The following is a 54,404-nucleotide window of genomic DNA, read 5'->3' on the forward strand; positions in this document are numbered from 1 at the left end:
TGTACGCAAATGTGTCTCCTGAAGAAACATAATATCAGAGGACAGTGATTTTAGATGAGAAAAAACCCTGGAGCGTTTAATTTGGCCACCCAACCCACGTACGCTCCTTGTAACGATTCTAATATTGTGTCCAACCCCTCCCCCCTTAGAATTAACAGGGGGCGTATTCATAGAACTGCAAAGTAGAACATAATAATCTAAATTGGGTAAAAAAGAAAACAAACAATGCTTTTTTATGCTCAATCTTTTTTAGCATGTGTAAGAGACAACATTAAAAGCCAAGTAAGACAAAATAATCCTCCATCAAACATAACCCCCGAACATACCCAGAACATAGAGAACAAAAAGACAAATATGTTCAAAAATAGCAAAAGAAAATCTCTTCTGATACTCATCCACTTAGACATGACGAGTTGCCAGAAAAACGCTATCACAACCGATTGTGTAGTGGAGTTGACTTTATAGCATTATAATGCATTATAATGCTCCGTATTTTTGAATGACACACAAAGTCTGGCCGGGTAGATCATGCCAAAACGAACACCGCATTTATACAACAGGCCCTTGATGTTGTTGAACGAAGCTCTCCTATTTGCCACCGAAACGCAGAAGTCCTCATAGAATTTGATTCTGTGTCCCTTGAAAGTAATTTCTTTTGACGATTTCGCGAATTTGAGCACAGCCTCCTTCTCTATGTAGCGATGAAATCTCACTATAATCGGACGGGGATTTTGACCTTGGCGGGGTTTGGGCCTTAAGCTCCGATGGGCGCGATCAAGCTCCTGTGGGGAGACAAGAGCGTCGCCGGCGACCTCTGTGAATAAATCTGTCATAAACTGCCTGGTGTCCTTTCCCTCAATGTCCTCCCGAAGACCGACCACACGAATATTCTGCCATTTGGACCGCGAAACGAGATCTTCCACGTTAGCTCTTAAAGCGACATTCTCCTCCGTCGCCAACACCAACTTCGACTGAAGAGTAGAGACCTCCTGTTCGAGATGTGTGATCCTGTCACTGTGGTCGGATAAGCTAGTTTCCATATCAGTGATGGTAGTCGCTTGAGTCGCCAAGGTAAACCCAATAGAAGCAATGGATGAGTGAACGGACTCCGACGACGAATTCAGCAGCGCAGTGAGTTCACCAGTTAGGTTTCTCCTTAGTTTATTAAGTTCGCTCACCAGTGTGTCAGTCGTTAGCGGGTTTGAGGCGTCGTCCGACATCTTGCCGCTTTCATGCCCAGACTTAGGCGCCTTGTTTTGAGGGTTGATTTTACCACCAGCTCGCGTACCCTTGCTCATCAGGAACATATAACGTTAACAAAGACCAACAGTAGCACAAAAATAGCTGAAAAGCCCCAAATGTAGTGTTATGAGGAAAAAAATATGAAATTTAAGTCGGAGCACTAACACCACGCGTCTCTCCACTACATGGCAAAACCGGAAGTCCCCACCCAAGGTTTATTATTTGGGAAAATAACCACACGCCTCCTCCTCGGTTCTTGCCGGTGATCTCCGATGACCGGTACATACGAATTGGGCTTCCAAACCCAGTTAAGTTCAGGTCCGAGTCCGGGTTTGCATCACCGAGCCATGTTTCAGTAAAGGCAAGGAGACAAGTGTCTTTTACTTCCCGTTTAAACTTGGCATATGTTTCCAGCTCATCTATCTTGTTTCTGATAGACTGTACATTTGACAACAGGACCGAAAGAAGTGGTGGTAATTTGCGGCGGTTGTCAAGCCGTAGAGTCTTAAGTCTCCGACGCAAACCACCTCTTCTTCCTCGTTTCCGATGACCTGATGACTTAGATGGCCTGCAAAGTTTCATCGGTATGCCCGATGATACAGTTCCCACTGCAGAAATAGGACAGGAGAAGCTTGCGGCTTACTTTCCTGTATACACCATGTCCTACGGCGTGACTGGCAAAGCCCAGAAGAAGCGTTGACACGCAAAAAAGTGCAAAAAGCTCCACGAGTAATCCCATAATCCACATTACTGAAACACTGACAAGTTATTTCTTTCATACACACGCGCCACAATTTAAGACACGGTTAAAAGAGTTTGAAACACGATTAAAAACAACAAAAACGACTGGGAGACTACTGGGTCGCACACTATGAAGCGCCCCGGAAGGATTTATATATACTGTATAACATTTAATCTTGTTGACAGTGAATTTCCATCATCACCAGATTGATTTCCTTCTCGACCTTCACAAGGACAGTCCTGAGGCGCTTTATTCAAAGACTAGAAGCAAATCCTCACGGGAGAGTTAGGGAAATGAGTTAACTAGCAAACCAAATCATTTCTGATGACATCCATTACCTGTCCTGATGTTCGCCTGCTGTAATTCTATACACATTTTGCATATGAGGACACTGATATCAATATCTGAAGCTCTATAGCATATAGCTATTGATAGTTGCACTTAATGTTGTCTATTTACGGATTACATTACAAAAAAGGGGTAATTCCTGGTATTCTGTGTCTTTAGTCCATCATAAAATGTAAAAAATCGAATTAAGTAAAAATAAATAAATAATTGTGATCATGATAAATCGCATTTGAAAAAAATATTCTGGTCAAGCTCAGGTAAATACATTTAACCATTTTATTTACTACATTATTGATACTTCAGTAAATTTGTCACTGAATTATTGGACAAACTGATAATAACAGAGGTATAAAGATGGATGGATAATTTCCTATTGCTCACATACAGCCAGCTATAATTACTTTAGTTTGAACTGGATTTAGATGGGAAATGTATGGAAGCTCGTTTCCACAACAGAATAAAAAATGAAAAAGGTAACAGGCTTTTTATCTTACAATTCTGACTTTTTTCTCGCAATTGCGAGTTATAAAGTCAGAATTGCGTGATTTAAAGTCGCAACTTCAGAAGTTTGAGTTATAAAGTCAAAATTGTGTGATATAAATTCAGAACTGCGCGATATAAAGTTGCAATTGTGAGTTATAAAGTCAGAAATGTGCGATAAAAAGTCGCAATTGCAAGTTAAGTCAAAATTACGAGTTATAAAGTCAGAATTGCGTGATATAAAGTCGCAATTGAGTGTTGGACAATAGGCTATATTTTGTGTGAACTAATGTTCAGTTTTTCTTTATAATAGTCAACTTATTTCCATCCGTCATCAAGCTCAGTAAACACAGACACAAAGATGTACCTTTAATTTCCCCCAAATACCAGTGTCATCATGTTTTCAAGTCATTTCAAGTTTGATGTTGACATGACAAATCTTTTTATCGCAATTTTGATTCAAACACCCTCACGATTCTCCTGCGTCTATTAAACGAAGGGACGAGGCGCAGCCAGAAGTGTAGTCCCGAGGCGAGGGCAGGCTGACGAACGACCAAGGCGAAGGGACGAGGGAGCCCGGCAGAGCTGGTGGACTGATGGGCCACGGTGGAGATGAGGGAGGTAGGAGCCGAGGTTGAGGTGATGGATCGACGGGCAGAGGTAGAGTCCTGGTCATGGAGGTTGGAGGCGGAGACCAGGGATCCACCGACCAGGCTGGAGCTGCAGGCTGGCAGACCCACAGCGACCCCACCTCTCCGAAGGTGGTATGAGGAGCTGAGGGGCTGACAGGCAGTGGCAGAAAAAGGGTTGAGAGGTGGTAGATGGGAGGCTGGGTGGGAATTCAGGAACTGGCTCAGGCTCAGGTTCTGGAACGAATTCCGGCTTAGGAACAGACTCAGGAACAGATTTGGGCTCAGGAACAGATTCAGATACAGGCTCGGGAACAGAAGACTCTGGACGGGTGGTCTTGGCGGGATGAGACTCTGGACGGGCGGTCTCAGTGGGATGAGACTCTGGAACAGGTCTGGGAACATGGACAGTCCTTGGGGCAGGAACATAACGGGGATCAGGAACAGGTATCGGCGTGGCGGCGGCCATCCTGGCTGAGGGCTCAGGCGGTGAGGTGGCGGCTATCTTGGCTGAGGGCTCAGGCGGCGAGGCGGTGGCCATCTTGGCTGAGGACTCAGGCGGCGGCCATCTTGGCTGAGGGCTCAGGTGGCGAGGCAGCGGCCATCTTGGCTGAGGGCTCAGGCGGCGAGGCGGTGGCCATCTTGGCTGATGACTCAGGCGGCGGCCATCTTGGCTGAGGGCTCAGGTGGCGAGGCAGCGGCCATCCTGGCTGAGGACTCAGGCGGCGGCCATCTTGGCTGAGGACTCAGGTGGCGGCCATCTTGGCTGAGGGCTCAGGTGGCGAGGCAGCGGCCATCTTGGCTGAGGGCTCAGGCGGCGAGGCGGTGGCCATCTTGGCTGAGGACTCAGGCGGCGGCCATCTTGGCTGAGGGCTCAGGCGGCGAGGCGGTGGCCATCTTGGCTGAGGACTCAGGCGGCGGCCATCTTGGCTGAGGGCTCAGGTGGCGAGGCAGCGGCCATCCTGGCTGAGGGCTCAGGCGGTGAGGCGGTGGCCATCTTGGCTGAGGGCTCAGGTGGTGAGGCGGTGGCCATCTTGGCTGAGGGCTCAGGTGGCGAGGTGGCGGCCATCTTGGCTGAGGGCTCAGGCGGCGGTCATCTTGGCTGAGGGCTCAGGCTGGGCAGGCATGACGTGTAGAACCCTTGAGTCTGGCTGTGTTCTGGGTCGAGACACAACGCTCTACAGACACCGGATGACGGTCTCCCTCCAATCCAGTCCGGTGGTGTCTGTGAGGTCGATGGGACAGTTGAATGTGCCCCCGATCTGGAACAAGGTACTCAGGCTCTCGTCATCGAGGGCGCTGGTGACGGCAAGGCAGCAAAAGTCCTTTGGAAAGGAAAAAAAGTTTTGGCTCTCCTGAGCCATGACGATAATTCTGACCCTATCGTCCATTTTGGGCGGTCAGATCTTCTGTCACGGTGTGGTGCAGGCAGAAGAAGACAAAGGAGAATCAAAAGTTCCAATGCAAACTTTTACTAACAATATAATTCATACAGGTCCATCAAAGACAGGCAGATGGTTCACACACACTTAATACAACAGAGATCAGACAAAGACTGACTATGACAATGATGATTAAACAGGTGATAAAACTGAACTGATAATGACAGTAACCATGGATACAAATGAGTGGAGGGAAAACAGAACAAAGGAAGACATGTGACTAATGAAAACAAGACTCAGAACACAACTGTGACAGATATATTGGCCGATAAATCTAAATCCAAATTTTTTAAATAATTTTTGAGAGCCTGATTACAAAAACAAAAGTCTTACAAAAAACTAAAAAAAAAATCTCCCAATCACACAATTATAATGTTCTCATGATAATTTTATGTAGCCGATATGACAGACTTGCACTACTTTACTGCATTTTCATTTTTGAAGTGATTTCAATCATATTTCACGCAAAACCATCATGTTGAACAGTGCGCATCTGAAGAGTCTCAGCTGAAGGAAATAATTGTATTAAATTTATTTTATTCGCCAAATTTCCTTATCGGGCCAATAACGATAACATTAAAAATGAACATATACCGGCTGATACCGATATGGTGGCTGATATATACTGCATCCCTATAATATCTTTTTTTTTTTTTTGGAAAGGCAGTAAGGCCTAGTCCACACGGACACGGGTATTTTTATAACCAGAGTTTTTCCTCCTGCGTTTAAAAAAAAAATCCCGTCCACACATGCTCGGTTTACGTCTACATGAAAACGCAAAAACACGCTATCAAGCGCTGTCAAGAGCATGCTACACCAGCAGGCGGTGATATAACCCTAATCGTAAAGCCACATTGACCAATCAGAAGCCGCGGATAATGGTGCACACTCTGACGTCGCAAGGCAAAACCCCCGGTTTTACTGTCTACACGACAACACTGCAACCGGCGTTCCTGAAAAACCTTACCCTGGGCACAGATCCCCAGAGTGAGTTCTTTTGTTCATTTCATTTGTTCATTATCATTTGTTAAACTATAACAAATACTTGTCTTTATCTTTAGGTCATGTTCCAAGAACATTTAAACTGGCAGCTATAAAACCTCTCATTAAGAAACCACAATTAGATCATAATAACCTAGCAAATTATAGACCCATTTCAAATCTTCCATTTATGTCTAAAATATTAGAAAAATTGTGTCCGCTCAACTGGGCTCTTTCTTGCAAGAAAATGACATCTATGAAAAGTTTCAGTCTGGTTTCAGGCCGCACCATAGCACTGAAACTGCGCTCGTTAAAATCACAAATGATTTACTTTTAGCTTCTGACCAAGGCTGTATCTCAATACTAGTTTTACTTGATCTTAGTGCTGCGTTCGATACTATAGATCACACAATACTCTTAGATCGACTACAAAATTATACTGGTGTTCAAGGACAAGCATTAAGCTGGTTCAGATCATACTTATCTGACCGCTACCATTTTGTCTATTTAAATGGAGAAAAATCGATCATAACTCCAGTAAACTATGGAGTGCCGCAGGGATCTGTGTTAGGCCCTCTATTATTCTCAGTATATATGATGCCACTTGGAAATATTATAAGGAAACATGGAATTAGTTTCCATTGTTATGCTGATGACACTCAAATATATATTTCATCACGGCCAGATGAAAACGCTAAATTATCCAAATTGACAGAGTGTGTTAAAGATATAAAAGATTGGATGATGCGTAATTTTCTTTTATTAAATCCAGACAAAACAGAGGTACTAATCATCGGTTCAAAAAACCACCCACAAAACCTCTCGCAATACAACTTTAATTTAGAAGGGTGTCCTGTTACTTTATCCTCTACAGTAAAAGACCTGGGTGTTATACTCGATTGCAACCTGTCTTTCGAAAATCATATTTCATATGTTACAAAAACTGCCTTTTTCCACCTTAGAAACATTGCTAAGCTACGTAATATGCTATCAGTTTCTGATGCAGAAAAGTTAGTTCCCTTTCGTAAAGGGAACTCCCGCTGCATCGATACTCGATACTTTGGGGAATGCCTTCGGCATGAAGCGTCTGAAGTCAACTATGGAACTATCCCAATCTTGATTGGTGCAACGTCACCCGTGACGTCGCATGTGACGGTGATCCGGAAGCTACAAAAGGGTCACAGGAACCAGGAAATGTTAGCTTCTGGTCTTCAGCAAGCGCTCTATGTCATCTTGTCTGTTCTATTTGGTGTTGTCTGTCCCGTGAAAAGAGTATTATTTATGGTGAATGAAAGAGAAGCTATTCAGGCAGTGTGCGTCCCCTTGCCCACGTTATTTAAGCGAGGGTGACACACACTCGCTTTGTGTAGTTTGTCTGGGAGTGGAGCATGCACGAGCGGTGCTCGAGGGCGCTGTCTGTGCAAACTGTTTTCAATGAAAAAGCTCCGCTCCCGTTTGAGCTTGTTCGATCAATTAGATCAGGCTCGCGTTTCCAGTGCATCAGGTCCCGCGTCTGTTGAGGCAGCGCGCCGCTTGTATGCATAGGATTCGCACGTGGGGCTGGCATATGATACTGAGACGGTTGCGACCCTTTCTCAGTGTTTATTAACCAGCTCCACTGGTCTCGCGCACGGTTCGGAAGCCCGCGCTGCGGCTTCTTCCGACCGTGTTAAAGACAGAGCGTTTGATTCGATCAAATAGATCAGGCTCGCGTTTCCAGTGCATCAGGTCCCGCGTCTGTTGAGGCAGCGCGCTACTTGTATGCATGGGATTCGCACGTGGGGCTGGCAAATAATACTGAGACGGTTGCGACCCTTTCTCAGTGTTTATTAACCAGCTCCACTGGTCTCGCGCACGGTTCGGAAGCCCGCGCTGCGGCTTCTTCCGACCGTGTTAAAGACACAGCGTTTGATTTATCTGGCTCCGAGGAGTTAGATATTATTTATCAACACTGAATCACGTGGATATGGGGATTCGCCACCCCATATTCCCGTTAGTGAGGAGTTGCTGGAGATTGTAATCTGGGCAGTGGTTCAATTAAATGTTAAATGGCCATATAATAAGCAGGAAGCGACTAAGAAAAATAAAGTGAATGAGCGCTTCCTGCAGACCCAGTCACAATCTTCGTGTCAGAGCCTTCCCTTTTTTCACTGATCTCCATACTGAGGTATCGAGATCGTGGAAAAATCCATTTTCATCTCAATTATTTCCCCCCCATGTATATATTTACTCATCCATTAGGGAATCTAATGAAAATGGTTATGAGGTGATGGCTCGGGTTGAGGAATATTTTGCGAAATATTTTCTCCCCGACATTGCGTCACCCCTGATAGCTCAGACACTTCCCTCCAAATCTCGTACATCGAATTTGTTAGGGAAAGCATATATGGCGGTGGGTCGAGCCGGTGCATGCCCACACACAATGGGGTTATTACAGGCATATCTGGCTGACCTCCTCAAGCAGGTGGATGATAACTGGGAGGTCTCACTCAATGGTATTACTGAATTTCATAGAGTAGCTGACTTATCTCTTCGTATTATTAAAGAGACGGTCCGTGCTATTGGCCGTTCTATGGCAGCACTAGTCGTCTCAGAGAGACATTTATGGCTTAATCGCTTGTGGATCGGGGAGAAAGACAGGGCTTTCCTTCTCGATGCTCCCCTTTCACCTTCCGGCCTCTTTGGCGACGCGGCAAGATCCGTTGTCGAGAGGCTTCAGGAGGCAGAGCGACAATCAGCTATCCCCAGTTGTCAGTCCAGGTCTCATGGGGTTGCTGCCAGGGGGCAGCCTCATGGGACAGCCGCCAGCTCCTCATATTTTGAGAAGGTTTCCTCTCGTGCCCCCCCGTATAAGGCTTGGGGCCAGAAGAAACTTTCTCGCACGAAGCACTCCATACCGAAGACAGGTCTGAGGACTGTCTCTCGGGCTAAGATGGCTTCAACTAAGAGGTCTTGTCGTAGCACGCAGACCCTTATGGGCATTCCCCCAGGAGAGCGAGTACAGGAGTCTCGCCCCCTTATGCAGCCCTTAGGAAATCGATGTTTGCTTCCCGCCGCCGATGGCGCTTCGGGACACATCGGCTTCCAGCGAACACAAATCGCAGTATCTGCCCAATAACGTTGCGGCCCTGTCGAGTTCGCCGCCTCTCAGGAGGTCTGTAGAGAGCATATTTCGGTTAGTTCCTGCCAGTTAGCTGCTTCAGGTCACCGAAGCCATTTGGAAATTTATAGCCGAGGCCAGTCTCGAGGGACTGGTCCCCATAATGGCATATTTAGACACCCCGAGGGGTCTTCAAAATATATCCTAGGGGGTCCTGCTTACAGTGGAGCTAATATACAAATATTATCTACTAAGGGTGGTTCACATGTCGGCCAGCCCCGAGCAGGGTCGGTTCTTGGAACAGGAAGTCTAGTCCCTCTTAACACAGGAAACCTCAAAGTGGGCTCTTCCTTGGTTACGGGAGCCTGGGTTCTACAGCTGGCACTTCATAGTTCCTATGAGGGGGGGAGTTAGGCCTTATTTTGGATCTCATGGTACTGGATCAACCTCCGAGGGGGTTCAGATTCAAGTTACCGACTGTTAGTCAGACCAGCTCCGAGGACTGGTCTGTCTTGATAGATCCACAAGCTCCTTAACTCCTCTTTCCCTTCTAACCCTATCACAGGAAGTTTCCGAGATCCGCTTTTGGGGGGAAAAGCGCATCAGTTCTGGACTCTTCCAGTCGGCCTAGCCTTATCCCCTCGCACCTTCACTAAATGTATGGACACGGCCCTTGCTCCATTGAGACTTCAGGGGGTCCGTATCTTATAGATGACTGGCTCATTTTGGCTCAGTCGAAAAGAACTAGCAATTCAACATCGAGATGTTGTTTTGCGTCATCTGAGGTGTGTGGGGTTGAGACTCAATGTGAAGGAAAGTTCCTTAACTCCTCTTCAGAGGACTACGTCCCTGGGAGTAGAGTGGGACTTAGTCACGATGCGGGCACAATTGTCTCCTGCTCGTATAAATACTATCTTAAACACATTGAAGAGTATTAGGTTAGGCCAGGCTATCACTGTCAAACACTTTCAAGGAGTTTTGGGTCTTATGGCTGCAGCTTCCACGGTAGTACCCTTTGGTCTGCTCCATATGAGGGCCTTGCAGTGGTGGCTCAGGAACAAGGGTTTTTGTCCTCTGGGAAACCCTTTTCGTACGATCAGAGTTACGCGCAGATGCCTTCGTTCTCTTGTCATATGGAAGAAACCATGGTTCCTGTCTCAGGGCCCGGTTTTGTGAGCACCATGTGAGAGAAAAACTCTGACCACGGATGCGTCCCTAACGGGCTGGGGTACGGTTATGGAGGGCCGTTACACCCGAGGTACTTGGAAAGACCATCATCTCACATTGCATATTAATCGCTTGGAGATGTTGGCCGTATTTTTGCCCTGAGGCACTTCCTTGTAGACCTCAGAGGCCATCATGTTCTTGTTAGGACAGACAATATGTCGGTGGTCTCTTATATCAACTGCCAAGGGAGGATTGAGACCTCGCCCTCTTTGTAGACTGGCGCATCAAATTCTTCTTTGGTCCCAGGACAAATTTCTCTCCATCAGATCTATTTATATTCCTGGGGTTGATAATATGGGAGCAGACATCCTGTCGAGGCAGGGGCTGAGGCCCGGGGAATGGCGGCTCCACCCTGAAGTGGTTGAGCTTATATGGAGAGAGTTTGGCCGGGCGGAGGTTGACCTGTTTCGCTTATCATGAGAACTCTCATTGCCCGCTCTGGTACTCTCTCTCACATCCAGCTCCTTTGGGCTTGGATGCCATGGTACAGATGTGGCCGAGGTCACATCTGTACACTTTTCCCCCGATCGCTCTGCTCCCTGGGGTTCTAGAAAGGGTCAGGAGGTACGGAGTGAGACTACTCCTTGTAGCTCCGTACTGGCAGGCCCGAATTTGGTTTTCGGACCTTATTAGTCTCTTGGAGAGTTCTCCATGGAAAATTCCTATTAGGAGAGATCTTCTGTCTCAGGCTGATGGTACATTATTTCATCCCCGACCAGAGTAATGGAGACTATGGGTCTGGCCCCTGAGGGGGTCACACCCATAATTAGGTTGCCCTTTCCACCGAGGTGGTCAGGACATCCATACTAGAACCCCACTCTACTAGGAACTAAACAATTAAGTTAGGGAGGGCATTGAACCCAGTTTATTACTGCCCACTGGCTTCAGTACTGGTGTTCCATCCCGCTCTCTAACGGGATCTCCTGTTCATGCTTAGGGCCTCTGTGGCGGCCTCAGTGCCCTCCGCAAGCCTCTAAGGGTGTTCTCGAAAGGACGTTCCCACTGAAACTCCATGTTCCTGTAGATTGGAGGATGAATCCTTTTCATCCAGCCTATTGGCATCAGGCTGATGGGTTATCCCTGGCACCCATCATGTCCTGTGGGTGAGGTATACCAATATATATTTGAGATATATAAGTATATATAGGAGAATCTATTGAGTCTGCTTCCTGCTCGTCTTACTCCCTGGAAGAGTGGTGGTGCTGCCCCCTCTTACTTGCTAGCGTGGGAGCCACTCAACGTTATTTTTGCCCGGTACTGAGGTACCTGTAGGCAATGTTAAGATTCTTCGGGTATTCCATCCTCCATCGCATGTGTCGGATGGTCAAGGTCGTAGCCTTTGAGGTTCCTACATTAGGCCTTAGGCTGAGAGGAGTCAGTCCATCTAGTTATGCATCAAGGGTTAGGAGCTATTCCCTTTATTAAGAGTACAGTTGGTTATCTAAAACCACTTATATTTGAAGTACAAGGTGCGCTTTTGCTTTCACCTCTCATCTAATATTTTCTACGGTCTGGGGCTCCCATCCATGAGGTCAGTCGAGCCTCCGGCTCCAGACCTCCCCTTCTTGCACCAAATCTTATGACAAGCTAGTTTGGATCTGCCCTCCACTCATTCTATCGTCCGTGAGTGTGCCAGATGCTTTACACCAGGGCGTTTTCTCTCAGTGTGGCGGCGTGGGTATTTGTTCCCCAAAGTATCGAGTATCGATGCAGCGGGAGTTCCCTTTACGAAAGGGAACGTCTCGGGTTACGTATGTAACCCTCGTTCCCTGAGTAGGGAACGAGACGCTGCATCCCTCGGCCACACTTTTCGCGCCCCTGAGAACGACTTGCTTTGACCAATTAGAAGCTAACATTTCCTGGTTCCTGTGACCCTTTTGTAGCTTCCGGATCACCGTCACATGCGACGTCACGGGTGACGTTGCACCAATCAAGATTGGGATAGTTCCATAGTTGACTTCAGACGCTTCATGCCGAAGGCATTCCCCAAAGTATCGAGTATCGATGCAGCGTCTCGTTCCCTACTCAGGGAACGAGGGTTACATACGTAACCCGAGACGTTCATGCATTCATGACCTCGAGACTAGATTACTGTAATGCTTTATTAGCTGGTTGTCCTGCATCCTCAATTAACAAGCTACAGTTAGTCCAAAATGCCGCCGCTAGAGTTCTTACTAGATCAAGAAAATATGATCATATAACACCGATTTTATCATCACTGCATTGGTTACCTATAAAGTTCCGTATTAATTACAAGGTATTGCTACTGACTTATAAAGCCCTAAACGGCTTAGCTCCAGTATATTTAACGGATCTTCTATCGCCCTATAATCCATCGCGCTCTTTAAGATCACTAAATTCAAGGCTTTTGGTCATACCTAGGATATCCAGAACCACCAAAGGAGGGAGAGCATTTTCACATTTAGCTCCAAAACTCTGGAATAGCCTTCCTGATAGTGTTCGTTGCTCAGACTCGCTCTCCCAGTTTAAAACTAGATTAAAGTCGCATCTCTTCAGCCAGGCATTCACATAATATTTTTAATCTTACAGTTCAAACTACAATCCGGCCTCTAGTTAATAAACGCCAGAGGAGAACTGGCCCCCGACTGAGCCTGGGTTCTCCCAAGGTTTTTTTTTTTCTCCATTGGGTCACCTGATGGAGTTTTAGGACACCATTAGGTCACTTGATGGAGTTTTTCGGTTCCTTGCCACTGTTGCCTTTGGCTTGCTCAGTTGGGGATATTTTGGGGATATTTAATTTGATTTTATCAATCAATAAATTCCACTAGAAACAAACCTTGTTGTATTATTTTAATTTAATACTGTGAAGCTGCTTTGATACAATCTGTATTGTGAAAAGCGCTATACAAATATACTTGACTTGACTTGACTTGTGTCTGACTTGTCTCAGTCGTTACAATAGAGTCGTCCGGGATTTCCTGTTCTTCTAGTAATTTGTCATCACTTAGTAGGGCTGTTATTGGGATTCCGTTTGACATCGTACTTTCTATTTCTTTCCATGCTGCAGTGTATGTTGGCGAACACAGGCAGACTAAAGGTCTCAGTTGGGCTGCATGGTAGTAATCCTGTAGGCAAGGAAGGCCCATTCCACCCTTCTCTTTTCTTAATTGCAGTGTCTTAAATTTAATTCTGGCCCTTTTCCCTTGCCACAAATACCTTGCTATCAATCTGTCCCATTCTAAGAATTGCTTAGATGGTATTTTGACTGGCAGACACTGAAAAAGGTATAGTAACCGTGGAAGAATATTCATCCTGATTGATTCTATCCGGGAGCTTAAACTTAAAAAGGGAATAACATTCCATGGATGTATATCAGATTTTATCTTTGAATTGAATGGGCCGTAATTGATGTCGTACTAGTCCCTAGGTAATAAAACACCCAAATATTTAATGGATTCAGCATCCCATTTCCAATTGTACATGGTCTTAATTGAGGGTGGTGGGTCATAGTTAAATTTTAATATTTGAGTTTTGTTGATATTCATTTTATAACCCGAAATGAAACCAAATTCCTCTAGTAATTTCATCAATTTTGGGAGTGTCTGAGTAGGTTGTGTTATACCTATCAATAAATCGTCAGCAAATAGGGCCAGTTTTTGCTCCCCAGATTTCATTGTTACCCCCTTTATGTCCGACCTCTGCCTAATCAGTTGACTCATGGGTTCTATAAACAAGGCAAAGAGGAGCGGCGACGCACAACACCCTTGTCTCGTTCCTCTTTCCAGAACGAATGAACTGGTTAGATCTCCAATGATTTTGATTCTAGCCGTTGGTTTGTTGTATAGAGCTGCAAATGTGTCAATTATAATCATATGGAAACCAAATTTTGAAAGTACTTTATATAAAAATGACCACCTCACTGAGTCGAATGCTTTCTCTGCATCCAAACTTATTATCAGTGTCTCCAGTTTTTGTTGTGTGATTTGTCTCATAACGTGCAGTGTTTTCCTGATGTTATCTTGGGTCTGTCTTTGTCTGACAACGCCAGTCTGGTCCTTGTGTATTAATATTGGTAATATCAGTTCTATTCTTTTAGATAATATGGAGGTGAATAGTTTGAAGTCATTATTTAAAAGACTTACAGGACGATAATTCCCACAATCCGATTGGTCTTTCCCCTCTTTAGGTATGACCGAGATCATTGCCTCCCTCCATGAGGGGGGGATATTTTTGTTTTCTAAAAACCCAATTAAACGTTTTTAATAATGTTGGAATTAGTTGATCTTGCATGGTTTTGTACCATTCTGTGGGAAAACCATCAGTCCCTGGAGACTTCCCCCCTTTCATTCTCCTGATTGCTGATTGAATTTCTTCTTTTGTTATTTTAGATATTAATTTTTCATTTTGTTCATCAGTGATCTGTGGGAGATTAATGTGGGCCAGAAAGGCATCGGTCTGGTTGTCATTGCTTGTCTGTGGCTGGGAATATAATGTTTTATAGTATTTTAGGAAGCACTGCTGGATTTTTTCCAGACTAGTTTCTATTTCGTTTGTTGTGGAGTTTCTTATTTTGTGTATATCTATCCGCTTGTTGTTTTCTTAACCTATATGATAAAAGTTTCAGCGATTTCCCACCTACCTCATAGTATTGTTACTTTGTGAAAAGGAGCTTTTTTTTAATTTCCTGAGTATTTATTTCATCTATTTTAATATCTTTTTTCTATTATTTTGTTGTGTCTGTATTACAAATGTCAAGGAGAAGTGCCCAGCATGCACCTACGTGTATACTTGTATTTGCATAGGTAAATAACTGCAGAAGAGTCAAAAAAGACGTTCAATTTTGCATGATCTGAAAATATACGCTGCTAAACACAAACACATAATGCATTTACACAAATACAGGTGACCTCAAAACTAACAAAGAGCAAATCTTTGATGCTTTGCATCTCCGAACTCAATGTCATACTAGTGAAAAACAACAATGCAATAACTGCAAGTTAGTTTGAGAAGTAGAACTTTAAAGGAGAATAGATTTCAGAAACATCTGTAAATGATGAATAAAGCACTTTCTATCTTTCTGAGGCGACACTGTTTGTTTTGCATAGACTTGTGAATCACTTTGTCCTTCATTTACATGCTCCTCAATGACATTTAAACTGAAAAATAAAGATAGATTAAGATTACACGCACCACAAGCCACCCAAAACAATTAAAGTTCATCCGTTTATCTCTTCATATTAATTATTTATGTCAAAATTATAGAAAATACATGCTCTGGTTGTTATACTAGTTATGGAATCATGGCTACTATCACCTGTTCAATGTTTTGATGCAAATTTATGTCTGATCTGCCACTGAAGATCAATCTGAGATCAATCTGAGATCAATCAATCTGAGATCGATACTCTGCAGGGACTAAATCATGGAACATTTAAATATACAGAAGGCATGATGATATTCTTGTATATTAAACTAGTTTAAATGTGTAACATTTGCTTCAAAGGATAACAATGACTCAATGATAATTAGTGTTTCTTAGCCGGTCCACCAAAAGACACCTGTAGGAGGAGCCTCAAAAAATGATTCAATGCGCACTTTGCATATCTGAGAGTTAAATTCCCTTCTCGACGTAGATAACCCATTTAAAGAGGACAAGATTGAGAAACATCCTGATAACTCGCTATCACTACAGGACCGGTGGGCCTAAACTTCATCCGTCGAGACTTAATTCAGAAGAGAACTGGTAATTACGCTCTACTTTTACAGATGCAACTTCACACTTTCTCCACTGATTAATAATGATTAAAAAACAACAGATTTTATTGATGTTTTGTTATTAATCAACTCTTTTTTCTGAGCATCACCTGTTCTTGTTGTAGATACACGGCAAAGAACACATCCATCAAACATGAAATTATGCACTTTTCTTCATACAAATACATTTAACCTAAGAAAACCTAAATTTAACCTAAACTTTTTTTTGTATTTCTAAGTTTTTTTCAGTGGCAAAACTTCTGGCAAGATGATGGACCAAATTTGTCTTCATCTGCTTTCTCTTTCAGGTAAAAACATTATGCAAAACATTAAAATAAACAGAGAAATTACACCAAAATGATTTGCATATTTATGCCGTTTTACATTCAGTGATATTACGACAAACTGTTCTGTGTAATATCCTACAAATCTTTGTAGAGGAATCTTTGTGAGATTTGTCCACATGTCAATGTAATCAAGCCAATAATAATTCAGGTTGTCTACTATCAACGGACAGTTAAAGAAAGCATCTACGAAAGAGAGCCAAGGAAAAATTACTTCTCAAAAATCAAAAAGCTGTCCAGACAAGAGCCGTCACTAGCGGCCGATTATTCTGAAGGTTAATCAAGTAATAAACAAACTTAAATCAACAACAACAACAAATAAGCCTTAATTTATATATATATATATATATATATATATATATATATATATATATGGCTTCCTCTGGTTATATTTGTATAACAATTTGGGAACAATGATTGTATCCAAAAAAGGAAAAAAAAATATATATATAATATTATTGAACAACACTGTTAAAATACAGTGTATAATGCAAGTTTTATAGTTTATGTTATTTTAAATCATTATTTGTTATGATTGTTTATAATAATAATAATATTGTGGATGAACTTCTTAACCAGAGAACATTAACACACTGCAATTGTTGTTTTACACTTTAAATATATATATTTTTTAATTAAATCCTTATTTAATCTTGGACAAACTATATTCTAAAGTGCGCCTATTATGCTATTTTAATTTCCTCATAACACACGCAGCTCTTTTCTCTCAGTGTCTGAAACACTTCGATCAAGGATTCAGTCTCTCTAAGCCCCGCCTCTCTGAGAGCTGCTCTGCTCTGATTGGTCAGAAACCAAACCAAAGTCATTATCATATCTGAATCTCAGCTCTTGATCACAGTGATACGAACAGTAACGATGGCGTGGGTTTTACCGTATCAATCTCATCAAAGTGGATTTGCTTTGTCAGCAGAAAACAGCGTCTTCTCGACATGAACAACACGAACCAAACTCTTCCAGTCTCAGATAAACTACAGTGTTAAGGCTAAGAGACGCTGTTCAGTCAATCAAGACCACAGGCTGGCATTATGCAAATTGGCTTTCCTTATAAATTTTGATACAGAATTTTATTTTATTTTGTCACTTCAGGGTAGGTAAGCGAACGAATTTTCCCGACAACGCTTTATCTGTAGAGTAGTAAAGGGATCCTCCATAGGGAGAGACTAGATGGCACTTCAGCACTGCGTTGTCATCGGGTCCAGGCGAAGGTCCTTCATCAGATCTGGATACGGCCTGGATCTGGCAGGCTGCGGGAAAACCTTGGGATAAACAAAGACACTAAAATTAGCGTCGATGCCATTCTTCTTATGATGTAACGAGTACATCAGGATTTATGGGAAGTGTTCCCGGTTCCGGCTGACCTAATCTATGCAGCCTAACATTGAATTGTAGAAGTCTATAATGTATTATGTGAATGCTAGGTCAAAGAGATGTGTCTTTAATCTAGCTTTGAACTGACAGAGTGTGTCTGCTTCCCGGACAATGGTAGGAAGACTGTTCCAAAGGTTAGGTGCTAAACAGGAAAAGGATCTACCGGCAGCAGTCGATTTTGATATGCCGGAATTTTGAGATCGCAATAGACGTGAAGGACTATAATGCGTTAAGAGCTCGCTCAAGTACTGCGGAGCTAAACCATTTAGTGCTTTGTAAGTAATCAGCAATATTTTAAAATGTATGCAGTGTTTAATAGGGAGCCAGTGCAGTGTTGACAGAACCGGGCTAATATGGTCATACTTCCTGGTTCTGGTAAGAACTCGAGCTGCTGCGTTTTGGACCAGCTGTAGTTTGTTTATTAAGCGTGCAGGGCAACCACCCAGTAGATCATTACAATAATCTAGCCTTGAGGTCATTCACGCATGAACTAATTGTTCCGCATTTGTCAATGAGAGCAAATGGCGTAAATTAGATATATTTTTAAGATGGAAAAATGCGGTTTTACACATACTAGACACGTGACTTTCAAATGAAAGATTGGTATCAAAGAGCACACCCAGGTTCCTAACCGACGACGAAGACTTGACAGAGCAGCCATCAAGTGTTAGACAGTATTCTAGGTTATTACGTGAGGACGTTTTTTGTCCAATAATTAGAATCTCTGTTTTTTCAGTTAAGTAATAGGACATTTCTAGTCATCCAATTTTTTATATCAGCTATGCATTCCGTTAATTTTGTGAATTGGTAAGTTTCGTCAGGGCTTGAATAAATATAGAGCTGAGTATCGTCAGCATAACAGTGAAAACTAATGTCATGCTTCCTAATGATATCTCCTAAGGGTAGCATGTACAGAGTGAACAGCAGCGGTCCTAGTACTGAGCCTTGTGGTACGCCATACTGAAATTGTGATCGATAAGACATCTCTTCATTTACTGCTACAAACTGATAACGGTCAGATGGTTTTGGTCATGTTTTTATGGCGTTGGACTATTTTCTTTAATCTTCTTTAAGCGCAAAGGAGCAACTGTGTCTAAAGTGCTGGAAAAGAGAGAGTTAAAAGTTTCTGTTGCAATAATAATAATAATAATAATAATAATACATTTTATTTAAAAGGCGCCTTTCTGACACTCAAGGTCACCGTACAGGCATACATACAAGTTAATACAATAAAAAATGTATAAAATTATGCAAAAAAATAGATTAAAATCAATTTAAAATCAAGTAGAATTACAGATGAATGGATGCTACGATGAATAGGCTTGTTTAAACAGATAGGTTTTAAGTCCAGTTTTGAAATGAGGGAAAGAGTCCATGTTTCTGAGATGAAGTGGAAGGGAATTCCAAAGGCGGGTTGCAGAGCGGCTGAATGCTCTGCTCCCCATTGTGGCGAGATGGGCAGGTGGGATAGACCGGTGTAATGAGGAGGAGGAGGATCTGAGAGAGCGAAATGGAGTGGAAACATGTAGGAGATCAAATAGATAAGGGGGAGAGAGGTTGTGGATGGCTTTGAATGTCAGCAAGAGGACCTTGAATATCGAGTTCTTCTAAGCTATGCGGGATGCTGAGATGATGAAACTGATCAGGAAGATCATTAATAAAGCAATCTTTAGTGGCAGAAGTGATAGGTCTAACATATTTGTAACACGGAGTCGACTTTGCAGCCTTGGCTAAATTAAGTTTACACGAGACTAAATAATGATCTGAGATGTCATCGCTTTGCTGCAGAATTTAAACGGCATCAACATTGAGTCCATGTGATAATATTAGATCTAGAGTATGATTACGAGAATGAGTAGGTCCTGACACGTGTTGTCTAACTCCAATAGAGTTCAGAATGTCTTTAAATGCCAATCCCAATGCATCTTTTTCGTAATCTACATGTATATTCAAATCACCAACAATTAGTACTTTATCTGCAGCCAATACTAACTCTGATAGAAAATCATCAAATTCTTTGATAAAGTCTTTATGGTGCCCTGGTCGCCTGTATACAGTAGCCAGCACAAATGTTAAACGTGATTTATCATTTACACTAGATAGTGTTACATTTAGCAACAACACTTCAAAAGAATTATATTCAAAACAAGACTTCTCTGTAATTCTGAAGATATTACTATAAATTACAGCAACACCTCCCCCTTTGCCTTTCAGACGAGGTTCATGTTTATAACAGTAATCTTGCGGGGTGGACTCATTTAAAGTAATGTAATCGTTTGGTTTTAGCCAGGTTTCTGTCAAACACAGCACATCTAGGTTATAGTCTGTAATCATATAATTAACAATGAGTGCTTTTGAAGTAAAGGATCGAATATTCAACAACCCGAGCTTTATCATTTGTTCATCCGTATTATATCTGTTTTTTATTTGTTGAACATCAATTAAATTTTTACCCTTGAATGGTTTTAGGAGTTTTTTGTATGTCCTAATTCGGGGAACAGACACAGTCTCTATATGATGATATCTAGGTGAAAGAGGCTCTATGTGATGGGATTTATCTGACCTTGGTGACGTGAGACAGCTAGCAGACGGTCGGTTTAGCCAGTCTGTCTGCTTCCTGACCTGAGCCCCAGATTGTCATGTTTGATCTCTAAGACTATGTGCCATATTACTAGAGAGAAGAGCAGCACCATCCCAGGAGGGATGAATACCATCTCTTTTCAACAGGTCAGGTCTGCCCCAAAAACTTTTCCAATTGTCTATGACTTCTATATTATTTTGCGGACACCAACTTGACAGCCAGCCACTGAGTGACGACAATCTACTAACTATCTCATCACTCCGGCGAACAGGAAAGGGGCCAGAGCAAATTACAGACATCGTACTTGCAAGCTCACACACCTCTTTAATGTTAATTTGAGTGATCTCCGACTGGCGGAGTCTAACATCATTAGTGCCGACGTGAATAATAATCTTAGAGAATTTACGATTAGCATTAGCCAGCACTTTTAAATTTGCTTTGATGTCAGGCGCTCTGGCTCCCGGCAAACATGTGACTATGGTGGCTGGTGTCTCTATTTTCACGTTCCGTGTTATAGAATCGTCAATAACTAGGGCATAATCAACAGGATTCTCAGTGTGTGTTTCACTGAGTGGGGAGAATCTGTTTGATGTTGTAATCGGAACGGAAGAGCGGTGTTTTGTCCCACGACTATAGTGTCTCACCGTCACCCAATTGCCCTGCTGCACGGGCTCTGTAGCTGGAACCGAAGAGTATACAGAGTTCACTAAGCTAGTCGCATCCAAAGCAGTATCTAAAGCCCTTGCACTCTTACAATTAACCTCGATTAAAGTTTGGATGCATGTCTCTAGTTCTGAAATCTTCTCCGCCAGCCTGACTATCTCCCTGCATTTATCACATGTAAAACCTGTGCTGGCAGAGAAGGCTATGCTAAACATGTTACATGAGGTGCAGGTGACAATAAGAGGAGAAGATGACATGACTCACCGTGTTTGTTGACTGATACTCACCACAGTTTTTTGATGAACTCGTAAAAGGCGCGAGAGAAAAAATAAATAAATAAATAAAGAGCGCACGGAAGGCGCGAGCGCATTAGAGAATAAATCAAATAAATAAAGAGCGCACGGATGGCACGTTAACAGGCTAGCGAATTACTAGCGTGTTGTGCTAGCAATAACGATTTAGATTGAAGCTAGCGATGTCAGGTTAATGTGTGATGTTGATTAAGTTATATTTAGCAGTATAAATAACAAGGAATGATAGTAAATAATGATTAAAACAGAAAGATACGAAGCTTACAGATGCAAACCAATGCAACGCAGCAGCAGCAGCAGCAGGGCAGACAGGAGCAATCGATCCAGACAGCAATCAATCACTGCGTGATCACGCTTTGCGTGATAATGTCTTGAAGCACATGTAAAATCAGTCCAATGGTGTGGCGGAACGTCAGAGGTGTGTGACGTCATGAACCAGGAAACTATAAAGCCTGTCCAAAAGAAAGCAGCGTTAGCTTCTTAAGGTCTGAACAAGTCACTTACAGGCACGTAGGAGATATGGCAGGTGACGCAGCGTCTCATTCCCTCTACCGAGGCTACAGTCGTAACCGAGGCGCTCCCTTTCAAGTCAAGTCAAGTCAAGTCAAGTATATTTGTATAGCGCTTATCACAAAACAGATTGTATCAAAGCAGCTTCACAGTATTAAATTAAAATAATACAACAAGGTTTGTTTCTAGTGGAATAGGGTTAGGGGAACTCGTGCTGCGTTGAATTGACGCTAACTGTACGTTCACACCGCCGCCGACTTGAGCTTCCAAAGTTACCGGAAGTCGTTCATTTTCAATGGAAGCTGGCTTCTCTCAGCTGCAAGGAGCGTCAAATCCATCGGCGTCGCGTTTTGGGCGTTTTGAGCGACCGGAGCGTCAATCAGAAAGTTGAAAGTAGCTCAACTTTATGGTAATGAGCTATGACGTGGTTCAGCGGCAAGCAGCGGCAAACGCCAGCAACCAATCGGAATATAGACGTCCTTCGCGCAGACTGATTCCGGAGAAACATACGATGTAAACTTTAGTTCCTACCAAAACATTAGTTCCGTGAAAATGGAGGAGAATCCTGTACCATCGCATCCAGTCCGAGAGGAGCTGGATGCATGAGGGAGAATCAGAGTGGACAGTGAGACGTCTCTCGAGACGCAAACAGATCCACTTGTGCCCGGCCGAATACCCTCCATATCTGCTCCACCACCCCGGGCCTCTGCCTGTCTCGACAGGACGTCTGCTCCTATATTCTGGGCTCCAGGGATGTAAGCTGCTCTGATTTAAAGCAGCTTCTCCTGAGACCACAGGAGGATTTGGTGCGCCAGTACCCCCTGGTGATTTATATAGGTGACCACCGATGTGTTGTCTGATCGGACCAACACATGGTGGCCCCTGAGGTCTGGGAGGAAATTCTTGAGGGCAAGAAATACAGCCAGCATCTCCAGGCGATTGATATGCCAGGAGAGATGATGGACCCCCCATAGACCCTGAGCTGAGCGTCCTTCTAAGATCGCTCCCCAGCCCGTGAGGGAAGCATCTGTCTTGCGACGACAAGGAGCTCCCAACACGGGACCTTGGGACAGGAACCAAGGTTTCTTCCACATAACCAGGGCCTGTAGGCATCGCCACGTAACCCTGATCATGTGAAAGGGGTTGCCCCTCGGGGAAAACCCTTTGGTCCTGAGCCACCACTGTAGGGGTCTCATGTACAGCAGGCCAAAAGGAATCACGTTGGACGCTGCTGCCATCAAACCCAACAGTCTCTGAAACTCTTTGACAGTGAGTGACTGGCCTAGCGTTATCGTTTTCACAGCTGACAGGATAGACTATGCGTGCAGGTGATAGGCATGCCCGCATCGACATAGAATCCCAAATCACGCCTAGAAAAGTGGTCCTCTGTAGTGGAGAAAGCACACTCTTCTTGGCGTTTAGCCTTAACCACAATTCTCTCATGTGCGCGAGAATGACATCTCGATGCCGAACCGCCAACTGATGCGACTGAGCTACAATCAACCAATCGTTGATGTAGTTCATGATGCGAATACCCTGCAGACGAAATGGTGCCAGGGCTGCATCTACGCATTTCGTGAAAGTGTTAGTGCTAGTGCTAGGCCGAACGGAAGAACTCGATATTGGTATGCTTTGCCCCCGAAAGCAAACCTCAGGAACTTCCTGTGATATGGAAGGATGGAAATGTGGAAGTATGCGTCCTAGAGATCTATCGTGACAAACCAGTCCTCGGATCTGATCTGTGGCACGATCTGTCTCAATGTTAACATTTTGAACTTTAGTTGCATGACTGACTCGTTCAGGACTCTCAGATCCAAAATGGGACGCAACCCCCCATCCTTCTTTGGAACGATGAAATACCGATAGTAAAACCCGGTGTCCCTGCTGGAGGGAGGTATATGTTCTATGGCCCCTTTCTCTAGCAGGGTTTTCACTTCTTGTTCCATTACCAGAACCTGCTCGGGGTCCACCACAGTGGACAGGACCCCCATAAACCTGGGCGGGCAAGACCCGAACCCGATCTTGATAACCCTTTTCTATGGTCTGCAGGACCCAACGAGAAATATTTGGCAGTAGTTTCCACACTGTAAAAAATTCTACTAGAGGTACCAGCCTCTTGAGACTGGTTTCTGGATTTAGTTGTTCTTGAGTGGTCAATTCGCCGCCCCGTATCGGCGCACCGGCGGGGAATGACTGAACTGACTGCTCTGGGACCCTCCTCGGAGGGGACGGGCATCCCAGGACCACTACGTTTCCGGGTGGCCTCTGAGATATGTGCTCACCGGAGACCGCTGCGCCCTAAAGCACACGAGGTAGCAGGGTTAGCATAACGGTCCCCTGAGGGCACCGAAGGGAAACGGGCACCGTATAGTGAGGTGTTGACCGCTCTGCTTCGGGGGGGACTACCCTCATTTGGCCTGCGCCCTCGGGCGTCAGGACCTTTTTCCCGCAGCCTTCTTGGAAATAATGACGGTCCGCAGATCCATCTTACCCCTTCTTGAAGGCTGCAGTTGAGTTTTGAGTTACCCCTTGAAGGCACGCTCTGTTTTTGAGTGGCACGTTGTGAGGAGCTGGCTTTAGACGTTTGGGGCTGCTCCCGCTCAGCAGCCCCGGAGACATGAGTTCGGCGGGGCAGGAGTTTCTGGAATGCTGACGCTTGCTTGGCTGATTTATGAAACCTCTCGACGACCGAGTTCACGGAATCGCTGAAGAGGCCAGTGGGAGAAATAGGAGCGTCCATCAAAAAATTATTGTCTTTCTCTTTAATGTTGCTCAAATTCAACCAGAGATGTCTCTCAGTGGCCACCAGGGCTGCCACAGACCGGCCGATAGTTTTAGCCATCTCCTTGGCGGCTTGGCGGCTCCTTGGCGGCATCTCCAGTTCGGCTTGGTAAGCCTGCAGCAGCGACATAGTGTGAAAGCACGCTGCAGCCTGACCAGCCGACACATAAGCCTTACCCACCAAAGCTGAAGTAACTCTAACGGGCTTGGTGGGTAATACCGGGGCCTTAAGGGAAGATGCTGATTCAGGGGAGAGATAGCTCGCAAGCGTCTCTTCCACCTTTGGCATCTCCCCATAACCGTGCTCTTTATAATTCGATATAGAGGAATAGTGAGATGGTTGTGTACTGTTGGCTCTATATGAAAATGGTTTCTCCCATCGGGGAAAAACGGAAGGCCCCGGCGTTGAGGTTGTGAACGAGAGGGCAGGAAACGTTCGTCCAGTTTGCTTTTACAGCTAACGTCCAGCTTATCTGCCTGCCAATTGATGTGTAATCTTTCGACCGCTCTCGTTACAACCTCAACGAGCTCCTCAAATGCATGAGACTGAGGTGGCGAATCCTCAGTATCTCATGCATCGACACTAACAACATCTAATTCCTCAGAGCTGTAGTGTCTGTGCCTCAATCGGGGCGGAAGAAACCGCAACGCGTGCTTCCGAACCCCGAGAGAAGGCACTGGTTCTGTCAGGTGAAGGCAGAGATAAGGCTGGGCCTGTCTCTAACCCTGCAGACAGGCCCCAAGTCTGAAGCCTTCACTGTGCCTCGGCAGTAGCGGGACCTGAGCCTTGGGGACCGCGAGCCTGAGCGTCCTCGCTAAAGAACGCCAGGCGGGATCGGAGTGTCCGCAATGGAAGCACTTCACAGTGCTCACAGCCAGCACCCTCGAGTGCTGACCGTGCATGCTCCTCACCCAAACAAACAATGCACAAAACATGCGTGTCCACACCCATTAAATAACACGGGCAGGGGTGCACACACATTCTGAACTGTTGCTTGCTCGCCATGATATTTATATACACTCACCTAAAGGATTATTAGGAACACCATACTAATACTGTGTTTGACCCCCTTTCGCCTTCAGAACTGCCTTAATTCTACATGGCATTGATTCAACAAGGTGCTGAAAGCATTTTTTAGAAATGTTGGCCCATATTGATAGGATAGCATCTTGCAGTTGATGGAGATTTGTGGGATGCACATGCAGGGCACGAAGCTCCCGTTCCACCACATCCCAAAGATGCTCTATTGGGTTGACATCTGTTGACTGTGGGGGCCATTTTAGTACAGTGAACTCATTGTCATGTTCAAGAAACAAATTTTAAATGATTCGAGCTTTGTGACATGGTGCATTATCCTGCTGGAAGTAGCCATCGGAGGATGGGTACATGGTGGTCATAAAGGGATGGACATGGTCAGAAACAATGCTCAGGTAGGCCGTGGCATTTAAACGATGCCCAATTGGCACTAAGGGGCCTAAAGTGTGCCAAGAAAACATCCCCCACACCATTACACCACCACCACCAGCCTGCACAGTGGTAACAAGGCATGATGGATCCATGTTCTCATTCTGTTTACGCCAAATTCTGACTCTACCATCTGAATGTCTCAACAGAAATCGAGACTCATCAGACCAGGCAACATTTTTCCAGTCTTCAACTGTCCAATTTTGGTGAGCCCGTGCAAATTGTAGCCTCTTTTTCCTATTTGTAGTGGAGATGAGTGGTACCCGGTGGGGTCTTCTCGTTGTAGCCCATCCGCCTCAAGGTTGTGCGTGTTGTGGCTTCACAAATGCTTTGCTGCATACCTCGGTTGTAACGAGTGGTTATTTCAGTCAAAGTTGCTCTTCAATCAGCTTGAATCAGTCGGCCCATTCTCCTCTGACCTCTAGCATCAACAAGGCATTTTCGCCCACAGGACTGCCGCATACTGGATGTTTTTCCCTTTTCACACCATTCTTTGTAAACCCTAGAAATGGTTGTGCGTGAAAATCCCAGTAACTGAGCAGATTGTGAAATACTCAGACCGGCCCGTCTGGCACCAACAACCATGCCACGCTCAAAATTGCTTAAATCACCTTACTTTCCCATTCTGACATTCAGTTTGGAGTTCAGGAGATTGTCTTGACCAGGACCACACCCCTAAATGCATTGAAGCAACTGCCATGCGATTGGTTGATTAGATAATTGCATTAATGAGAAATTGAACAGGTGTTCCTAATAATCCTTTAGGTGAGTGTATATTGTAACAGACAACACCAAATAGACACATACAGGTTTACACAGAGCGCTTGTGAAGACACAGAAGCTAGCGCTGCTTTGTTTTAGTTTCCTGGTTCATGACGTCACCCGCCTCGGACGTTCCGCCACACCATTGGACTGATTTTACATGTTCTTCAAGACATTATCCCTTGAAAGGGAACTCCATTTATCTTTGATCTTTGCAGAGCTTTTACATTCACAAACAGCTCTATTACACACTGTATGAAAGGGAATATATCCAGAAAGCATAATAGGAGCACATTAAAACCAAGATGTCTTATTAAACAATCTCAAATATTTTAGCACTACTTCACAAAAGAAATACTACAGTGACTGTAATTTCTTAAACGAACACCAAAATCAAAGACAACAAGAACTTGTTCAACAATGATAAAAAAAAAAATCCAGCCAAATAGAAAGAAATACATTGAGTGGAACCTTTAAGAGGGACACTGGGGAAAATAATATCTAAAAAGCTTGAAATTAGTGTATTCTGTCGACAGGATTCCTCTCACTTACTCTGTGTGATCCACACGAGTATGTTCTGATCCGAGAGTCGATGCCGTGGGAAAAAGCTCAAAATTACTGCAGGGAAAACCACATCGACCTGGCCACGATTCAGAGCGATGAAGACTGGACCACTCTGCAAGAAGTCGCAGATGAAGAAAAGTTTTCTTCATTTTCCTGGATTGGACTGTACAATGACATCAACAGCTGGCGTTGGTCTTATCAAGACGAGAGTGTAGTGTTTCAGTCCTGGTTTTTTGGCCAGCCGGATAACTACGGTGCGGGAGAGGAGTGTGCCGCAATATATTACCCTGGAGACTGGAGGGATTTCCCCTGCGATCAAATTAGATATTTCGTGTGTAGTGACGGTGAGAAACACTCTTTATTGATGCGCATTATTTTTAGTTTATGCATTTATTACATATCCATCTATTTATTTATTTATTTAGCAGACGCTTTTATCCAAAGCAACTTTCAAATGAGGAATACAGTATGCATGAAGACATTAACATAATGACATTAGGGGTGGAAGAAATAAGTAAAAATTTAGGATCATGAATTTTGTGCAGACGATAAATTGACATATTAAAGATTTAATTCTGTAGAGTTTAAGCCAATACGTTATTTATTTACTCGGAATCATATACAATATAATAATAAAATCAGCCCATATGATGTATAATTAATTATAATATAATATAATGCAACAATACAATTTAATGTAATAATATTTAATATAATGCAGTCTTATTAAACCAACAAACCTTTATAACAGAGTTTTTTTATTTATTTTTATTTGGCAAAATGTCGAATAACCACAATCAGATGATTAATCAATAATCGTGACAGGCCTAATCACAGTATTATTAAACTTTTTTAAAATAATGATAAAGGTATAAATTAGGGATGCACCGATATGAAAATTTTGGCCGAGACCGAAAACTGATCATTCTTTATATTTGAAAGCAAATAATCGATATATTGGCCGATAAAGCAAAATCCAAAATTTTCTATGATTTTTGAGAGCCTGATTACAAAAACAAAAGTCTCACCATTAAAAGCCACATCCCAAACACACAATTATGAAGTTCAAAATATAAATTTTTGTAGCCGATATAACAGACCTGCACTACTTTACTGTATTTTCTACTTTACTGTGATCTTTAAGTGATTCCAATCATATTTCAAGCAATTAAAACCCATCATGTTGAACAGTGCGCATCTCTCAGATGAAGGAAATAATACATTATTTATCAGCTTTAATATATCGGCCACATTTTTTTTATCGGGCCAATAATGATAACATTAAAAATGAACAAATATCATCCGATACCGATATGGTGGCCCATAGGCCTATATCCTGCATTCCTAGTATAAAGTAAAGTTTAACAAAACTGCTTTATTTTGAAAGGAAAAAGTAACTTGCAGTTCAGATGTTGATCAGATTGTGCGTTTGTGTTTATGTGTGCAACGACTCAACAGAAGGATGTGCACAATCATATTTAGTCTGCGATTACATTCACAAATCGGGTAAATATGATTTTTAACGTCGTGGCGCTGGAGATTCAGCAATGCAGTTTTACAAATTTGTACGGTTTATGGTTTTATCCAGGATTTCACCCACCCCTAAATTGTCTTACAATTAAATAATACTACATTTATATAATCAGTTAAAATCCTCAACTGGAACTCGATGAGTCAGAAACTGATTTTAAAAATGAGCTTGTCATGCCTCTCGACTCTGTTTTTCACAGAAAGAACCAACGCAACAGAGAAACTGGTTTTAGTCAGTACTGTAAAGACGTGGCTCGACGCTCAGAAGTATTGCAGAGAGCATTACACAGACCTGGCCACTGTTAGGAGTCTAGAGGACAACCATGAGGTCGTCAGCTTGATAAATGGGTTCGAGCCCTGGATCGGACTGTACCGGGACTCGTGGAAGTGGTCAGATCAGGCCAGCTTTACTTCCTCAACCCAACTCACTGCTCAGAGACTCAACGGGATGGGCGAAAACTGTGCTGGTGTATATTATTATAGTACTTCTATTGAAGATTACTATTGCACTGGACTTTATTACTTCTACTGCAGCACTGGTAAGTCCTTTACTTTCCTTCTTTTCGTTGTTTGTTGACAAAAACTGAATATGACTGTTCATTTAATAAGGGTTTCCCAAACTGGAGGTTCATGAGAGAACTGTGAAAAGCTAATAATTAATTAAATCATAAAAATGTAACATTTTAATATTAATATTATACATATATTTTTATAAAAACGCAAAGGCTAAAATTTATAAATAGGGAGGCACTCCAAAACCCTCCTTAACCATTTAGGTCAGAAACCTGAAAAAAGCTTATAATAATAAAACAACACTTTCACATGTTCACAGTTCTCTGATGTTGGTTAATGGTCACATGACATGTATATAAACAACTAAAATATTTAATCTTTTTCTTGGTTAGTGTTTTATTTTAAAATCATTTATTTTAATTTGACACTTATGATTTAATTATATACAGCAATCTTAAAATCGGTCCTGCATTTTTGGTTCGGGGAGCTCTGATTGGTTGTCCACTGATCGCTATCGGCCGATAATGGCTTTAGGAAGTTCATCTTCACATCAGCACATCGTCTGCTCTATAAGAGCTTGCTCAATAGAGGCAGCGTCGCTTCGTCACTAAACAGAATTACAGAATTAGCATGTAAACACTCGGTTTTGTCTTAATTGAACAACTGAGAAATGGCGCTTTTCCACTGCATGGTACGGTTCGGTACGGCACGGTACGGTTCGCTTTTGCTCAGTTGCTTTTCCACTGCAGTTAGTACTTCAAAGTGGGTGGGACTGATCGTTATAGTTGCTATGACATCATCGTAAACGCTCCACATTTCAAACGCACAACACAGGAACAATGGAGCCTATCGAGGGGATGATGTTCCTGATTCTCGGCATCGGGTTTAGTGTCTCGTGTCGCAAATACAATGACGCTGGTAGTGACGATTCTGTCTGACCAATCAGTGATCTGCAGTGTTTTCACGTCACATTTTAGTATCGGTGCGGTACGCTTGGAACCTCAACAGAGGTGGTACCATTTAAAGCGAGCCAAAGCGAGCCGTACCGTACCATGCAGTGGAAATGGGCCAAAAGTTGTGTATCAGTATATTAGATCTGTGCAGCTCTTAAAGTGACAGCAGCCTAATAATCCTGCTGCTGTCTCTGATCATTTCTCAGTCTTTTACTGTTTGATTATAACATTAATGACACTCACTGCTCTTGAGTGTTCTGACACTCACTGTGAATGACTAACTTCTGTAAACTTAAAGTCGACATGAAATCAAAATTGACCCTATTTACTTTGTTAGCGCATATTACTAGTCTTGTGGTGAACAATTAATCCGTGCAAGTTAATACACAGAAAAAATGTGTTTGCCGTGATAATCTTTAATCAAAATCTGAAAAGTTACTTCCGGTCTGGAATGGCGTTCCTTCTCTGATGACGTCAGTTTGACGGCTTGGGCTCAAACCGCTAGTGCTATGAGCAGAGATGCAGAGAATTTATTTTATTTTATGAATTTGTGCTTCTGCTTGTAAATTGTCAATTTGTTCCTATTGTATTACTGACTGTTTACTTGTCTGGTTTGTGACTTCAGTTCAGAGTTATAAATCAAGGCTGATTACTTCTGTGTCGGACCTACGCCGGAGCCTCTACGCCAGGGATAGGCAACTCCGGTCCTGGAGGGCCACTGTCCTGCAGAGTTTAGCTCCAACCCTAATTAAACACACCTGAACAAGGCAATCAATGTTTTCAGGATTACTAGATAGATACAGGCAGGTGAGTTTTTATCAGGGCTGAAGCTAAACTCTGCAGGACAGTGGCCCTCCAGGACCGAAGTTGCCTATCCCTGCTCTACGCTATAGACTACGCGTTGGTTTTCATTTACACTTCTGCATCGTTGTCCACGTAGACGCGCAATTACACATGGAGAAACCCATGTGAAACCCGAGAGAGGGCTTCTAGCCATACACAGTAAAAGAAATGGACACAGCGACCCCATTGGATTCAACGGAGAAAAGTGAAGTCAATTAGAAGCTCTCACTTCCTGATGGCTGAGCGTACTGCGCAGACTCACACTGAGGGCTTCTAGCAGACCAATCACAGCGCTTTACACACAGTCTACGGTGTAGCTACAGCGTGAGTTCGACGCAGAAGTATAAAATGGGCTTCAGGCTTGTGCTGTGTATTATAAGCTGTAAAAACAAAAATGCACAGCATGATTAAACATGTAGGTGAGATAATTATATATATTTTTGAAAAATGTCAAAAAAAAAAAAAAGAGTCCAAGACGAGAAGTTTGGGGATCCCTGATATGATAACACAAAGTAAGATAGTCCGTGTGTTGTCCTGCAGTGAAGAGAAAGCAGCAGGTGATCCGAGTGCAGGTCAAAGCCAGTGAGAATGCGGACGACGCTACACTGAGTGCACTCGTCTTAAACAAGGTGGGTTTTATAACACTCAGCTGACTCAAATTAACCCTCTGGGGCTCTTCAGTCATTTTTGACGTTTCTTCTTCTTCTTTTCTTCTTCTTCATCGGAATGGTACGAAACTTGGTAAAGGTTTTGGCACTTGCTGTGTGAACGCACACACACACACACACACACACACACACACACACAAAAAAAAAAATCATGGCCATGATTCGAAAAGGTTTAAATGGTCCCAAAAACAAACAGTCACACTTGTGCTCCTCGCGGTCAAAAATTAGCGCATTGGGAAATTAAATGGGAGACGAATTTCCTCTAGTGGAAGCGTTTGGAACTGCAGCCGAACTACATTTCACTGAAAGATCATTTTTGGAGATAGCAAACTTGTTTAGATTTATAGCTTTGATTTTCTCACAGTTTTAGAGTAAAACATGTTTTTGAAAATATATATTTCATATCAAAATTTAAAATAGTATTTTTGCACATTTTTCATAACAATAAACATATATTTTTTTAAGTTCACTTAAGGTTCACTTCACTTTCACTTAAGTTCATTTCACTTTTTTAAAACTTTTTTCACTTCAGCAATAATCTGCCATGTGTCGTCTTTGAAAAGAGATCAAACTTCAGTCTGTCGCTCTAAAGCGTTCCACAGTTTAAGTTGTAAATGTAATTTTTAGGTCTATGCTCAAAAATGTAATAAAATTTGTAATTTTGTAAAAAATGTAATTTGACCGACACGCGAAGAGCTCCAGTAATGTATTAAAATTCTGTGCTGGCTTGATGATTTCCATTCATGTATGACAGTAATGAGCGTCTAATGAGAATCATCACACATGTATTATTTATTAAGACCTTTTGCGACATTTGTTTTTGGTGACGAATGTGTTCAGATTTGTAAGCATTTGTTCATGAGTTGGTCAGTGTTTCGTGCAATGACAAAATATTGTGTATTTGACACAAGATTTGTAAGCTAATTTTGAGGAGAAATACATCACACTTGTTTAATGAAAGCCTGTTTTTGTGGTTTAGATACAGCAGATGCTGAGCGATCAGGACGTCACACTTACATGGAGGAAACAGCCGAACGGAAAAATCTTCCAGAAGAAAAAGACCAAGAAGAAAGCCAGTAATGCCAGCGCTCCAGTTTGCTGAAGTCATGTTCCTCATGGAGTGAAACTTCTCAAACCAGTGCTTCATTTCATTCTTAGTTACAGATATCTGAATTAAACTAGATGAATTACAACTTACAAGTAATTAGTCAAAAAATACATTTACATCTATTCATTTTGCATTTCTTCATTTAGCAGACAGATATGTACAGCTGAATATGAGCTAACAAATGTAAACACTGTAAAATCATCATGAAGAATAAATAAAGGCCTTTGGGACGATATAAAAAACTGCATCAGATCTTCTCACAATAACATGAAACAAAAAGCACTACTGAATTAAGCACTAGTGAACTTCACACAAATGACACAAGAAGGTTCTAAAATAAGAATGAGAAAAATATATTTAGAAACCCCGAAGAACTTAAAAGTTTTGCGAGCTGATGCAAAGTTTCAGAGTAACGCAAACATGTTGTGAGCGAACGCAAAAGCAATGACATTTTATTTTTCTTCCCATCTCATTTTATCTTTACCATCATCATGTCCCATAGTTTATAAGTCCTTTGCATTTGTTCTCTGATTCAGATACATGCATTTGCATTTACAATAACAAGAGAGATTACGCCACAATGTTGATTCACAAATGTAAGTGGTTTGATGGTTCTGACACAGTGACTGTTTCCCCAATTACTACATAGCCTACTCATTAGTTTATTAATAAGAATGAGAAAAATATATATATATTAAGAAACCCCCTAGAACTAAAACAAATTTGCAAGTTCAAAATTGGGAAAAGCAATGACATAATTTTTCTTCCCATCTCGTTTTTAATTAAAAAAAATGTTTTTATCATGTTATTTTTTACATGTCCCATATTTTACCTTATAAGTAGCTTAGATGTATAGCCTCCAGCCATCAGATTCATCCATGAAGAATACTGGCACTGAAGAACTACTCACATAATGACCAGAACAATATTCACACACGAGTAACTCGTAGTTTTATGCTTAAACTTGTTTTATTTATTAAATCTGCTGTGTATGGAAGCTTATTTTCACCACAGAATTATATATATATATATATATATATATATATATATATATATATTTATATATGTGAGGAAAATAAGTATTTGAACACCCTGCTATTTTGCAAGTTCTCCCACTTGGAAATCATGGAGGGGTCTGAAATTGTCATCGTAGGTGCATGTCCACTGTGAGAGACATAATCTAAAAAAAAAAAAAAAAAAAACAGAAATCACAATATATGATTTTTTAACTATTTATTTGTATGATACAGCTGCAAATAAGTATTTGAACACCTGTCTATCAGCTAGAATTCTGACCCTCAAAGACCTGTTAGTCTGCCTTTAAAATGTCCACCTCCACTCCATTTATTATCCTAAATTAGATGCACCTGTTTGAGGTCGTTAGCTGCATAAAGACACCTGTCCACCCCATACAATCAGTAAGAATCCAACTACTAACATGGCCAAGACCAAAGAGCTGTCCAAAGACACTAGAGACAAAATTGTACACCTCCACAAGGCTGGAAAGGGCTACGGGGAAATTGCCAAGCAGCTTGGTGAAAAAAGGTCCACTGTTGGAGCAATCATTAGAAAATGGAAGAAGCTAAACATGACTGTCAATCTCCCTCGGACTGGGGCTCCATGCAAGATCTCACCTCGTGGGGTCTCAATGATCCTAAGAAAGGTGAGAAATCAGCCCAGAACTACACGGGAGGAGCTGGTCAATGACCTGAAAAGAGCTGGGACCACCGTTTCCAAGGTTACTGTTGGTAATACACTAAGACGTCATGGTTTGAAATCATGCATGGCATGGAAGGTTCCCCTGCTTAAACCAGCACATGTCAAGGCCCGTCTTAAGTTTGCCAATGACCATTTGGATGATCCAGAGGAGTCATGGGAGAAAGTCATGTGGTCAGATGAGACCAAAATAGAACTTTTTGGTCATAATTCCACTAAACGTGTTTGGAGGAAGAAGAATGATGAGTACCATCCCAAGAACACCATCCCTACTGTGAAGCATGGGGGTGGTAGCATCATGCTTTGGGGGTGTTTTTCTGCACATGGGACAGGGCGACTGCACTGTATTAAGGAGAGGATGACCGGGGCCATGTATTGCGAGATTTTGGGGAACAACCTCCTTCCCTCAGTTAGAGCATTGAAGATGGGTCGAGGCTGGGTCTTCCAACATGACAATGACCCGAAGCACACAGCCAGGATAACCAAGGAGTGGCTCTGTAAGAAGCATATCAAGGTTCTGGCGTGGCCTAGCCAGTCTCCAGACCTAAACCCAATAGAGAATCTTTGGAGGGAGCTCAAACTCCGTGTTTCTCAGCGACAGCCCAGAAACCTGACTGATCTAGAGAAGATCTGTGTGGATGAGTGGGCCAAAATCCCTCCTGCAGTGTGTGCAAACCTGGTGAAAAACTACAGGAAACGTTTGACCTCTGTAATTGCAAACAAAGGCTACTGTACCAAATATTAACATTGATTTTCTCAGGTGTTCAAATACTTATTTGCAGCTGTATCATACAAATAAATAGTTAAAAAATCATACATTGTGATTTCTGGATTTTTTTTTTTTTTAGATTATGTCTCTCACAGTGGACATGCACCTACGATGACAATATCAGACCCCTCCATGATTTCCAAGTGGGAGAACTTGCAAAATAGCAGGGTGTTCAAATACTTATTTTCCTCACCATATATATATATATATATATATATATATATATATATTCTATCACAATAATAACATGTTTTCCTCATACTATTACCTGATATTTCCTTGATCTCGAGAAGGTTAGATTTATATTTAAAGGGCTGAGTATATGGACAATGTATGTCACATCAAATCATTTTGACTATCAACTTTAAAAGTTAAACCTTCTAACCGAATCCAACGTGAAACTAAAAATATCACGTGTAGTTAGTGTGTGTGTGTGTGTGTGTGTGTGTGTGTGTGTGTAACTAAAACAGAAAAATAAGAACTATTTAGACTTAAAAAACAAACAAATAAATATGACAAAAACACAAAACTTAAAATAGTGAGTATGTGAGTATGAGTGAGTTTGTGTGTGTGTGTGTGTGTGTGTGTTTGAGTGAGTGAGTGAGAGTGTGTGTGCGTGTATGTGTGTTTGAGTGAGTGAGTGAGTGTGTGTGTGTGTGTGTGTGTGTGTGTGTGTGTGTGTGTGTGTGTGTGTGTGTGTGTGTGTGTGTGTGTGTGTGTGAGTGAGTGAATGTGTGTGTAAGTGTGTGTGTGTGTGTGTGTGTGTCTGTCATTATTGTGTAAGTGTGTGTAGGAATGTTGGGAAGCCTGATGGGAAGGCATATGGTCTCCTCAAGAGGGACGTCTCGTCCAGATGGCGAGTGTGTGTGTGTGTTGCGGTGATACAGTCACATATGCAGTATATCTCACAACACAGAAACGCTGAAGTGCGAAATGATCCAATATCCCAAGTAACCGCTCACAATCAGACCCGCTCTGCGCTGATCTCTGGACTCGGGTTCATTAGAGTCGAGATTAGATTAGCATTAGTTTTGGGCCGACAGAGGAGAAGGTGAAGCACACCTCATCATATTGAAACACTGGAGTGTATCTGAATCCACCAGGATGGTTGTCTCGCGGGTCTCACTGCTCGCTGGGCTCCTGTGTGTGACAGGCTTCAGGGTCCGGGGCCAGAACGACACAGAGCCCATTGTGCTGGAGGGAAAGTGTTTAGTAGTGTGTGACTCCACTCCGACGACAGAGCCGGCCGGGAACGCTCTGGGAATGTCGGTGCGTTCGGGAAGCGGACGGGTCGCATTCTCAGCCGTCAGGAACAACAACCACGAGCCCTCGGAGATGAGCAACCGCACCATGACCATTTACTTCGACCAGGTAGAGTCTGTGATTGATGCTTTAGCCGTTTTATCAGCAGTGCATTTAACTGTAGTTACTAGGGATGTAAAAATTACTGTAGTTCGATATTAAGTCAATACTAAAGATAGTAAACCATTAGTTTGTAGTTATTGTATTTTTTAACTGTAGTTACTAGGGATGTAAAAATTACTGTAGTTCGATATTAAGTCAATACTAAAGATAATAAACCATTAGTTTGTAGTTATTGTATTTTTTAACTGTAGTTACTAGGGATGTAAAAATGACTGGTAGTTCGATATTAAGTCAATACTAAAGATAGTAAACCATTAGTTAGTAGTTATTGTATTTTTTAACTGTAGTTACTAGGGATGTAAAACTTACTGGTAGTTCGGTACTAAGTCAATACTAAAGATAGTAAACCATTAGTTAGTAGTTATTGTATTTTTTAACTGTAGTTACTAGGGATGTAAAAATTACTGGTCATTCGGTACTAAGTCAACACTAAAGATAGTAAACCATTTGTTAGTAGTCATTGTATTTTTTTAACTGTAGTTACTAGGGATGTAAAAATTACTCGTACTTTGATACGAAGTTAATACTAAAGATAGTAAACCATTAGTTTGTAGTCATTGTATTTTTTAACTCTAGTTACTAGGGATGTAAAAATTACTCGTACTTTGATACGAAGTTAATACTAAAGATAGTAAACCATTAGTTTGTAGTCATTGTATTTTTTAACTGTAGTTACTAGGGATGTAAAAACTTACTGGTAGTTCGGTACTAAGTCAATACTAAAGATAGTAAACCATTAGTTAGTAGTTATTGTATTTTTTAACTGTAGTTACTAGGGATGTAAAAAATACTGGTCGTTCGGTACTAAGTCAACACTAAAGATAGTAAACCATTAGTTAGTAGTTATTGTATTTTTTAACTGTAGTTACTAGGGATGTAAAAATGACTGGTCGTTCGGTACTAAGCCAATACTAAAGATAGTAAACCATTAGATAGTAGTTATTGTATTTTTTAACTGTAGTTACTAGGGATGTAAAAATGACTGGTCGTTCGGTACTAAGCCAATACTAAAGATAGTAAACCATTAGTTAGTAGTTATTGTATTTTTTAACTGTAGTTACTAGGGATGTAAAAATGACTGGTCGTTCGGTACTAAGCCAATACTAAAGATAGTAAACCATTAGATAGTAGTTATTGTATTTTTTAACTGTAGTTACTAGGGATGTAAAAATTACTGGAAGTTAAGTACTAAGTCAATACTAAAGATCGTAAACCATTAGATAGTAGTTTTTGTATTTTTTAACTGTAGTTACTAGGGATGTAAAAATGACTGGTAGTTCGGTACTAAGTCAACACTAAAGATAGTAAACCATTAGTTAGTAGTTATTGTATTTTTTAACTGTAGTTACTAGGGATGTAAAAATTACTGGTCGTTCGGTACTAAGTCAGCACTAAAGATAGTAAACCATTAGTTAGTAGTTATTGTATTTTTTAACTGTAGTTACTAGGGATGTAAAAATTACTGGTCGTTCGGTACTAAGTCAATACTAAAGATAGTAAACCATTAGTTAGTAGTTATTGTATTTTTTAACTGTAGTTACTAGGGATGTAAAAATTACTGGTCGTTCGGTACTAAGCCAATACTAAAGATAGTAAACCATTAGTTAGTAGTTATTGTATTTTTTAACTGTAGTTACTAGGGATGTAAAAATGACTGGTCGTTCGGTACTAAGCCAATACTAAAGATAGTAAACCATTAGATAGTAGTTATTGTATTTTTTAACTGTAGTTACTAGGGATGTAAAAATTACTGGAAGTTAAGTACTAAGTCAATACTAAAGATCGTAAACCATTAGATAGTAGTTTTTGTATTTTTTAACTGTAGTTACTAGGGATGTAAAAATGACTGGTCGTTCGGTACTAAGCCAACACTAAAGATAGTAAACCATTAGTTAGTAGTTATTGTATTTTTTAACTGTAGTTACTAGGGATGTAAAAATGACTGGTAGTTCGGTACTAAGTCAATACTAAAGATAGTAAACCATTAGTTAGTAGTTATTGTATTTTTTAACTGTAGTTACTAGGGATGTAAAAATGACTGGTAGTTCGGTACTAAGTCAATACTAAAGATAGTAAACCATTAGTTAGTAGTTATTGTATTTTTTAACTGTAGTTACTAGGGATGTAAAAATTACTGGTCGTTCGGTACTAAGCCAATACTAAAGATAGTAAACCATTAGTTAGTAGTTATTGTATTTTTTAACTGTAGTTACTAGGGATGTAAAAATTACTGGTCGTTCGGTACTAAGTCAATACTAAAGATAGTAAACCATTAGTTAGTAGTTATTGTATTTTTTATCTGTAGTTACTAGGGATGTAAAAATTACTGGTCGTTCGGTACTAAGCCAATACTAAAGATAGTAAACCATTAGTTAGTAGTTATTGTATTTTTTAACTGTAGTTACTAGGGATGTAAAAATGACTGGTCGTTCGGTACTAAGCCAATACTAAAGATAGTAAACCATTAGATAGTAGTTATTGTATTTTTTAACTGTAGTTACTAGGGATGTAAAAATTACTGGAAGTTAAGTACTAAGTCAATACTAAAGATAGTAAACCATTAGATAGTAGTTATTGTATTTTTTAACTGTAGTTACTAGGGATGTAAAAATGACTGGTAGTTTGGTACTAAGTCAATACTAAAGATAGTAAACCATTAGTTAGTAGTTATTGTATTTTTTAACTGTAGTTATTAGGGATGTAAAAACTTAGTGGTAGTTTGGTACTAAGCCAATACTAAAGATAGTAAACCATTAGATAGTAGTTATTGTATTTTTTAACTGTAGTTATTAGGGATGTAAAAACTTAGTGGTAGTTTGGTACTAAGCCAATACTAAAGATAGTAAACCATTAGTTAGTAGTTATTGTATTTTTTAACTGTAGTTATTAGGGATGTAAAAACTTAGTGGTAGTTTGGTACTAAGCCAATACTAAAGATAGTAAACCATTAGATAGTAGTTATTGTATTTTTTAACTGTAGTTATTAGGGATGTAAAACTTAGTGGTAATTTGGTACTAAGCCAATACTAAAGATAGTAAACCATTAGTTAGTAGTCATTGTATTTTTTAACTGTAGTTACTAGGGATGAAAAAATTACTCGTACTTTGATACTAAGTTAATACTAAAGATAGTAATTCGGACTGCACGATTAATCACAATTTCCATGTAATTGCACTAAAACCGATTTGGCTTATCGCGATTTTGAAATCGCAAAGGCTGTGATTAATTGTAATGCGCAACTTGTCATTGTCAGCTTGCCACACTGAGAGTTGGAGTCACTTATAACGTGCATTTGAAAAAGCCACTGTATACTTCGACCAGGTGTAATGAATATGAGATTGATGCTTTAGCCATTTTATCAGCAGTGCATGAAGCAACACGTGTGTTTTGTGTCCCGTCGAAGGTTCTGGTGAACGTCGGGAGTCATTTCGATCCGGCACGGAGCGTTTTCCTGGCTCCCAGAAAAGGAGTGTACAGCTTCAGTTTCAATGTGGTCAAAGTCTACAACAGACAAACTATACAGGTGAATCATTCAACATTTAACATTTCACGTCACTCGTGAAGAATTTCATGAGAAACTTCAGTTTCATGTCCTTGTCTAGTCATGTTATTTCTAACGCTTTCCACACAATACAGATTCAGGACAAAGAAAAGTATTTTCTACTTCTTTCCATATTAGTAAAGTCATTAAAACTAGGAGATAATACAAATTAAATGATGTTGTCAAGTTAAGTCACATTTATTTATATAGCGATTTAACCAATACAGATTATTGTAAAATTCATCAATTATGAAACAAATTCAAGTTCAACCCTAAAGCAGCTCTACAGAAGACAAGTGTTGTTATTCAGCTCAATTCGGTTCATTGTCATTCAATTCAGAAACAGGTTTAATGATGCAAAGTTGATCAATTATGACATTAATTAAATTGAAACTTTTTAGCTACCAAAGAAAAGTAAAAAAAAATTCTAAATCTGCCATTGCTAGGACACATTTCTGAATGTTGATTTTTTAAAAACTCTTCATACATTTGTCATAACCAACTTTCAGCTTCACATTCAAAATGCGCTAAAACTATCAATTATAACTCGTTATAATTAATTATAAATACTTGGATCAGTTAATCGAATTAAAGGGGCTATATGTAGTTTTCAGCGGCCTCTAGCGGTGATGTTTCAGATTGCAACCAATACAAAGCGGAGGTTTCTCCATGATTCAAAAGCCCTGCCGACATTGATCCGTGTTTTCGTCGTTTCACGTTTGGCCTGACGAGCTTCAGCAGATACATTTTGTTTTTGTTTTTTATCATTATGTGGAGTTTGTGTTGGAGTCTGTGTTGTGCTGGGAGCAGGTCGTTTCTTAGTGTTAGCAGACTCCATGTTATACGTTGCAGTGTCGTCGCTGTTGAGTGCAAAGTCAGTAGACGAGGCGAGAGGCTCAGGAGCACGCAGGTCTCAGTCACGTCACTGGATTTCTCTGTAAATCCGACCCGGAGCCTTCACATAGAAATAGGAATACTTGCTTTCAGAGGTAATAGCAAAACCCACCAAGTGGATCATTTTAATGTGAGATTACAACCCCTTCACACACAGGCAATAAAAAAAGGATTCATTTTAGTAGAAAAACTACATATAGCCCCTTTAACTAGATGTACCTGAATTAATATTACACACAATTAATCCGTTCGTCCAGCAAACACTCAATACTGATGGTCTATCAACTCCCAGAAAGGATATTTGTTGTGGCCGCAGGAAAAAAAAACTCTTTCTTAGCATGTAGCTGCGATCGCATCCTTAAAGGGACTTTGGTTTACAAGCAGGGACCAGATTCAAAACTTGCATGAATGTGCACAAAGTTTTATTTAACTGAATCACGCACACAACTAATCTAAACAAACACATACACACAAATCACATATACATGGGTACGGAAACAGAAACAGGGGAATGAAGCAATGAAACGAATTATTTAACCATATGAACCAATCCATCAGTCTAAAGCACCTTGTGAACAAGGGGTCTACCGCTGATACTAAACCTCCGTTTAGTTTGTTAAATGTGCAAGACTTGCAATGCCTAAGACGTTGAACGAGCGTCCGGATGAAGTCTCAGGAGAAAGTCTTGATGGTTTAGTGAGTCGATGGTGTTGAAGTTGCAATCAATTTCTTCTGCATTGAACAAAGAAATTATGAAATTCTGATGTTAGTTTGACTGTCATGGTCAAGGAAGTTACAATGTTTTGGGTATTAAATGATTATTATTTTGATAGAAAGAATGGCATAAGGTTACTTTAACTAGTGTTTCTATCATAAAGCATGCATAAAACAGAACACAATACAAAAGACACTATACAAGACGGTAATAATCATACTGTAAGAATTGATTTTCCTGCTAAGACAAAAGCTGTCACCCTACAATAGCCTAAAGCAATAAAACGCACCCTGGACAGAAGATCACAAAGAAAGAGCACAGGACATTGTCTTGTCCAAACTTATCTCCTTCCTTATATCTCTGCATCCCCCTCTCCCTCCTCAAGTCACCAAAAGTTCACCAAGAATGTCTATATATCATATATGATGTACCTTGTGAATCTATTGTTTTTCCTTTTCATGTTTGGTATCATTTTAAGTGTCTCAGTGCGATTGGTAAAATGGTCTTAATTTCATTGCAGTCGCTGGTTTAATGAGAAAGATTGAGAACGTTGGAGAATTCTGTTCTCCTCTTTGGGTGATGTCTCTTCAAGATATCTCCCCTCTCCAGAGGTGTCAAAAGTATTCACATTCATTACTCAGGTAGAAGTATAGATACTAGGGTTTAAAAAGACTTCTGTAGAAGTTGAAGTATCAACTCAAGCTTTTTACTCAAGTAAAAGTATAAAAGTACTTGTTTCAAAACTACTTAAAGTATACAAGTAAAAGTAATGTAAGGAAAAAAATGCAATTAATGCTCTCTCTCTCTTTTTATTTTAACGACGACAAGCCGGAATGAAAACAAGCCGAAATTAAATAGGAGTAACGAGGCTATTTTTAAAATGTAAGGAGTAGAAAGTACAGATAATTGCGTGAAAATGTAAGGAGTAGAAGTAAAAAGTCTTCTGAAAAATAATTACTCCAGTAAAGTATAGATACCCCAAATTTCTACTTAAGTAAGGTAACAAAGTATTTGTACTTCGTTACTTGACACCTCTGCCCCTCTCCGCCGAAACCAGGTGCTACCCCCTGGGGTACATGAAACAACTCTAAAAAATATTGGTATAACCCTTTTGTTGTGGTCTGGGTATTTAAGGGCAAGTGGCAGAGCAGTCTTTGGGAACCTGTAACCAGGAACATCCCCATACAGTGCTGTGTCAGTGTCTTCCCATTGGAACACACTCACACACCACTGTGTGTCTCTGTCAGGAATGTCACTAAATTCTAATAAATAAAGTGAACTTCACTGGAGCGCTGAAAAGACATACACGCATTATACCTTCGCCCACACCGTTGGATTCCGTCGTTGGGCCAATGGGTGGACATTACAATACACACAGTGTCCTGGAGATATGCAAGTTCCTTCATAGAAGGTTTGCCTATAAATTAATGGAAAGTCATTTTTTGATGGGCCTTATGTGCCTTTCCTATGGTCCTGTTGAATGTGGGCACCTTATTGCATATTTATTTCATTGCATTCGGGCAACTTATTTCATTATATGTCACATTATTATTATTTTTTTTAGATATTTAAAATATGGTATTACTGTAGAAATGTAGCAGAAGAGTAGAAAAGAGTATGAAAACGTGCAAATTGTCTTGTAGGCACCTTGAGTTTTGGCGGTGTTTGTGTTTGAGTGGGAAAAAGAAGAATTGACTCTTGATCTGATGAAGGACCTGCGCCTGGACATGACGACATCGCAGTCCTGAAGTGTCACAAGTCTCTCCCCTCCTTCCCCTCCCTTTACCTCTCTACAGATAAAATGTCGGGATAATTCTGGTTCACGTAGCTTCGCGGAAGCGATAAATAATTCTGTATTATAATTTTTTTTTAAGGCCAGACTAGTAGTTTGTTGGGGGTTGGTTTGTAAAAAAGGACTACACACCTGCGCACATATATATTCAAACACGCATACCTATAGACAGAACACGTAATACGCATGTGCACGTCATCAGCGTTCTCACGGGTTTGCGTTGTTGAAAGATTTTTTTTCTTTTTTTTTTTTATGGTTTCATTTGCGTGCACGATACACCAGGCACTGTTGTGTGAGTGAGCGGCCGGAGCGCGTTAAGGGTTTTCTGTTAGAACGGTGTCGTGTTAGCGGCCCCTAAGTTAATAACTAATGATCTTTACAACAGAAGTGAATCAATCAAAACTAACTTTATCTGGATAATAACTTTATTCTAGAGCTGCTGTAAAGCCTAAACAATCTGTTACTGTAATCTCCTATTATCTCTGTAAAACTGCTTTGAAACAATCTATATTGTTAAAAGCGCTGTATAAATGAAGGTGACTTGATGTAATTTGAAAAAAGTCGTCATTGAACGTATTTTGTGTCAAAGCAATGATAAATGATCATAGTTTACCTCACATACACTGATGTTGTGATCACTGTGTGAAGTTTTTAAAAAGTGATTATATTGAGAAATGTGTCCTAGCGATTGTCCTTACTGTCCGTCCAGGTGAGTCTGGTGTTGAACGGCTGGCCGGTGTTCTCTGCTTTCGCCGGCGATCAGGACGTGACGCGCGAGGCGGCGACCAACGCTGGTCTGGTGACCATGGAGAGAGGAGATAAAGCCTCGCTCAAACTGGAGAGAGGAAACCTGATGGGCGGATGGAAATACTCCACCTTCTCGGGGTTCCTTGTTTTCCCCCTGTAGAAACAGAAGTTTGTGTGGAAAACAGAGACACTGATGAAAGAACACATTCAGTGAAGGACGTTTGTAGGAGTTCACAAGTGTGATGATTCTTCAGCCTGTTCTTTTCATTTAGGTCTACTTACTTTCGCTGATGGACTTCTTCCTCTGCATCCTTTCTTTCTTTATGCATGAACCTGCTTCTTAATACAAGATTAAGGGGGGTAATATGTAGAAACCCTTGTTATTAGCGCCACCGGTGGTCATTACGTGAACTGCAGCAGCAACTTAATGTCCGCACTCGTAACAAATGTGATTCAAAGCCCCGATATATACACTGCAAAGGTCATTTTTGTTCTTCTCTTAGAAGTAAAAAAAAGTTGGAAATACCTTTGCAGCGATATGCAGTTAATGAACATCCCGACGCTGTCCACTGCTGAGAGATTTAGATGAATATGTGAATATGTGCTGCAGTTTTTCTCTCGATAACATAATAAACACACAACAAAAATGAGAAACAGCAGTTCAGAAAGTATGTGGATGTTTGCAGCAGCTCTGAGATTCACCGGCATCACGGCAACAGATGAGGTTTGATTATTTATTATAAAGTATATTTGAGACTATAGACTATATAGATCTGTCTCTGTGAGACTATAGTTTGAATGAATCCCTTTTCTTTGCATGACACATTGACATTACAGTACAGAACGGCTCTTTCGGTGTTATCCTGAACATTGTATAAGCATTCGTTAGTTTTCATGTGTCATTGATTGGAGGAGAGGCTCTCGGGAGCGTAAACATCACATCCTTTTGATTTTCCCACCAAAAACATCCCAAGTCCTCCACATAAAAATCAATCTATAGGCTTTCAAAGACAACCTAAGACACCGGGGAAGGTCTCATTGCAAGCTGTTCACACATTGGCATTAAAAAGCAATTAATACATGAACATTCTTACATATTGCCCCTTTAACATGTTACATTGCACATTCAGTGTACAAAATGGGATACAAAAATGCTTCTTTTTCAACAAATAATCAGCCAAAGGTGCTGAACCTCAGGACATCAAACTAAATATGACACAAGCTCTTCTGTTTTCATTTTGCATGGGGTCTGTATCCTCGTAACCCTGATTTCTGTCGTTTAAATCAAATGTCAAGAAAAAAAAAACACTTGGTTGATACAGGGGAAATAAGGACACAAAAAAAGTATATGCATAAAGTATATGAATAATTCTTTTCAAATATCAGTTCAACAGATTATGTCACAAAGATGGCAGTGATTTTAATGGTCAGATGTAGTTGAGTCGTCTGAGGTTGGACAGGACAAAAATCACAGATTTAAAGGAGGGATACAGACATTTTGTGTTTAAAACTAATTTTTACAAATGTACAATAAAATGTTGATGTCTTTGAAGCATGAAAGACTCTAGACTGGAATTTCCTTTGTTTTTTTGAAAGAATATAGGTGATATTCATGACAGCCATGATATTGATAATTGGTCATTATAAAAACAAGTTTCGATTATCATGATATTTGAATGAATTTTAATGGCAAAACCATTGTATTTTCATGCACTGGTATGGGAAAGAAACCATCCAAAATACACATTTAGTGTATTTATTTTATTGCACTTTATCTATTTGAGTCTGTTGATTACAATACGCATTTTTAAAGGCCGTTTTCACAAAATAATTTTTTTCTCCACTTCAGTAAAACATATATACACCAAAACTTACAGTTTTATTCCAATCTATATTCTGAAGGTTTTTACTGAAGGGTTTGTTCATATATCATTCAACCTGATTTATATAACATTTTATTCCTAAAAAACTTGATAAAATTTTTTTATTTTTTTTTGCCTGCTGACAGTGTTTCCTGAGTCACTGGGTGATAAAACCGAAAAACAAAATCTAAAAACCTGATATGTCAAGAAAAATCAAACAAGAATTTTGAATCTATCTTAGTAGAATTCTCGAATTAGTGCATATTTAATTAAAAGGTTTCATTTGCATATTTAAACAGGCCCGTAACATTTCAGAAAACCTGTAAAACAAAAGAATTATCCTAATGTACAGTGATTAATCAATTGGGCCACATTTATTTACGTTTCTCACCCGATTCACCGGTAAGTCGTGCCTTAAAAACGCCTCATGCTTCATTCTGCCATGAAGGTCAGAGTGTAAACGGACACAAGCGTCTGCAGAGTCTATTTATTATCATTATCTGCCATCTGTTGTGGGTCAGAGCCAAAGAAAAGCAGCTTCCCGCGGGCCGTCCGAGGACAGCAGGTCTCCGGCCCGCTAACACTCTTTTCTGGCATCGCGTGTTCTCGTTTGCACTGCAGAACATCATCAATTATTTTGCATATTAAAAGAGAATGTTAGAATTAGGGATGTGCACGGAAACCGTGACTATTTTTATAGATATAATGGTAACACTTTACAATAAGGTTCATTAGTTAACTACCTTAGTTAACATGGACTAAGAGTGAACACTTCTACAGCATTTAATAATCTTAGTTAATATAAAGTCAACATTTACTAATACATTATTAAAATCAAAGGTTGCATTTGTTAACATTAGTTAATGCACTGTGAACTAACATGAACAAACAGCTGTATTTTTATTAACTAACATTAACATAAGATTAATAAATACTGTAACAAATGTATTGCTCATTGCTAGTTCATGTGAGTTAATAGAATAGTTAATGTTAACTAATGAACTTTATTGTAAAGTGTCACCGATATAAGTGAGAAAGGCACGAATAGGTACGTTTCCTGCTGTTAGTTTCCATTAATATCGCAGCCCCCCCCCGCTCCGCAGTGTTTTGTCCAGAACACCAGGAGAGATGCGTCACGAGCGGGTCGATGCGCGCAGGATCCGCTCGCACAGATGGGATGATGGGATTGGGAAGGTTCTGATGCCAGGAGCCTGTTGACTAAACCACACCATCCTCCTCATATGACTGATCATAAAGCACAGGGAATATCCAACACACGCAGACACAGCTTGGGAAAAATATACTGTTATAGCCACAAAAGAAAAAGAAAAAACATGGTTTGGTTGTAACTATGACATAAAAAGTCGAAATTATGACACACTAAGTAAAAAAAAAGAAAGAAGTGACTTATGATACGTATACATGGAAGCTTGTTTCCGCCATAAAAAAAAAAAGAGGTAACTGTGACTTTTTATCTCACAATTCTGACTATTTTTCTCACAATTGCAAGTTTACATTTGCGAGTAATAAAGTCAGAATTGCGTGATATAAAGTCAGAATTGCCTGATATAAAGTCAGAATTGCGTGATATAAAGTCAGAATTGCCTGATATAAAGTCAGAATTGCGTGATATAAAGTCAGAATTGCCTGATATAAAGTCAGAATTGCGTGATATAAAGTCAGAATTGTGTGATATAAAGTCAGAATTGCCTGATATAAAGTCAGAATTGTGTGATATATAGTCTGAATTGTGTGATATAGTCAGAATTGCGTGATATAAAGTCAGAATTGTGTGATATAAAGTCAGAATTGCGTGATATAAAGTCAGAATTGTGTGATATAAAGTCAGAATTGCGTGATATAAAGTCAGAATTGCGTGATATAAAGTCAGAATTGTGTGATATAAAGTCAGAATTGCCTGATATAAAGTCAGAATTGTGTGATATATAGTCTGAATTGTGTGATATAGTCAGAATTGCGTGATATAAAGTCAGAATTGTGTGATATAAAGTCAGAATTGCGTGATATAAAGTCAGAATTGTGTGATATAAAGTCAGAATTGCCTGATATAAAGTCAGAATTGCGTGATATAAAGTCAGAATTGTGTGATATAAAGTCAGAATTGCCTGATATAAAGTCAGAATTGCGTGATATAAAGTCAGAATTGCCTGATATAAAGTCAGAATTGTGTGATATAAAGTCAGAATTGTGTGATATAAAGTCAGAATTGCCTGATATAAAGTCAGAATTGTGTGATATATAGTCTGAATTGTGTGATATAGTCAGAATTGCGTGATATAAAGTCAGAATTGTGTGATATAAAGTCAGAATTGCGTGATATAAAGTCAGAATTGTGTGATATAAAGTCAGAATTGCGTGATATAAAGTCAGAATTGCGTGATATAAAGTCAGAATTGTGTGATATAAAGTCAGAATTGCGTGATATAAAGTCAGAATTGTGTGATATATAGTCTGAATTGTGTGATATAAAGTCAGAATTGTGTGATATAAAGTCAGAATTGCCTGATATAAAGTCAGAATTGTGTGATATATAGTCTGAATTGTGTGATATAAAGTCAGAATTGCCTGATATAAAGTCAGAATTGTGTGATATAAAGTCAGAATTGTGTGATATAAAGTCAGAATTGCGTGATATAAAGTCAGAATTGCCTGATATAAAGTCAGAATTGCGTGATATAAAGTCAGAATTGCGTGATATAAAGTCAGAATTGCCTGATATAAAGTCAGAATTGCGTGATATAAAGTCAGAATTGTGTGATATAAAGTCAGAATTGTGTGATATAAAGTCAGAATTGTGTGATATAAAGTCAGAATTGCCTGATATAAAGTCAGAATTGCGTGATATAAAGTCAGAATTGCCTGATAGTCAGAATAGCGTGATATAAAGTCAGAATTCTGTGATATAAAGTCAGAATTCTGTGATATAAAGTCAGAATTGTGTGATATAAAATCAGAATTGTGTGATATAAAGTCAGAATTGCCTGATAGTCAGAATAGCGTGATATAAAGTCAGAATTCTGTGATATAAAGTCAGAATTGTGTGATATAAAGTCAGAATTGTGTGATATAAAGTCAGAATTGTGTGATATAAAGTCAGAATTGTGTGATATAAAGTCAGAATTGCCTGATAGTCAGAATAGCGTGATATAAAGTCAGAATTCTGTGATATAAAGTCAGAATTCTGTGATATAAAATCAGAATAAAGTCAGAATTGTGTGATATACAGTCAGAATTGCCTGATAGTCAGAATTGCGTGATATAAAGTCAGAATTCTGTGATATAAAGTCAGAATTCTGTGATATAAAGTCAGAATTGTGTGATAAAGTCAGAATTGCGTGATATAAAGTCAGAATTGCGTGATATAAAGTCAGAATTCTGTGATATAAAGTCAGAATTGCCTGATATAAAGTCAGAATTGTGTGATATAAAGTCAGAATTGCGTGATATAAAGTCAGAATTGCGTGATATAAAGTCAGAATTGCGTGATATAAAGTCAGAATTGCGTGATATAAAGTCAGAATTCTGTGATATAAAGTCAGAATTGTGTGATATAAAGTCAGAATTCTGTGATATAAAGTCAGAATAAAGTCAGAATTGTGTGATATAAAGTCAGAATTGTGTGATATAAAGTCAGAATTGCCTGATATAAAGTCAGAATTGTGTGATATAAAGTCAGAATTGTGTGATATAAAGTCAGAATTGTGTGATATAAAGTCAGAATTGTGAGATACAAAGTCAGAATTGCGTGATATAAAGTCAGAATTGTGTGATATAAAGTCAGAATTGTGTGATATAAAGTCAGAATTGCCTGATATAAAGTCAGAATTGCCTGATATAAAGTCAGAATTGCCTGATATAAAGTCAGAATTGTGTGATATAAAGTCAGAATTGCGTGATATAAAGTCAGAATTGCGTGATATAAAGTCAGAATTGCCTGATATAAAGTCAGAATTGTGTGATATAAAGTCAGAATTGTGTGATATAAAGTCAGAATTGCCTGATATAAAGTCAGAATTGTGTGATATAAAGTCAGAATTGCGTGATATAAAGTCAGAATTGCCTGATATAAAGTCTGAATTGTGTGATATAAAGTCAGAATCGCCTGATATAAAGTCAGAATTGCCTGATATAAAGTCAGAATTGCCTGATATAAAGTCAGAATTGCCTGATATAAAGTCAGAATTGCGTGATATAAAGTCAGAATTGCCTGATATTAAGTCAGAATTGCGTGATATAAAGTCAGAATTGTGTGATATAAAGTCAGAATTGTGTGATATAAAGTCAGAATCGCGTGATATAAAGTCAGAATCGCCTGATATAAAGTCAGAATTGCCTGATATAAAGTCAGAATTGTGTGATATAAAGTCAGAATTGCCTGATATAAAGTCAGAATTGTGAGATATAAAGTCAGAATTGTGTGATATAAAGTCAGAATCGCCTGATATAAAGTCAGAATTGCCTGATATAAAGTCAGAATTGCCTGATATAAAGTCAGAATTGTGAGATATAAAGTCAGAATTGTGAGATATAAAGTCAGAATCGCCTGATATAAAGTCAGAATTGCCTGATATAAAGTCAGAATCGCGTGATATAAAGTCAGAATCGCGTGATATAAAGTCAGAATTGTGTGATATAAAGTCAGAATTGTGTGATATAAAGTCAGAATCGCGTGATATAAAGTCAGAATCGCCTGATATAAAGTCAGAATTGCCTGATATAAAGTCAGAATTGTGTGATATAAAGTCAGAATCGCGTGATATAAAGTCAGAATCGCCTGATATAAAGTCAGAATTGCCTGATATAAAGTCAGAATTGTGTGATATAAAGTCAGAATTGCCTGATATAAAGTCAGAATTGTGAGATATAAAGTCAGAATTGTGTGATATAAAGTCAGAATCGCCTGATATAAAGTCAGAATTGCCTGATATAAAGTCAGAATTGCCTGATATAAAGTCAGAATTGTGAGATATAAAGTCAGAATTGTGAGATATAAAGTCAGAATCGCCTGATATAAAGTCAGAATTGCCTGATATAAAGTCAGAATCGCGTGATATAAAGTCAGAATCGCGTGATATAAAGTCAGAATTGTGTGATATAAAGTCAGAATTGTGTGATATAAAGTCAGAATCGCGTGATATAAAGTCAGAATCGCGTGATATAAAGTCAGAATCGCCTGATATAAAGTCAGAATTGCCTGATATAAAGTCAGAATTGTGTGATATAAAGTCAGAATTGTGAGATATAAAGTCAGAATTGTGTGATATAAAGTCAGAATCGCCTGATATAAAGTCAGAATCGCCTGATATAAAGTCAGAATTGCCTGATATAAAGTCAGAATTGTGTGATATAAAGTCAGAATTGTGAGATATAAAGTCAGAATTGTGAGATATAAAGTCAGAATCGCCTGATATAAAGTCAGAATTGCCTGATATAAAGTCAGAATTGCCTGATATAAAGTCAGAATTGTGAGATATAAAGTCAGAATTGTGAGATATAAAGTCAGAATCGCCTGATATAAAGTCAGAATTGTGTGATATAAAGTCAGAATTGTGTGATATAAAGTCATAATTGTGAGATACAAAGTCAGAATTGCGTGATATAAAGTCAGAATTGCGTGATATAAAGTCAGAATTGTGAGATATAAAGTCAGAATTGTGAGATATAAAGTCAGAATCGCCTGATATAAAGTCAGAATTGCCTGATATAAAGTCAGAATCGCGTGATATAAAGTCAGAATTGCGTGATATAAAGTCAGAATTGTGTGATATAAAGTCAGAATTGTGTGATATAAAGTCAGAATCGCGTGATATAAAGTCAGAATCGCCTGATATAAAGTCAGAATTGCCTGATATAAAGTCAGAATTGTGTGATATAAAGTCAGAATTGCCTGATATAAAGTCAGAATTGTGAGATATAAAGTCAGAATTGTGTGATATAAAGTCAGAATCGCCTGATATAAAGTCAGAATCGCCTGATATAAAGTCAGAATTGCCTGATATAAAGTCAGAATTGTGTGATATAAAGTCAGAATTGTGAGATATAAAGTCAGAATTGTGAGATATAAAGTCAGAATCGCCTGATATAAAGTCAGAATTGCCTGATATAAAGTCAGAATTGCCTGATATAAAGTCAGAATTGTGAGATATAAAGTCAGAATTGTGAGATATAAAGTCAGAATCGCCTGATATAAAGTCAGAATTGTGTGATATAAAGTCAGAATTGTGTGATATAAAGTCATAATTGTGAGATACAAAGTCAGAATTGCGTGATATAAAGTCAGAATTGCGTGATATAAAGTCAGAATTGCCTGATATAAAGTCAGAATTGCCTGATATAAAGTCAGAATTGTGTGATATAAAGTCAGAATTGCGTGATATAAAGTCAGAATTGCCTGATATTAAGTCAGAATTGCGTGATATAAAGTCAGAATTGCCTGATATAAAGTCTGAATTGTGTGATATAAAGTCAGAATCGCCTGATATAAAGTCAGAATTGCCTGATATAAAGTCAGAATTGCCTGATATAAAGTCAGAATTGCCTGATATAAAGTCTGAATTGTGTGATATAAAGTCAGAATCGCCTGATATAAAGTCAGAATTGCCTGATATAAAGTCAGAATTGCCTGATATAAAGTCAGAATTGCCTGATATAAAGTCAGAATTGCGTGATATAAAGTCAGAATTGCCTGATATTAAGTCAGAATTGCGTGATATAAAGTCAGAATTGTGTGATATAAAGTCAGAATTGTGTGATATAAAGTCAGAATCGCGTGATATAAAGTCAGAATCGCCTGATATAAAGTCAGAATTGCCTGATATAAAGTCAGAATTGTGTGATATAAAGTCAGAATTGCCTGATATAAAGTCAGAATTGTGTGATATATAGTCAGAATTGCCTGATATAAAGTCAGAATTGCCTGATATAAAGTCAGAATTGCCTGATATAAAGTCTGAATTGTGTGATATAAAGTCAGAATCGCCTGATATAAAGTCAGAATTGCCTGATATAAAGTCAGAATTGCCTGATATAAAGTCAGAATTGCGTGATATAAAGTCAGAATTGCCTGATATTAAGTCAGAATTGTGTGATATAAAGTCAGAATTGTGTGATATAAAGTCAGAATTGTGTGATATAAAGTCAGAATTGTGTGATATAAAGTCAGAATTGCGTGATATAAAGTCAGAATTGCGTGATATATAGTCAGAATTGCCTGATATAAAGTCAGAATTGTGTGATATATAGTCAGAATTGCCTGATATAAAGTCAGAATTGCCTGATATAAAGTCAGAATCGCGTGATATAAAGTCAGAATCGCCTGATATAAAGTCAGAATCGCCTGATATAAAGTCAGAATTGTGATATAAAGTCAGAATTGCCTGATATAAAGTCAGAATTGCCTGATATAAAGTCAGAATTGCCTGATATAAAGTCTGAATTGTGTGATATAAAGTCAGAATCGCCTGATATAAAGTCAGAATTGCCTGATATAAAGTCAGAATTGCCTGATATAAAGTCAGAATTGCCTGATATAAAGTCAGAATCACCTGATATAAAGTCAGAATTGCATGATATAAAGTCAGAATTGCGTGATATAAAGTCAGAATTGCATGATATAAAGTCAGAATTGCGTGATATAAAGTCAGAATTGCCTGATATAAAGTTAGAATCACCTGATATAAAGTCAGAATCGCCTGATATAAAGTCAGAATTGCGTGATATAAAGTCAGAATTGCCTGATATAAAGTTAGAATCGCCTGATATAAAGTCAGAATCGCCTGATATAAAGTCAGAATCGCCTGATATAAAGTCAGAATTGCATGATATAAAGTCAGAATTGCCTGATATAAAGTTAGAATCACCTGATATAAAGTCAGAATTGCGTGATATAAAGTCAGAATCGCCTGATATAAAGTCAGAATTGCCTGATATAAAGTCAGAATTGCGTGATATAAAGTCAGAATTGCCTGATATAAAGTTAGAATCACCTGATATAAAGTCAGAATCGCCTGATATAAAGTCAGAATTGCGTG

The 54,404-nt window shown here is 39.9% G+C and overlaps 2 protein-coding genes across 2 annotated transcripts; both read left to right on the top strand.

The window, feature by feature from the left end:
• Positions 1-15,796: 15,796 nt before the first annotated feature.
• On the top strand, positions 15,797-33,128 carry LOC311288315 (putative C-type lectin domain family 20 member A). The gene is made up of 6 exons (XM_084405654.1): positions 15,797-15,895; positions 16,146-16,214; positions 27,249-27,620; positions 29,007-29,345; positions 31,656-31,744; positions 32,763-33,128. Exons 2-6 carry the CDS (start codon positions 16,175-16,177, stop codon positions 32,883-32,885), a joined length of 963 nt encoding a protein of 320 aa, XP_084261780.1. The 5' UTR covers positions 15,797-15,895; positions 16,146-16,174; the 3' UTR covers positions 32,886-33,128.
• A 3,142-nt stretch (positions 33,129-36,270) lies between these two features.
• On the top strand, positions 36,271-46,392 carry LOC311287841 (cerebellin-1). Its single transcript, XM_084404937.1, has 3 exons — positions 36,271-36,747; positions 40,206-40,325; positions 44,454-46,392. The coding sequence occupies exons 1-3, from the start codon at positions 36,481-36,483 to the stop codon at positions 44,649-44,651; spliced, it is 585 nt and encodes a 194-aa protein (XP_084261063.1). The 5' UTR covers positions 36,271-36,480; the 3' UTR covers positions 44,652-46,392.
• Positions 46,393-54,404: the final 8,012 nt, after the last annotated feature.

Source organism: Rutilus rutilus (genome assembly GCF_951802725.1).
Source record: "Rutilus rutilus genome assembly, chromosome: 3".
Classification (NCBI taxonomy): Eukaryota; Metazoa; Chordata; class Actinopteri; order Cypriniformes; family Leuciscidae; genus Rutilus; species Rutilus rutilus.

Coding starts and splice junctions, on each gene's coding strand:
- LOC311288315 (XM_084405654.1), top strand. CDS start 16,175: ATGATGGACCAAATTTGTCTTCATCTGCTTTCTCTTTCAG. Junction 16,215..27,248: donor TCATCTGCTTTCTCTTTCAG/GTAAAAACATTA, acceptor TTCTGTCGACAG/GATTCCTCTCACTTACTCTG. Junction 27,621..29,006: donor ATATTTCGTGTGTAGTGACG/GTGAGAAACACT, acceptor TGTTTTTCACAG/AAAGAACCAACGCAACAGAG.
- LOC311287841 (XM_084404937.1), top strand. CDS start 36,481: ATGGTTGTCTCGCGGGTCTCACTGCTCGCTGGGCTCCTGTGTGTGACA. Junction 36,748..40,205: donor TGACCATTTACTTCGACCAG/GTAGAGTCTGTG, acceptor GTCCCGTCGAAG/GTTCTGGTGAACGTCGGGAG. Junction 40,326..44,453: donor ACAACAGACAAACTATACAG/GTGAATCATTCA, acceptor CTGTCCGTCCAG/GTGAGTCTGGTGTTGAACGG.